This window comes from Hypanus sabinus, chromosome 17 (genome assembly GCF_030144855.1).
Source record: "Hypanus sabinus isolate sHypSab1 chromosome 17, sHypSab1.hap1, whole genome shotgun sequence".
In the NCBI taxonomy this organism is placed as follows: Eukaryota; Metazoa; Chordata; class Chondrichthyes; order Myliobatiformes; family Dasyatidae; genus Hypanus; species Hypanus sabinus.
The window spans coordinates 78,395,166-78,466,872 of NC_082722.1; the positions used below are offsets into that span (position 1 = coordinate 78,395,166).

The 71,707-nt window shown below is 46.4% G+C and overlaps 3 protein-coding genes across 5 annotated transcripts in view; 2 read left to right on the plus strand and 1 right to left on the minus strand.

Moving 5' to 3' along the window:
- Positions 1–2,803: 2,803 nt before the first annotated feature.
- LOC132407053 (chemokine-like factor) lies at positions 2,804–13,993 on the plus strand. The gene is made up of 4 exons (XM_059993297.1): positions 2,804–2,962; positions 4,687–4,845; positions 8,030–8,125; positions 13,069–13,993. The coding sequence occupies exons 1-4, from the start codon at positions 2,903–2,905 to the stop codon at positions 13,162–13,164; spliced, it is 411 nt and encodes a 136-aa protein (XP_059849280.1). The 5' UTR covers positions 2,804–2,902; the 3' UTR covers positions 13,165–13,993.
- Positions 13,994–37,918: 23,925 nt separating this feature from the next.
- Positions 37,919–52,827, plus strand: cmtm3 (CKLF-like MARVEL transmembrane domain containing 3). 2 transcript variants are annotated; one of them, XM_059993296.1, is made up of 5 exons: positions 37,919–38,383; positions 39,096–39,251; positions 44,907–44,999; positions 45,845–45,884; positions 50,644–52,827. In XM_059993296.1, exons 1-5 carry the CDS (start codon positions 38,267–38,269, stop codon positions 50,679–50,681), a joined length of 444 nt encoding a protein of 147 aa, XP_059849279.1. In that variant the 5' UTR covers positions 37,919–38,266; the 3' UTR covers positions 50,682–52,827. The 2 variants fall into 2 exon arrangements, with proteins under 2 accessions (XP_059849279.1, XP_059849278.1); XM_059993295.1 differs by having other exon boundaries at positions 37,953–38,383; positions 45,761–45,884; positions 50,644–52,818.
- A 14,529-nt stretch (positions 52,828–67,356) lies between these two features.
- cmtm4 (CKLF-like MARVEL transmembrane domain containing 4) overlaps positions 67,357–71,707 on the minus strand; it is a 95,002-nt gene continuing 90,651 nt past the window's right edge. For both annotated transcript variants that reach the window (XM_059993292.1, XM_059993291.1), the window contains one exon: positions 67,357–71,707. This exon is cut by the window's right edge and continues 893 nt beyond it. The gene's annotated coding sequence lies outside the window, so the exon portion shown is untranslated.

Sequence of the window (71,707 nt, forward strand, 5' to 3'; positions counted from 1 at the left end):
TCCATATCAAAGTTCACAACTGATATACACCATATCGAGGGGAAAAATAATGCCGTGGCTGATTGACATGTATGAGGCCATACACATAGGGGTTAACTATGCAGCTGCCCAAGCTACTGACCCGGAGGTCCAGGCTTGCCGGACAGCAGTCACAGGCCCGTGCTTGGCTGACATTAAGTTCAGGGAAGCAGGGGTTTCTCTCCTGTGCGATGTCCCAAATGGTTGCCATCGCCCCATCATGCCCGCAAACTGGAAGTGGACAGTTTTTGACTCCACACATGGCCTCTTGCATCCAGGCCAGAAGGCCTCACACAGACTGGTTGCTCTAAAGTTAGTGGCATGGCCTCAGAAAGCACACGTGTGATTGGACTGCAGCCTGTGCGGAGTGCCAGCAGGCAAAATTAAGCCGTCATGTTCAGGCGCCATTGGCACTTCATGAGGTGCCTGTGTGACGGTTCGACCGTGTCATTGTGGACCTTGTTGGTCCTCTTCCCCACTCCCATGGTTTCATGCACCATACCATCTGTGGTGGACCATACCACAGATGGCCAGAGGCCGTCCCTTTAGCATTGACGATGACCACAGACGTGGACCCCGGCTGTTCGGTTTGTCGTCCCATCTGATATTCTCTCTGACCATGGTCCCCAATTCAATCAAACCTCTGGGTTGCAACGGCCCAGAACCTCAGTGTTAGGCTACATCACACCACAGCGTATCACCCACGGCCCAATCGCCTATCCAAGTGGATTCACTGCTCCTTAAAGGCTGCTCTGGGGGCTTCCCTGATGGATGACTATTGGCATGATCATCTCCCGGGAGCCGTGCTGGGGCTCTGAACAGTTTCAAAAGAGGATCTGCAGTCATCCTTGTCTGAGTTGGTATACAGGCAGCCGTGATTTCATTCCTGACCGCCACGCCAAGGTGGGCCTCTGTGGTGAACTACATATACCTGTCTGGACACGCCCCCCCCCCCCCCCAGCTGACTGCTCCTGTGGCTCCTCCCACTGACCCCGGTATAAAGGCGATTGGGGCCTGAGCCCTGCCCTCAGTCTCCAGGATGTAGCATGGTGGCCAATTGCTGCTTGTTCTTTCTTCCAGTCAATAAAAGCCTATATCTCGCCTCACGTCTCAGAGAGTTATTGATGGTGCATCAGCCTCTCAATGGCATTCCACCCTTCTCAGTAAATTCAATTCCCTTTCACCTATTCCTATCTCCCATCATGGCGTACAGTGCTCTTGGGTTCCTGTTGACCTGCGTTCCACCTTGTTTGTTTTCATCTGCCATGATGCACACCAGCACCCTCTTAGACCCCATACGATGGCCCATTCTGCTTTTTGGAATGGGGAGAAAAGATCACAGATATGAGGAGTAAATCTGAAAGTATTTTGGTAGATCACCTTCAACTGGCCTACCAAGACTTGGAGTATTCAGTTGCCATGCCCCTGCCATCACGACATGACCATCAATGTGTCAAAGCCCCTCTGGGTGAGCCAAATGTACCTGCTATTGTTCCACCCATGGAACCCAGGACTGAAGCTGGGTGGCTCATCCGAGCTCCAGTTAGGCTCACAATGCCGGTGAATTCTGGGGTGGAGGGGAGGCCTGTGTAGGGTAACGTATTTGGGAGAAGTGTACATAATTCACAACCACTGATATTGAGTTGGGGTTTCGCTTTAAGAGGCTGGACTGACATGATGACTGTGTTGCCTTTAAGGCATTTGTGTAGGTTATTATATTTTCGCTTTAGTAATTTGTTTGTTATTCATTTACACCTGTGCGAGAACACTACAATGACGTTATGATGTTAAGATTTTTAGTGCACTTTTGTGTCTGGGTTTTGGAGTTCAATAAAAGGTTTCATTCAATTTGCGAAAACCTACACACCCACAAAATTTATATCACACAGTAAAACAAAGTACAGTGGATTCCAGTTAATTAGGACACATCAGGACCAGTACATTTGGCCCAATTAGGTGGATGCCTCAATTAGCTGAAGTTTCACGGAAATAGTTAAAAAGGTATAACAAAGACAAACTACCGTTTAACTGAGTAACAAATTATATATTTAAATGAAATATACAACAAACTAGAACATTATCTATACTACTACGGTACTATAAACCTGTGTATTAGTTCCTAATAGTTATCCAGGGGGAATTCATCCAGAGTAATCTGCCGTGTTCATTTGATTGACTGTAAATGAACAAAATCAGGGCAGACACCCAGTGCAGATAATGGACTGCCTTCATACAATGCTTTCCATGATTGCATCCTCCAAATCTTCATTTTCATTGGAACAGTCATTGCTGATACCTTCAAATTCCTTGTAGTTCCTAACCTGATGAAGAAGTGAAATTGTTTAATTTTCACGCACAGCCCTTTCTGGCATCACCAAGCCTGAATGGAGAATGCTCTTCCAAGCCCTGATTTAAGGCAAACCTAATCACAGGACAATTTACAAAGACAAATAACCTACCAACCGGTATGCCTTTGAAATGCGGGAGGAAACTGGAGCACCCCGTGTAGGGAGAACATACAAACTCCTTACACACATCGGCCAGAAAGTGTTTCTTTTCTTTAAGAGTTCTCCCAAGTAAGTGACTGATGACCACAACGCTTAATACATCTGTTGCTGTTAAATGCCCTGCGCTTGTATCTCGCAATTGCTCACATATTTCTCCAGTTTATTTTGGTCGCAGTGAAAATTGTCTGGGATGAAATGGCAACAGCTCATGACCCACCGGCTGATCGACACGTCAATCAAATGCAGACACAGCGGGATTGGCTGCTGAAGCGAGCGGTGGGCGGGGCCAGAGAGGACAAACTTCGGAAGTTCTGCCCAACTTCTCCGCACTGGGATCCGTCCACTGTCTGCCCGAAATCCGGGAGCAACCCGCCGAAATGGAAGTCAATTTCCTGTTTCTGAAATCCAGACGGAGTGTGCTGAAGGTTCTGGAGATGGTGAGAAAGCGAGAGCTGGCGGGGAGAGAGAGAGAGCGAAGTGGAAAGACGGGGAAAGTAAGGAGAGTGGAGAGTCGGGACGAGAGGGGGAGAGGGAGAGGCAAAGGCTGAGGCTGGCGTTGAAGAGAGAGAAGTGAAAAGAGAAAGAGGGCTGGAGAGAGAGGGGAGGAAAGAGAGGGTGGAGGGAGAAGGGAGGGTCGAGAGAGAGAAAGGGAAGGAAATAGAGGAAGAGAGGGGAAGGGAAGGGTGGGGAGAAAATGGACGGTGGGGAGAGACGGGGTTCAGGAGTGAGGGTGGAGACAGACGAGGTGCGAGAGTGGGGGTGGGGAGAGACGGGGGTGCGAGAGTGAGGGTGGGGAGAGGTGCGAGCTGAACATTGTTGTAACAAACGGACAGTCAAGTAGCTAAAGGGGATGAGGCGGCAATGTTGGTTAAAAATGACATCAAATTCCTAGAAAATGGTGACATAGGATAGGGAGGTCATGCCATCTGAAACTAGATTTTAAAAATCTGGGCTGTCAAAGACTCTTGCACAGTACTGCACGTTGTAATGAATCGATCTGTATGAACAGTAGGTAGCACAACGTTTTTACTGTACCTTGGTACATGTCACTTCCTTGCTTGCCATTGTTTTTCACTCCACTCCTGTCAACACTTCCGCTGTTCTAGTCCCTCCACTCCTGCAAGAGAACCACAACCTTGTCGTAGGGTTTGGAGGCTGCGTGCCTCAGTGACCCGGAGTCAGGGCTTTATGCTTTGGCTCTTGGTAGGGTCACCCATGCCAAACCCGTCAAAGGGGAGAGGCCAGACTAAGAGTGGTCCAGGTTTGGAGATTCAGCTTGGGGCCGGCAACCCTGACTGGTCAAACAAAACTGTTATGACAACGGCAACAAGGAGCCTTTGTACATCTGAGTGGAATGGTATTCGTGAGTCTCCACCCCGGACTGGTATCGCCCACAAAACTCCGGGAGGAAGCTACTGAGACGATGAAGGGAGACCTGAACACGACCGGGAATGGAGGAATTTCACTGCGGCCCTAAAGGCCAGCGGTGTAACAGGCCGTAAAATAATCCCTCCCACTGCTCCACCAACCTGACCAGCTCCATCCTTCAAACGGATTAAGTGAGAACAGTTTAAGAGACATTCTTGAATGAAGACGCCAAGTCTTCTGTAATCATTACAAGTCAGCTATGGAGGCCAGGTCTTTGTGTATATCTAAAGCGGAGGTTGATAGGTTCTTGATTAGCCAGGGCATCAGAGGTTACGGGGAGAAGCCAGGAGAATGTGTTTGAGAGCGATAATAAATCAGCCATGATGGAATAGCGGAGCAGACTCGATGGGCTGAATGGTCTAATGCTGTTCTTATGTTTTATGATAAAGGATATACAGTATATTTGCATGGATTAGGAATTTGCTGAGGTGTGTTGGTTGGGGCACGACATGCAATGAAACAACAGCATTCAATTATAAAGAATTATATAAAAATAAATATATATAACTTCAAAAACTAGTAAAGTTATAGGGCAAACAAAATATTCATAAATGCACTTAAATGGGATCAGCAGTGCCTGGGTAACGCTGGTCTAGGAAGGCCCCATTGACCAGTTCTGGAGAAGTTGGGGTGGGTGGGGGGGAAGAATCTCGAGGGCTGGTGTGGTTTCCAGAGTGGAGAGTGATGCCCCTGTTCCATCTGCCCCTCCCCGCACCCCCCCCCCCCCCCCCAGGTCGTGGCCTTTGTGGTTTTTGTCTCGTTTGCTGCTTCGTCCTCCTCGGGGGCTTTCCTGGCCGTCCCACTCATGGAGATCTTCATCACGCTGGCCTTCTACGTCTTGTATCTGCTCAAGCTCGACTCCAAAATAACCTTCTTCTTCTGGCCACTCATGGTAAGACGTAAGCAAGTCAGCGCCATGGTGCTGACCTAATCAGAGTGTGGCGTGGTGCTCGGTTTGTATCAGTGGGAAGGGCTTTATTTCTGTTTATTTCAGAGATACAGCTGCTCGGAATGGGCCTGGTCATTCGAGAAGCACTGCCCAGCAACCCCGATTTAACCCTAACCTAACCACAGGACAGTTTACAATGACAAATTGACCTGCCCGGTACATCTTTGGACTGTTGGAGGAAAACAGAGCAAACCCACGCATTCCTCTGGGAGGATGAGAGAGATTCCTTACAAAGGACACTGGGATTGAACTCCGAAACTCATATCCCCAACGGTGATGATGTCTGATAATTGCTATGCTACCATGGCACTCCAGGTAGTGGAGGTACGGAAACAGGGGTTGGGAAAGCTGGAACGAGAGAGATGAGTGAAGATATTTGTAGCTTATATGTCTTATGCCTAAGAGTCTGTAATGGGTTCACTCTGTGTCTGTGATGGGACAGTGTGGAGGGAGCTTCACTCTGTGTCTGTGATGGGACAGTGTGGAGGGAGCTTCACTCTGTGTCTGTGATGGGACAGTGTGGAGGGAGCTTCACTCTGTGTCTGTGATGAGACGGTGTGGAGGGAGCTTCACTCTGTGTCTGTGATGGGACAGTGTGGAGGGAGCTTCACTCTGTGTCTGTGATGGGACAGTGTGGAGGGAGCTTCACTGTGTCTGTGATGAGACGGTGTGGAGGGAGCTTCACTCTGTGTCTGTGATGAGACGGTGTGGAGGGAGCTTCACTCTGTGTCTGTGATGGGACAGTGTGGAGGGAGCTTCACTCTGTGTCTGTGATGGGGCAGTGTGGAGGGAGCTTCACTCTGTGTCTGTGATGGGGCAGTGTGTCTGTGTCTGTGATGAGACGGTGTGGAGGGAGCTTCACTCTGTGTCTGATCCTGGGTGTGTGTGATGTGAAGGAAACTTCACTCTGTGTCTGATCCTGGGTGTGTGTGATGTGAAGGGAGCTTCACTCTGTGTCTGATCCTGGGAGTGTGTGATGTGGAGGGAGCTTCACTCTGTGTCTGATCCTGGGAGTGTGTGATGTGAAGGGAACTTCACTCTGTGTCTGCACCCGGGTGTGTGTGATGGGACACTGCCGAGGGAGCTTTATATTGTGTCTGATCCTGGGAGTGTGTGATGTGAAGGGAGCTTCATTCTGTGTCTGATCCTGGGTGTGTGTGATGTGAAGGGAGCTTCACTCTGTGTCTGATCCTGGGAGTGTGTGATGTGAAGGGAACTTCACTCTGTGTCTGCACCCGGGTATGTGTGATGGGACACTGCCGAGGGAGCTTTATATTGTGTCTGATCCTGGGAGTGTGTGATGTGGAGGGAGCTTCACTCTGTGTCTGATCCTGGGAGTGTGTGATGTGAAGGGAACTTCACTCTGTGTCTGATCCTGGGTGTGTGTGATGTGAAGGGAGCTTCACTCTGTGTCTGATCCTGGGTGTGTGTGATGTGAAGGGAGCTTCATTCTGTGTCTGATCCTGGGTGTGTGTGATGGGACACTGCCGAGGGAGCTTTATATTGTGTCTGATCCTGGGAGTGTGTGATGTGGAGGGAGCTTCACTCTGTGTCTGATCCTGGGAGTGTGTGATGTGAAGGGAACTTCACTCTGTGTCTGATCCTGGGTGTGTGTGATGTGAAGGGAGCTTCACTCTGTGTCTGATCCTGGGTGTGTGTGATGTGAAGGGAGCTTCATTCTGTGTCTGATCCTGGGTGTGTGTGATGTGAAGGGAGCTTCACCCTGTGTCTGATCCTGGGAGTGTGTGATGTGGAGGGAGCTTCACTCTGTGTCTGATCCTGGGAGTGTGTGATGTGAAGGGAACTTCACTCTGTGTCTGCACCCGGGTGTGTGTGATGGGACACTGCCGAGGGAGCTTTATATTGTGTCTGATCCTGGGAGTGTGTGATGTGAAGGGAGCTTCACTCTGTGTCTGATCCTGGGTGCGTGTGATGTGAAGGGAGCTTCACTCTGTGTCTGATCCTGGGTGTGTGTGATGTGAAGGGAACTTCACTCTGTGTCTGATCCTGGGTGTGTGTGATGTGAAGGGAGCTTCACTCTGTGTCTGACCCTGGGAGTGTGTGATGTGAAGGGAGCTTCACTCTGTGTCTGATCCTGGGTGTGTGTGATGTGAAGGGAGCTTCACTCTGTGTCTGATCCTGGGAGTGTGTGATGTGAAGGGAGCTTCACTCTGTGTCTGATCCTGGGAGTGTGTGATGTGAAGGGAACTTCACTCTGTGTCTGCACCCGGGTGTGTGTGATGGGACACTGCCGAAGGAGCTTTATATTGTGTCTGATCCTGGGAGTGTGTGATGTGAAGGGAGCTTCACTCTGTGTCTGACCCTGGGAGTGTGTGATGTGAAGGGAGCTTCATTCTGTGTCTGATCCTGGGTGTGTGTGATGTGAAGGGAGCTTCACTCTGTGTCTGACCCTGGGAGTGTGTGATGTGAAGGGAGCTTCACTCTGTGTCTGACCCTGGGTGTGTGTGATGTGAAGGGAGCTTCACTCTGTGTCTGACCCTGGGTGTGTGTGATGTGAAGGGAGCTTCACTCTGTGTCTGACCCTGGGAGTGTGTGATGTGAAGGGAGCTTCACTCTGTGTCTGATCCTGGGTGTGTGTGATGTGAAGGGAGCTTCACTCTGTGTCTGACCCTGGGAGTGTGTGATGTGAAGGGAGCTTCATTCTGTGTCTGATCCTGGGTGTGTGTGATGTGAAGGGAGCTTCACTCTGTGTCTGACCCTGGGTGTGTGTGATGTGAAGGGAGCTTCACTCTGTGTCTGATCCTGGGAGTGTGTGATGTGAAGGGAGCTTCACTCTGTGTCTGATCCTGGGTGTGTGTGATGTGAAGGGAGCTTCACTTTGTGTCTGATTCTGGGAGTGTGTGATGTGAAGGGAGCTTCACTCTGTGTCTGACCCTGGGAGTGTGTGATGTGAAGGGAGCTTCACTCTGTGTCTGACCCTGGGAGTGTGTGATGTGAAGGGAGCTTCACTCTGTGTCTGACCCTGGGTGTGTGTGATGTGAAGGGAGCTTCACTCTGTGTCTGATCCTGGGAGTGTGTGATGTGGAGGGAGCTTCACTCTGTCTGACCCTTGGAGTGTGTGGTGAGACAGTGTGCCATAAAATTCTGCAATCTTCTGCTTTTCCAGGATTCTATGAATTCAGCATTTGCAGCCGCTTTCCTACTGATCATCTGCATTGTAGCCCTGACTCTGAGGACAACAGCAGGAATCATTACGGGCTCGGTGAGTGTCTGTGGACACGGGGGTTGTTACCGTCTCACTGACTGACACTGGTGTGTCTGTGCGTGGACACGGCGGTTATTACTGTCTCCGAGTGTTTCACCGGTGTGTCCGTGTGTGGACACGGCGGTTATTACTGTCTCCGAGTGTTTCACCGGTGTGTCCGTGTGTGGACACGGCGGTTATTACTGTCTCCGAGTGTTTCACCGGTGTGTCCGTGTGTGGACACGGCGGTTATTACTGTCTCCGAGTGTTTCACCGGTGTGTCCGTGTGTGGACACGGCGGTTATTACTGTCTCCGAGTGTTTCACCGGTGTGTCCGTGTGTGGACACGGCGGTTATTACTGTCTCCGAGTGTTTCACCGGTGTGTCTGTGTGTGGACACGGCGGTTATTACTGTCTCCGAGTGTTTCACCGGTGTGTCTGTGTGTGGACACGGCGGTTATTACTGTCTCCGAGTGTTTCACCGGTGTGTCTGTGTGTGGACACGGCGGTTATTACTGTCTCCGAGTGTTTCACCGGTGTGTCTGTGTGTGGACACGGCGGTTATTACTGACTCCGAGTGTTTCACCGGTGTGTCTGTGTGTGGACACGGCGGTTATTACTGTCTCCGAGTGTTTCACCGGTGTGTCTGTGTGTGGACACGGCGGTTATTACTGTCTCCGAGTGTTTCACCGGTGTGTCTGTGTGTGGACACGGCGGTTATTACTGTCTCCGAGTGTTTCACCGGTGTGTCTGTGTGTGGACACGGCGGTTATTACTGTCTCCGAGTGTTTCACCGGTGTGTCTGTGTGTGGACACGGCGGTTATTACTGTCTCCGAGTGTTTCACCGGTGTGTCTGTGTGTGGACACGGCGGTTATTACTGTCTCCGAGTGTTTCACCGGTGTGTCTGTGTGTGGACACGGCGGTTATTACTGTCTCCGAGTGTTTCACCGGTGTGTCTGTGTGTGGACACGGCGGTTATTACTGTCTCCGAGTGTTTCACCGGTGTGTCTGTGTGTGGACACGGCGGTTATTACTGTCTCCGAGTGTTTCACCGGTGTGTCTGTGTGTGGACACGGCGGTTATTACTGTCTCCGAGTGTTTCACCGGTATGTCTGTGTGTGGACACGGCGGTTATTACTGTCTCCGAGTGTTTCACCGGTGTGTCTGTGTGTGGACACGGCGGTTATTACTGTCTCCGAGTGTTTCACTGGTGTGTCTGTGTGTGGACACGGCGGTTATTACTGTCTCCGAGTGTTTCACTGGTGTGTCTGTATGTGTACAGCTGTGTTTGCACATGGTTATCCACACCTGGTCCAACACCCAGTGACCGGTCATCCCCTTTGGTCTGTTCACTTTTTCATCCCCACACCTCAGTTACCCCGCATTATGTAAAGATGCAGGCAGAAGATAACCATCTGCGGACACAACATACCGTCAGCAAAACGCTTGCCAAACCACCACCCCTGCTGCACCGCCATCTACAAGGTGCACCTCAGTTCCTGTTGCGGACTGCTCCAGCAGGGCACCCAGAATGACTACCGTTACCATCAGGAAGGGCAAAAGGGACCCTGGACAGGGACCCTTCATCGTCACTGTGTCTGAACCCTGGTTAGACCACACTCAGAGTATTGTGTTCAGTTCTGGTCTCCTCACTGCAGGAAGGATGTGGAAGCTCCAGAGAGGGTGCAGGGGGGTTTACCGAATGCTGCCCAGGTTCAAGAGCGAGTCTTATGAGAAGAGGCTGAGTGAACTAGGGCTTTTCTCTTTGGAGTGAAGGGGGATGAGAGGTGACTTGGTGGAGGGGTCCAAGATGATAAGAGGCATAGCTGGAGTAGATAGCTAAAGAGTTTTCCCAGGGCAGAAATTTCTGATGTGAGGGAGTATAATTTTAAGGTGATTGGAGGAAAGTTTGGGGGAGGGGGTATATCTGAAGTAAGTTTTTTTTCCACAGGGAGTGGTGGGTGTGTGGAATGGACTGCTGGGATGGCAATAGAGGTAGGTACATTAGGGACATTTGAGACACTCTTAGGTAAACGCATGGTTGAAAAAACAATGTAGGATTACGTGGGAGGGAACGTTTAGATTGATCTTGGAGTAGGTTCAGTGCTCAGGACAATCTCCTCTGCGCCCCGTCTGAATCTTGACCACTCCTATAATGAAGTGACCAGAACAGAGCATAATACTCAGTGTTCCAAGTGTGGATTTGTTTTTTATTGTTGAACTTCAGCATATTCAGTGACACCAAGCACTTTGTGTCTCTGCAAATGCGGAAGTGTGTATTCAGAAATTATTAGCTGTAGGCGTTGAGATCCTGTTGTGGTGAAGGGGAACGGTGAGACACATGAGAAACTCTACAAACAGAAACTCAAAGTTCAAAGTAAATTTATTATCAAAATACATATATGTCAGATTCAATTTCTTGCAGGCTTCTCTGTTAAACCAAGAGCCAGAATACAATCAATGAGAGACTGCATCCAACAGGATGGACAAATAACCGGTGTGCAAAAGACAACAAACTGCAAATACAAAAGGAAAAATATGAATAATAATAATAAATAAGCAATAAGTATTGAGAGCATGAGATGAAGAGACCTCGAAAGTGAGTCTATAGGTTGTGGAACAGTAGAGTGATGGGTGAGTGAAGTTATCCCCTCTGGTCCAAGAGCCTGATGACTGAGGGGTAATAACCTGGTGGTGTGAGTCCAGAGGCTCCTGTACCTCCTCCCTGATGGCAGCAGCAAGTAGAGAGCATGATCTTGATGATGATGGTGGATAGTGAGAAGATGGTGGGTGCTGATTTCCTGCGACAGTGCTCTGTGTAGATGTGCTCAATGCTAGAGAGGGCTTTACCCCTAATCAATTGGGCCGTATCTACTCACTTACGTAGGATTTTTCATTCAAGGACATTGGCCTTCACGCAGCCAGTCAATATGCACTCCATCCCACATCTACAGACGTTTGTCAGAGTTTTAGATGTCACGCAGAACCTCCGCAAACTTCTAAGGAGGTAGATTTGCTGCCGTGCTTTCTTCAGAATTACACTTGCGTGCTGGGCCTAGAACAGTCCCTCTGAAATAATAACACCAAGTCGCTGACCCTTTGAACCTCTGATCCTCTGGGGACGGGCTCATGGAGCTCCTGCTTCCTCTTCCTGAAGTCAATAATCATCTCCTTGGTCTTGCTGACATTGAGAGTTTGTGATCATGACACCACTCAGCCAGATTTTCAATCTCCGTCCTGTACGCTGATTTGTCACCACCTTTGATTTGGCCAACAAGAGTGGTGTCACCAGCAAAATTAATTATGACATTGGAACTGCGCTTAGCCTCACAGTCACAAGTGTAAAGTGAGTAGAGCAGGGGGCTAAGCACATAGGTAGGTGCACCTACCCTGACGGAGGTTGTGGAGAAGTTGTTGCCAGTCCAAACTGAGGTCTCCAAGTGAGGATGCAGTTGCACAAACAGGTATTGAGGCTAAGTTCTTGAAGGGATGATGGTATGGAATGCCGAGCTGTTGTCAGTGAAAAGCATCCTGATGTATGTATTGTTGCAGTCCAGATGTTCCAGGGTTGTGAGGAGATCCAGTGGCTTTCTGGAAACAAGAGATTTTGACCATGAAATTGTTCAGTGACTAACAAAATCAAAGCAGCCGGGTTGGTGGTAGAAAATTTGTTCATTTTAGTAGTCAAACTCTAAGCTGGTAAGTTAATAATGAGAATCCACTGAGGTCTTCAGCACTACTGACATAGGGTCAATACAACGTGGAAACGGGCCCTTCATCCCAGATGGTCCATGCGAACCAAGATGCCCCACACAAGCTAATTCCATGTCCCAGTGTTTGGCTGCAAACCTTCTAAACCAGTGGCTCCCAACTTGGAGTCCATGGACTCCTCAGTTAATGGTAGGGGTCCCTGGTATGAAAAAGCTTGGGTACCCCGCTCTAAAATTTTCCTGTCCAGGTAGCTATCTAAGTATCTCTTAAATGTTGTCATTGTATCAGTCTCAACCACTTCCTCTGGCAGCTCGTTCTGTATGGAGCCTATCTTTAATAGGGCATAGAACACTACCCTGCAGCACAGAGGCTCCGGACGTAATTATGTGCTGATCTTGTAACCAGCTCTAAGATCAGTCTAACCCTTCCTCTCACATAGCCCTCCACTTCTCTTTCATTCATGATTCTAACCCAGAGTCTCTTAAATATCCGTAGTTCATCTGCCTCTACCGCCACCCCTGGCAACGTGTCCTACACACCCACCACTCTGTGTACATATTAAAAAGATCCATCTCTGACACCGCCCATGCCCACACTCTCTCCAATCTCCTAAAAATGATGCCCTCTCGTATTAGCTGTTTCCATCCTGGGAAGAAGTCTCTGGCTGTCCTCTCAATCTACGCCTGTTACTGTCACGTACACCTCTGTCAAGTCACCTCTCATCCTTCTCTCCAAAGAGAAAAGATCTTGCTCATCAACCTATCCTAATAAGACAGGCTCTGTAATCCAGGCAACATCCCAGTAAATCTCCTTATGTAATTTTTAAAAAGTTCCTGTTGAATCCTCCCCTCCCCCCTCACCTTAAACCTGTGCCTTCTAGTTTAATTTTATTTAGAAATATAGTGCAAAACAGCCTTTCTGGCCCAACGAGCTGCACCGCCCAGCTACCCATTGATTAAACCCTAGCCTAATCACGGGACAGCTTACAATGACCAATTAATCTACCAACCAGTACATCTTTGGAATGTGGGAGGAAACCAGAGCACCTGGAGAAATCTCACATGTTCACAGGGGGGGATGTATAAATTTCTCAGACATCAGAATTAAACTCTGAATGCCAATGTCCTGAGTTGTAATAGTGTCACGCAAACTGCTGTACCACCGTGGTGCCCTATGTTTTTGATTCCCCAACCCTGGGGTAGACCATGGTTCTTCCTGAACGCTAACCATCTTCTGTTTAATCTGCAGGTCTTTGGGTTCGTTGGAGTTGGCCTGTACGCCGTGGACACGTATGTAATATACAAACTCATAACATTCAACCAAAGCAAGAATCCCAGCAGATAACCTGATGGTCTCGGGTCTCCGGAACCTCCTCCAGCCCTGCTCCTGATGGATCTTCAGATTGTGCCTCAGCTCTTTATTTTGCATTTCTCAAGCGAGCCATGCCTTCCTCTGGACCTGCCTTGACAGGGAGTTCGAGGTGCTCAGGGAATGTTGACTTTAAGATGAGCTACCTTCATCCAGAGATTAATTCTCCCGTTGATCTTTGTCAGTGTAACATTCCTAGTTTGTAAAATACCTGCGATGACCTTGCATATTAAATTGCAAAGCCTTGACGGCACTTAAACAGACTTGGCAGGTTCATACTGGCAGTTAATGTCATCACCCCCCCCCCCCCCCCCCCCGCCCAGTCTGCATTCCTCCTCTCTCTGGAGTCCTCACCTCCTTCACCGTCACTTTGTCCAGCTACACATTAAGTGCCTCAGGGACATTCATCACAGCAAATACTTGCGGGAATGAGGGCGGCGAGGTAGCATTAGTGGTTAGTGTGATCACTTTTACAGCGCTGGCAAACACCGATCACGGTTCAATTCCCATTGCTCTCCATAAGGACTTTGTACGCTCTCCGTGACCGCATGGATTTCCTCCGGGTGGCCAGGTTTCCTCCCACAGACCAAAGACGTACCAGTTAGGGTTGGTAAGCTGTGGACACGCTCTGTTGGTGCTGGAAGCATGATGACACTAGCGGGACAGCAGTGATACATTTCACTGCATGCTTTGATGTACATGGGGCAAGTAAAGCTAATCTATCTTTCCATATTCTCATTGCATGAATGAGTTTCCACCAGATTTAAAGATCAAGATTAAAGATTAGTTTGATTTGTCAACTACAGTGAAATGCGTAGTCTCATTTTGCATCAAATCAAGTCAGCGAGAATTGTCTGGCAGCTTCTGACGCCATGTCAGACATCGACGTAATCCTAGTCGTGTCCACTTGATGCTCTGGTCCTGCGCACTTCCCCCACCCCCCCACAGTGGAAACCTTTCTCCACATCGGGTTCCCCACCTGGGGTCCACACACTCCGTGCATAATGGTACTGGTCCATGGCAGATCAGGCAGCATCGATGGAGGGAATGAAGAGTCAACATTTCAGGCCAAGACCCTCCACCAGAACATCGACTGTTTATTCCTCTCCATAGAAGCTGCTTGACCTGCTGAGTTCTTCCACTATTCTGTGTGTCCTGATGAAGGGTCTCAACCTGAGTTTATTCCCCTCAGTAGATGCTGCCTGACCTGCTGAGTTCCTCCTACATTTTGTGCATGTTGCTCGGGATCCCCAGCATCTGCAGAATCTTCTGTGTCTCTGTATCTACAAAGACTCCACACTTGTCTTCATGAGCCTCCTATAGATAGTAAGACCAAGGAGACCCTGGAAGCACACATACTACAGGAGGACACATGGTACATGAAGGGACAGATCAAGCGTCTTGCTCAGTGAATTGAACGCCTGGCTAAAGGAGCCAAGTCAGATATTTGCAAGCACTGCCCTACTGAGCTGGTCAGCATTTATGCACCCAGCCACATCTGCACTGATCAGCACAAACCAACGCTGTTTACAGAAACAGAATCACTGATGTGAAATTTGCTGTTTTGCAGCAGTAGTACAGTGTGTAAAAAAAATTACTATAAATTACAATAAGGAGTGTAGATAAAAATACATTAAGCAAGTAGTGTAAAAAGAGAGGGGAAATGTAGCGAGCTAGTGTTCATGTTCATTGTCCATTCAGAAATCTGATGGCGGAGGGGAAGAAGTTGTTCCTGAAGCACTAAGTGTGCACTTTCATGCTCCTGTACCTCCCCCTCGATGGTAGCGTTGAGAAGAGGGCCTGTTCTGGGTGAAGGAAATCCTTAATGATGGGCACTGCTGTTCTGAGGCACCACCTTTTGAAGATGTCCTGGATTCTGGGGAGGCCAGTGCCCATGATGGAGCTGGCTGAGTTTACAACTTCCCGCAGCTTTTTTCCCATCCCTTGTGCAGTGGCCCCTACACGCCAGACAGTGATGCAACCTGCTGGAATGCTCTCCATGGTACATATAGAAATTTGCTAAAGTCTTTGGAGTCACACAAATTCCCTCAACTGCTTCAGAGAGGCTGCAGACAAGATTTTCCAAGATGCTGCCTGGTTGAGAGGGCATGTCTAATGAGAGCTAAGGCTCTGAAAGAAGATGAGGTGTGGCTTGACAGGGGTGTGAAAGATAAGATGCATAGATAGAGAGAACAGGGACCTTTCCCCAGCATGGAAATGGCTGACGTGAGAGTGCCGAACTTTAAGCTGTTGGGAGGAAAACAAAGGTGGTGGGAATGACAAAAGTAGTTTTTCTTTTCACAGAGTGGCGGGTGTGTGGAACACCCTGCCAGGGGTGGGGGTGGAGGCAGATACATTTGGGACATTGAAGAGACTCTTAGACAGACACATGAATGAAAGAACAATGGAGGACTATGTGGGAAAGAGGGCGAGATTCATCTTGGAAAGTCAGCACAACTTCGTGGGCCAAAGGGCCTGTACTGTTCTATGTTCTACATTGTTAAAATGCAATGCAATTCTTTGTTTGCACACTTCAGTTGTACTACAACAAAAGTAGGAAATATTACTCAGCGTGTAATCAAAGGCCGGTGTTGGGAAGAGCCCAGGACCCGTCCTCACGACAGCCCACATTCTGACATCTGGCATATTTCTAGGAGAGCATTCCGACTGGCTGTATCACCGTCTGATGTGGAGGTGCCCGTGTACAGGATCGGAAAACGCTGCAGAGGGTTGTGGACTCAGCTGCTCCACCACTGGCACTAACCTCCACAGCATCGAGGACATCTCCAAAAGGCCATGACTCAAGAAGGTGGCATCTATTATTAAGGACCCTCACTAGCTGGGACATTCAGATTTATTTATCACATGTGCATCGAAATGTATCATTTGCATTAACAACCAGCACACCGAAGGTTATGTGCTGGGGGCAAGACTGACTCAGCACGCCCACAATGTTCAGCTGAACAACAGGAGCAACAAAACAAGTCAGAAACACAGATAGGCCGCCAACCCCAGGTCATGCTGCCTACAGGCCTTGGCCCGAGACTCACAGACTTCATGCCTCTGACCTTCGACCTTTGGGCCTCTCCCTCCAGACTCACCATCGGGGAGGAGGTACGGGAGCCTGGAAAACACACTCAATGATTTAGGAACAGTTTCTTCCCCTGCACCATCAGAATCAAGTTTAATATGTCTGGCATATGTGGTGAAAGTTGTCTTGCAGCAGCAGTACATTGCAATACGTAATAATAAAAACTATAAATTACAATGTGTGTGTCTGTGTGTATATAAATGAAAATTAAATTAATAGTGCAAAAAGAGAAGGAAAAGTACAAAGGTTATGTTCATGGGTTCATTGTCCATTCAAGAATCTGATTTCAGACAGGAGGAAACTGAAATGTTGAGTGTGTGTGTCTTCAGGCTCCTGTATCAGATTTCTGAACGGTCCACAAAGTCATAAACAGTACCTCATTATTCCTATTTATTCTTTATTTTTATAATATTGTTACACCTTTGCAGCATACTGCTGCCGCCAAGCATCGAACTTCACAACGTACCAGTGACAGATAATAACCATGATTCTGATCCGTTCAGTAAGGTTTTCCTGCCTTTATATACGGAAACAACTCTAATCCAGGCACAAATTACGTGGCTTTTGCTCACCAAAGCCTTCATTCCAAGAGAAGATGTGGGGATAAACTTTGTTCAAAGTAAATTTGTAATCGAAGTATGTATACATCACCATGTGTACGTTACAGCCACTTAGCGGTTAGTGTGGTGCTATTTCAGCTCGGGGCATCGTAGTTCAGAGATTAATTCTGGTGCCATCTGTAAGTCGTCTGTACGTCCTTACAGTGGAATGCGTGAGTTTCCTCTGGGTGCTCCGGTTTCCTCCCACAGTCCAACATCGTACCAGTTGGCAGGCTAATTGGTCATTGTAAATTGTCCTGTGATTACGCTCGGGTTAAATAGGTGGGACTCGTTAGACTGGAAGGTCATGTTCAGTGCTGACTTTCTAAATGAATACTAAGTATACTACCTTGAGATTCATTGCCTTCCAGGCATTCACAGAGAGTACAACAGAATCAATGAAAAACTACACACAAACAAAGACAAACAACCAATGTACAAAAGGGCACAAACTGCGCAAGTAGATAGATGCTAAAACCAAGAGCCCTTGAAAGTGAGTCTGTAGGTTGTGGGATCAGTTCAGTGCTATGGTGAGTGAAGCTATCCATACTGTTCAGGAGCCTGATTCAGGATTAAATGTCAGCAGTTACAATATAGGATTTAATCTGTGCAAAATGCCTGATGCAGGGCTCCTTTTGGTGGAAGTAGTTGTAAAATTTCATATTATGGCATTCCTTTTCCTATATAGCTTCCTTGGCCTTATTAGTGTCTTCATTTACATGTTAACCATTCATGACGGTCGATCCAAAGACCATGTTGATGGATGCTGCTTTCCTGTGACAATGCTCCATGTAGGTGTGCTCAATGGTGTGATGGACTGAGCCATATCCACCACTTCTTGTAGGCTTTTCTGTTCAAGGGCACTTATTTCCATAAAAGGCCATGATACCACACATCTATAGATGTTTGTCACAGTTTTAGATGAATCTTTGCAAACTCGATAGAAAGTAGAGGCTCTGCCGTGTTTTCTTCATAATGACACTTACGTGCTGGGTCCAGGACAGATCCTCTGAAATAATAACACCGAGGAATTTAAAGTTGCCGACCCTCTCCACTTCTGATCCTCCATTGAGGACTGGTTCATGGACCTCTAGTTTCCTCCTCCTGAAGTCAACGATCAGCTCCTTGGTCTCGCTGACATTGAGTGAGAGGTTGTGATGTGATGCTACTCAGCCAGATTTTCAATCTCCCTCCTGTATGCTGATTCATCACCGGCTTTCAATTGGCCCACAACAATGGTGTCACCAGCAAAATTAAGTATGGCATTGGAGCTGTGCTTTGTCTGTGAACTGTGAAGTGAGTAGAGCAGGGGACTAAGCACACAACCTTGTGATGCACCTGTGCTGATGAAAACTGTGGAGGAGACATTGCTGCCAATCCAAACTGACTGGGGTCTGCAAGTGAGAAAACTGGGGATCTAATTGCACAAGGAGATATTGAGGACTAGATCTTGAAGCTTATTGATTAGTTTTGAGGGGAAGATGGTATTAAATTCCAAACTGGAGTCAATGAAGAGCATCCTGATATATGGATCTTCGTGTCCAGATGTTCCAGGGTTGTGTGAAGAGCCAATGACATGGCATCTGTTGCTGGGACGGTAGGCACATTGGAGTGGATCCAAGTCACAGACAGGAGGTGATATGTTTCATCATCATCGTTTCAAGGCATTTCATCACAGTGGATCTTGAAGGGTAGGTTTTCCACACATAGGATGGTGGGTATTTGGAACAAGCTGACAGGAGAAGTGGTAGAGGTGGGTAGAATTACAATGTTTAAAACCTTCTCAAACTGGTACATGATAGGAAAGATTTAGAGCAGTGTTTCCCAACCTTTATAGCAAAACACCCCCTCAAAGCACTTTGATACCTGCCAACGCCCACCCAAAGCACCTTCATACTTGCCAACACCCACCTTAGGCACAATATACTTTCTGGTGATCTCATGGTGTAAAAACATGTCTACTATATGCGAAGATGAGAAACATAGAAACATAGAAAATAGGTGCAGGAGTAGGCCATTCGGCCCTTCAAACCTGCACCGCCATTCAGTAAAATCATGGCTGATCATCCAACTCAGAACCCTGTACCTGCCTCCTCTCCATACCCCCGGTCCCTTTAGCCACAAGAGCCATATCTAACTTCCTCTTAAATATAGCCAATGAACTGGCCTCAATTGTTTTCTGTGGCAGAGAATTCCACAGATTCACCACTCTCTGTGTGAAGAAGTTTCTCCTCACCTCTGTCCTAAAAGGTTTCCCCTTTATCCTTAAACTGTGACCCCTCATTCTGGACTTCCCCAACATCGGGAACAATCTTCCTACATCTAGCCTGTCCAATCCCTTTAGAATTTTATACGTTTCAATAAGATACCCCCTCAATCTTCTAAATTCCAGCGAGTATAAGCCCAGTTGATCCAGTCTTTCTTCATATGAAAGTCCTGCCATCACAGGAATCAATCTGGTGAACCTTCTTTGTACTCCCTCTATGGCAAGAATGTCTTTCCTTAGATTAGGGGACCAAAACTGCACACAATACTCTAGGTGTGGTCTCACCAAGGCCTTGTACAACTGCAGTAGAACCTCCCTGCTCCTGTACTCAAATCCTTTTGCTATGAATGCCAACATACCATTTGCCTTTTTCACCGCCTGCTGTACCTGCATACCCGCCTTCAATGACTGGTGTACAATGACACCCAGGTCTCGTTGCACCTCCCCTTTTCCTAATCGGCCACCGTTCAGATAATAATCTGTTTTGCTGCTCTTGTCACCAAAGTGGATAACCTCATGTTTATCCACATTAAATTGCACCTGCCATGAATTTGCCCACTCACCTAACCTATCCAAGTCACCCTGCATCCTCTTAGCATCCTCCTCACAGCTAACACCGCCGCCCAGCTTCGTGCCATCCGCAGACTTGGAGATGCTGCATTTAATTCCCTCGTCTAAATCATTAATATATATTGTAAATAACTGGGGTCCCAGCACTGAGCCTTGCTGTACCCCACCAGTCACTGCCTGCCATTCTGAGAAGGTCCCGTTCACTCCCACTCTTTGCTTCCTGTCTGCCAACCAATTCTCTATCCACATTAATACCATACCCCCAATACCGTGTGCTTTAAGTTTGCACACTAATCTCCTGTGTGGGACCTTGTCAAAAGCCTTTTGAAAATCCAAATATACCACATCCACTGGTTCTCCCCTATCCACTCTACTAGTTATATCCTCAAAAAATTCTATAAGGTTCGTCAGACATGATTTTCCTTTCACAAATCCATGCTGACTTGTCAGATGATTTCACCATTGTCCAAATGTGCCGTTATCACACCTTTGATAACTGACTCTAGCATTTTCCCCACCATCGATGTCAGGCTAACCGGTCTATAATTCCCCAGTTTCTCTCTCCCTCCTTTTTTGAAAAGTGGGCTTACATTAGCTACACTCCAATCCTCAGGAACTAATCCAGAATCTAAAGAGTTTTGAAAAATTATCACTAATGCATCCACTATTTCTTGGGCTACTTCCTTAAGCACTCTGGGATGCAGACCATCTGGCCCTGGGGATTTATCTGCCTTTAATCCCTTTAATTTACCTAACACCACTTCCCTACTAACATGTACTTCCCTCAGTTCCTCCATCTCACTAGACCCTCGGTCCCCTACTATTTTCAGAAAATTATTTATGTCCTGCTTGGTAAAGACAGAACCAAAGTAACTATTCAATTGGTCTGCCATGTCCTTGTTCCCCATGATTAATTGACCTGTTTCTGACTGTAAGGGACCTACATTTGTCTTAACCAATCTTTTTCTTTTCACATATCTATAAAGAAGAAGAATGATTCTGCTCTAAATTGTTATTTGTTTTTAAACCTAGCTTACACAGTTCCTGTGTGCTATACAGCAGCTTCAGTATCAATGTGATCCTTCTGCTTGATGGATTTTAGCAAGAGTTGAAATATCTGGTTCAAATTGTGACAGCAAAAGCCTCACATGTAACAACGTCCAAGCAGTTTCTGTTTTTTGTGACTATGTGGTTCTCTGCACTGAAGCCTCTTTCAACAAGGTAGGAGGATGGAAATGCAATGAAGAGCAGTTTGGATCTTCTCCAAAGACCAGGAAACTTCATATGACAATGTAGCAACATACCATAAAAGCTGACATATTCAAAAAACATTTTTGCTTCTTCATCATTCTGAATTTTGAGTATTTCTTCTTACAAGCTCTCTTCCTGGTTCTTCCACCTTGCAAAGAAATTAGTTAATTATCCAGTCTGGAATTTCCAGATCATTCACATCCTGAAAATCCTTCTTCAGTGACTGTAGGTGTAAGCAGTACTCTTGCAAATCACCATCTGTGAAAGAGAGTGCCGTACTTTCCATGCAGGGAAACTGTGACAACATTCTTCTCCCAATGTTTTACTTATATAATTCGAATTTTCAAATAAAAGTGGACACTGCAGTTTTTGCTTGGATTAAATTGAAATTCTCATCCTTCATTTTGGCTAGGTATGCCATATCTCCACGTAGAAGTTCAATCTTGTTTCACAAGCTCTTGTCGGCTTTGAGCAAAATTTCAACCACAGTTGAGCAAAGATCAAAGAAGCATTTTAAGCAGCAGCCTTTTGACAGCCAACGTACTTCAGTGTGAAGAAGCAAGCATTCAAACTCTTCGTTATCTTGGAAAGCTGGCAAAATACTCTGCTGTTTAATGGATGAGCTTTAATTTTGTTGATAGCAGATATTACAAGAGTCATGCTTGAAAAGTCACGTCACTGGCTGAGGTTTTTGGCTGCGAGATGTTGACAATGAATTACACAATGGATTGCAAGCAGACCTGGGATTTCTTTTATCATAAATGCTACTAAACCAGCATGGTGCTCCAACTGTTGCATGAGAAATCATGCTCTTAATCAGAATACTTTTTCCTCAATATACATTTTGAGCTTGTTGTAGATTGGTTCTCTGTTGATATTTGTTTTTAACTTTTACAAAAGAGAATCTCTTCATAAACTTCTCCATTTTTGATAAACCGTACATATGCCATTAGCAATGCCTCGTTGTCTCACACAGTTGACTCATCCAGTAGTATTCCAAATTCTGTTTTTTGGAGCTCTGTGCAGCTGATACTCAATGTCTTCACTCATTTCATCAATACAACGAGCTACAGAGTTATCACTCAGAGGAATTGATTTCAAAATTCTGGAATCCATTTTGAGAACTGCGGTGAGCACTTCTGATACAGCAGGCATTATTAATCTTCCACCAATTGTAGGAGATTTTCCACACTTTTCTATCATTTTGGAAATGTTTTAAGAAGCAATGAGACCACTGTCAAGGTAATTTTTAGCTTTCTTGGCAAATGACTCGTTTACAATGCTTTTCAAATGCTTCTTTCATCTTCTGGGACTGAGTAATGCCATACGTAGCCTTTTCAGGGTGTATTTTACTAAAGTGTTCCTGCAATCTTGATGGTTTCATGGCTTCATTATACAGTAACCATATAACAATTACAGCACGGAAACAGGCCATCTCGACCCTTCTAGTCCATGCCGAATGCTTATTCTCACCTATTCCCACCTACCTGCACTCAGCCCATAACCCTTCATTCCTTTCCTGTCCATATACCTATCCAATTTTACTTTAAATGACAATATCAAACCTGCCTCTACCACTTCTACTGGAAGCTCATTCCACACAGCTACCACTCTCTGAGTAAAGAAATTCCCCCTCGTGTTACCCTTAAACTTTTGCCCCCTAACTCTCAACTCATGTCCTCTAGTTTGAATCTCCCCTACTCTCAATGGAAAAAGCCTATCCACGTCAACTCTATCTATCCCCCTCATAATTTTAAATACTTCTATCAAGTCCCCCCTCAACCTTCTACACTCCAAAGAATAAAGACCTAACTTGTTCAACCTTTCCCTGTAACTTAGGTGCTGAAACCCAGGTAACATTCTAGTAAGTCGTCTCTGCACTCTCTCTGTTTTGTTGACATCTTTCCTGTAGGTACAGTATTACAAATAAGACACATGGGGCATGGCTGATCTGATGGGAATGGAATAAAACCGTACTCCAGGTGTGTAACATTGTATTGACTCACTTTCTGTAGTTTTTGTTTCTTTGTTGGATTAGAATTCAAGACTTCACCGCCTTCAGTCTCAGAGACTGTGCAGTATGGATTTATCCATCATTAAAGGGGCTAAATTCAAATTTTAAATTAATACAAACTGGGAACGCCTATAAGATGTTGACAACAGCAGCAAGTTGACAGGAATGGAATGATGGTAGTGGCACGCAAAGGAACGGCGAGGCAAAGATGAAGACGATCACAACAGCGAAAATTACGTTGACAAGGATTCAGACTGGAATCTGAATGTTAGTTGGGATACAGCTGGTGTTCAGCAAGTTCCCTTTATACTATTCCTGTGTGTGTATGTGTGTGCATGCGTGCGTGCGTGCGTGCGTGCGTGTGTGTGTGTGTGTGTGTGTGTGTTGCAATGGAGTTACAGGCGAGAATTTGATGAAAGGATTTGGTTGTTTTTAGTGGTAAAAATACTATGGGGCACACAGAGGAGTAATGGTTAGCACTATGCTTTACAGTACTAGCGACCTGGGTTCAATTTCCAATGCGGCCTGTAAGGAGTTTGCACATTCTCCCTGTGACTGTGTGGGTTTCCTCCCACAGCCCGAAGACGTACTGGTTAGTTGTTAATTGATCATTGTAAATTGTCCTGTAAGTAGGCTAGGATTAAATGAGGTGTCAGGGAGCAGGAGTGAGTGCCATTGCTATTACAAAGGAAAAAGTGCCAGGCAAATCAAAAGGTCTAAAGGTGGACGACTCACCTGGACCAGATGGACTACATCCCAGAGTCCTGAGAGAGGTTGCTGAAGAGATAATGGATGCATTGGTCATGATCTTTCAAGAATCACTTGATTCTGACATGGTCACAAATGACACTCCACTCTTTAAGAAAAGAGGAAAGGAAATTATATGCCAGTTACCTCTACCTCAGTGTTTGAGAAAGTGCTGGAGTCCATTTTTAAAGGATGAGGTTTGGAGACTAATGATAAAATAACTCAAAGTCAGCACAGTTTCTGTAACAGGAAATCTTGCCTGACAAATCTGTTAGAGTTTTTTGAGGAAGTAACAAGCAGGACTGAGGTAGGGGAAAAAGTCATAAATCAAAGATAGTGTGCAACAGAGATTATAGAAAGAACAGGCAAGAAATGAGGTTTAATCACAGCCAGTGGCATGAGTTACAGGGCAATAGAGGCATGGTGCAGTTAAAACAGAAAGCAACAAATACTGGACTGGAAGTGTTGTATTTGAATGCATGCAGCATAGGAAATAAAATGGACGATCTTGAAATTCAGCTACAGATTGGCAAGTATGATGTTGTGGCTGCCTCTGAAACTTGGCTAAAGGATGGCTGTCATTGGGAGTTGTATGTCTAAGGATATATGGTGTATCAGAAAGATAGATTAGTAGGCGGAGGGGGTGGTGTGGCTCTGTGTATAAGAAATAACATTAAATCATTGGAAAGAGATGACATTGGATTGGAAGGTGTAGAGTCTCTGTGGGTTGAGTTAAGAAATGGCAAGGGTAAAAGGACCCTAATGGCAGTTGTATACGGGCCTCCAAACAACAGTCAGGATGTGGATTACAAATCACAGCAGGAGGTAGAAAAGGCATGTCAAAAAGGCAATGCCATAATAATCGTTGGAGATTTTAACATGAAAGTGGATTGGGAAAACCAGGTCAGTACTGGACCGCAAGAGAGAATTTGTAGAATGTCTAAGGGATGGTTTTTAGAACAGTTTGTTGTTGAGCCCACTAGGGGATCGGATGTGCTGGATTGGGTGTTGTGCAATGATCCGAAGGTGATAAGAGAACTTAAGGTTAAGGAACCCTTAGGGAACAGTGATCACAATATGGTCAAGTTCACATTGAAATTTGAAAGGGAAAAATAAAATCTAACGAGTTGGTATTTCAGTGGAATAAAGGAAATTACAATGGCATGAGAAGGGAACTAACCAAAGTTGAACGGAAAGGGACACAGTGGGGTACCACAGGGCTCTGTATTGGGACCACAGCTCTTTACGATTTATGTCAATGATTTAGATGAGGGCATTGAAAACTATATCAGCAAGTTTGCTGATGATACTAAACTGGGTGGCAGTGTGACATGCGAAGAGGACGTTAGGAGAATACAGGGAGACTTGGATAGGCTGGGTGAGTGGGCAGATACTTGGCAGATGTCATTCAATGTGAATAAATGTGAAGTTATCCACTTTGGAAGCTGGAACAAGAGGGCAGAGTATTGTCTGAATGGTGTCGAGTTAGGTAAGGGAGAAATGCAAAGAGACCTAGGAGTCCTAGTTCACCAGTCAATGAAGGTGAATGAGCAAGTGCAACAGGCAGTGAAGAGGGCAAATGGAATGTTGGCCTTTATTACAAGGGGAATTGAATACAAGAGCAAGGATGTTCTTTTGCATTTGTACAGGGCCCTGGTGAGACCACACCTGGAATATTGTGTACAGTTTTGGTCTCCAGGTTTAAGGAAGGACATTCTGGCAATTGAGGAAGTGCAGCGTAGATTCACTAGGTTGATTCCTGGGATGGCAGGGCTGTCTTACGCAGAGAGATTGGAGAGATTGGGCTTGTACACGCTGGAATTGAGGAGATTGAGAGGGGATCTGATTGAAACGTTTAAGATAATTAAAGGATTTGATAGGATTGAGGCAGGAAATATGTTCCAGATGTTGGGAGAGTCCAGTACCAGAGGGCATGGATTGAGAATAAGATGTCAGTTATTTAAAATAGAGTTGAGGAAGAGCTTCTTCTCCCAGAGAGTTGTGGAGGTGTGGAATGCACTGCCTCGGAAGACGGTGGAGGCCAATTCTCTGGATGCTTTCAAGAAGGAGCTGGATAGATATCTGATGGATAGGGGAATCAAGGGATATGGAGACAAGGCAGGGACTGGATATTGATAGTGAATGATCAGCCATGATCTCAGAATGGCGGTGCAGACTCGAGGGGCCGAATGGTCTATTGTCTATTGACATATGAAGGAAGGACAGCAGAGCAGCAATGGCTGGAGTTTCTGTGAAAAATGAGGGAAGTACAAGACAGATATATTCCAAATAAGCAGAAATTTTCAAAGGGAAGTAGGACACCACAGTGGCTGACAAGTGAAGCCAGAGCCAAAATAAAAGCAAAAGAGAGGGCATACAAGGAAGCCAGAGCTAGTGGGAAGATAGAGGATTGGGAAGATTTTAAAAACTTGCAGAAGGAAACTAAGAAGGTCATTAGGAAGGAAAAAATGAATTATGAGAGGAAGCTGGCAACTAATATCAAAGAAGATACTAAAATCTTTTTTAAGAATTCAGTAAAAAGGGTAAAAGAGAGTCGAATAAGTAGAAATAGGACCAATACTAAATGACGCAGGAGATATTGTAACGAGCGATGTGGAGATGGCAGAGGAACCGAGTGCGTATTTTGCATCAGTCTTCACAGTGGAAGATGTCTGCAGTATACCAGGCATTCAAGAGTGTCAGGGAAGTGAAGAATGTGCAGTGAAAATTACAACTGAGGTGGTGCTCAGGAAGCTTAATGGTCTGAGGGTGGATAAACCTCCTGGACCTGATGGAATGCACCCTCGGGTTCTGAAGGAAGTAGCTGGAGAGATTGCGGAGGCATTAACAATGATCTTTCAAGAATCGATCATTGTACCAGATGAGTGGAAAATTGCAAATGTTACTCTACTATTTAAGAAGGATGGGAGACAGCAGAAAGGAAACTATAGACCTGTTAGCTTGACATCAGTGGTTGGGAAATTGTTGGAATCGATTGTTAGGGATGAGATTACAGAGTACCTGGAGGCACATGACAAGATAGGCCAAAGCCAGCATGGTTTCCTGAAAGGAAAGTCCTGCCTGACAAACCTACTGCAATTCTTTGAGGAAATTACAAGCAGGGTAGACAAAGGAGATGCAGTAGATGTGGTGTACTTTGATTTTCAGAAAACTTTTGACAAGATGCCGCGCATGAGGCTGCTTAGCAAGATAAGAGCCCATGGAATTACAGGGAAGTTACCAGCATGGGTGGAACATTGGCTGATCAACAGAAAACAGAGAGTGGGAATAAATGGATCCTATTCTGGCTGGCCGACGGTTACTAGTGGAGTTCCACAGGGGTCTGTGTTGGGACCGTTACTTTTTACGGTGTATGTCAATGATTTGGACTACTATATTAAGGAATTTATGGCTAAATTTACCAATAATACAAAGATAGGTGGAGGAGCAGGTAGTGTTGAGGAAACAGAGCCTTCAGAGAGACTTAGGTAGTTTAGGGGAATGGGCAAAGAAGTGGCAAATGAAATACAATGTTGGAAAGTATATGGTCATGCACTTGGTGGAAGAAATAAATGGGAAGACTATTATTTAGATGGGGAAACAATTCAAAATGCAGAGATGTAAAGAGACTTGGGAGTCCTTGTGCAGGATACCCTAAATGTTAACCTGCAGGTTGAGTTGGTGGTGAAGAAGGTGAATGCAATGTTGGCATTCATTTCTAGAGGTATAGAATATAAGAGCAGGGATGTGATGTTGAGGCTCTATAAGGCACTCGTGAGACCACACTTGGAGTATTGTGTGCAGTTTTGGGCTCCTTATTTTCAAAAGGATATACTGACATTGGAGAGGGTTCAGAGAAGATGCACGAGAATGATTCCAGGAATGAAAGGGTTACCATATGTGGAATGTCTGGCAGCTCTTGGGCTGTATTCCCTGGAGTTCAGGAGAATGAGGGGGGATCTCATAGAAACATTCCAAATGTTAAAAGGCCTGAACGGATTAGATATGGCAAAGTTATTTCCCATGGTAAGGGATTCTAGGAGAAGACGGCACGGCTTCAGGATTGAAGGATGTCCATTTAGAACTGTGATGCAGAGTAATTACTTTAGTCAGAGGGTGGTATATCTATGGAATTTGTTGCCACAAGCGGTTGTGGAGGCCAAGTCATTGGGTGTATTTAAGGTAGAGATAGATAGGTTCTTGATTAGCCAGGGCATCAAAGGGTATGGGGAGAAGGCAGGAGAATGGGGATGACTGGATGAAGTGAATTGAATGATTGAATGGTGGAGCAGACTCAATGGGCCGAATGGCCTACTTCTGCTCCTAAATCTTACGGTCTTATGGTCTTATGGTTGAACAAAGGAGAGGCAGTGGATGTCGCTTACTTGGATTTTCAGAAGGCATTTGATAAGGTGCCACACATGAGGTGCTTAACAAGATAAACTCCTACAGTGTTACAGGAAAGATGGAATAGAGGAATGGCTGGCAGGCAGGAGGCCACGAGTGGGAATAACTGGGTGATGATGGAATTCATGGCTTTGTGGCAAAGCTTGTGGGTGATATGAAGATTGTTGGAGGGGTAGGCAGTGCTGAGAAAGCAATGTGATTGCAGCAGGCAGAAGCTGATCCTTTCCTGATTGGTCAGGACATCAAAAGATATGGTGAGAAGGCAGCTGTATGGGGTTGAGTGGGATCCAGGATCTGTCATGATGGAATGGTGGAGCAGACTCAAAGGGCTGAATGGCCTAATTCTGCTCCTATGTCTTATGGTGGGTGATAATCGTCTGTCCATGGCCATGCTTATTCTTGGCAAATTTTTCTACAGAAGTGGTTTTCCATTGCCTTATCTGGGCAGTGTCTTTACAAGACGGGTGATCCCAGCCATTATCTTTACAAAACGGGTGATCCCAGCCATTATCTTTACAGAACGGGTGACCCCAGCCATTATCTTTACAGAACGGGTGACCCCAGCCATTATCTTTACAAGACGGGTGATCCCAGCCATTATCTTTACAAGACGGGTGATCCCAGCCATTATCTTTACAAGACGGGTGACCCCAGCCATTATCTTTACAAGACGGGTGATCCCAGCCATTATCTTTACAAGACGGGTGATCCCAGCCATTATCTTTACAAGACGGGTGATCCCAGCCATTATCTTTACAAGACGGGTGATCCCAGCCATTATCTTTACAAAATGGGTGACCCCAGCCATTATCTTTACAAGACGGGTGAACCCAGCCATTATCTTTACAAGACGGGTGACCCCAGCCATTATCAATATTTTTCAGAGATTGCCTGGTGTCAGTATTCACATAACCAGGACTTGTGATGTGCACAGGCTGCTCATACAGCCATCCACCACCCACTCCCATGGCTTCACATGACCCTGATCAGGGGGTGGGGAGTGAGCTACACTTTGCCCGGAGGGAGGGAGTGCCTTACACCTCATTTGGTAGAGACATATCTCCACTCCACCACCAGAACCAAGTAGAATCTAATCAAAAGGGTTCGGGGCCCTATACATATAATCCCTGAAGTGGAGTACAGGTTGGAATCAAAGTGAGAATTCTTTTAGAACATCGCACACTACCCTCACATTCTCCATTTGTTCTCCATTCCAATATTTCTGATCCTCACCTCTGAATCAGGATTATTACGGGTATAAATGCCCCACTCTGGGCATGATGAGTGGACCCACTGCACATGCTACAATAACACAATATTCCCTCCTATTACAAAGCAGGAAGACGTGAAAGAAACATTTTAAATTGCTTTTGACTGCAGAAACACTTGCAATACTTCATCAACACTGAGAATTGTGGTGGGCCGCAGGGAATTCTGATAGAACCACCTGTGATCTCTTGTTTTGGATTCTGGCAGATATCTTGGCCTGCTTGCTGGCTTCAGTAACTAGATGCAGAGAATAGCCCATCACCTGACTCCTTTACAATGTTCTACATTCCTTTTCTCCGTTAAGCATTTATCTGATACCTTTCTTTAAAGGGGCAGTGATTACATCGACTCCCCATTCCCACATACTGGTCGGTGGCCTCCTCTACTGCCCCCACGAGGCCACACTTGGGTTGGAGGAGCAACACCTCATAGTCTGTCAGGTAACCTCCAGACACTGATCTCTCTAACTTCTGGTAATTTCTTCCCCTTCTCATCTCTCTCTTTCTCCATCCTCCACTCTGGCTCCCACCTTACCCACAGAAGACCAACAGCACAATACAGGCCTTTTGGCCCACAATGCTGTGCTGGACATGTCCTTACCATAGAAATTACCTAGGGTTACCCATTGCCCTCTATTTTTCTGAGCTCCATATACCCGTCCTGGAATCTCTTAAAAGACCTTACTGTATCCGCCTCCACCACTGTCGCAGGCAGCCCATTCCACGCACTCACACTCTCCGCGTAAAGAAACTTACCCCTGATATCTCGTCTGTACCTACTTCCAAGCACCTTAAAACTGTACCCCTTCTCTTCTCACTTGCCTATCAGCTCTCCTGCAATATATTTTAATAAAAAACTATAAATAACAATGTCACTGGCCTTCCACTTGGCCTTAGATCACCTGGACGATAGTAATAGCTACGCCAGGCTGCTGTTTATTGATTACAGCTCAGTGTTCAACACAATCGTACCCACAGTTCTAATCAGCAAGCTCCAAAACCTGGGCCTCTGTAGCTCTCTCTCTCTGTTACCAGCTTCAGATATGGCCCAAGTGTGGAGTGAGAGACACTGAAGCGGGTCGATAGTTTACAGACTTTAATGTGAACAGAGTTAGAGGGAAAATAAACAATAAATGCTAGGCCAAACAGGGCCATTAACTAAAACTCTCAAATGGGAAACGAAGCCTACACTGCGGCGGAAAAGAACATCTAAACATTAAACGAATACCGCGAGTCTTCAGGGTCAGTTGACTCTGAAGTCCAATTTCTCCAGGAAGGCCGAAAGCACCAGGCAGCAAAGCATGGCTGTGCTCTGTCCAAGTCTCGACAAGCACCACGACAACAAGTATGGAATGAAATACTATCACGGTTAAATAATAATTAGCTGGCACGTGCAAATTCACAAGCACAATTGCCGTATCTACTGCTCTGCCGAATCCGTGGTTTTGACACTCTGCAACTGGATTCCTGACTCCCTCACCCGGGAGACCACAGTCAGTGTGGATCGGAAATAACATCTCCTCTTCTCTGACAATCAACGCAGGTACACCTTTAGCCCACCGCTCTACTCTCTCTACACCCACAACTGCGTGGCTTGGCACAGCTCAAACAGCATCTATAATTCTGCTGATGACACAATTGTTGGCAGAATTTCAGATGGTGAATAAAAAGAAAAAATGCAGTGAGATGCAGAGGCCAATTAATCCACCCAACCCACACGCCCTTCGGTTTGTGGCCTGTGACCATGTGGGTTTCCTCCTGAGGACATAGAGGAAACCCACAGAGTCGCAGAAGATCGCACAAACTCTACAGCAGCCAAGGTCAGGATCGAACCTGTGCCTCTCGAGCTCCATGCGAGGTGTGCCTCTGTGTTGTATTCAGAGTCGTGAAGGTCTGGTCAAAGTGAAACTGCACTGATAAAGATGGATCTGTCAAAAAGGCAACCAGGAAAAAGCTGGCGAGGAGACCCGTAGTGTACAGGTGAAAATCTGGCATCCTGGTGCGTGCAGATACAAACAAGCTGGATGAACTCAACAGGTCAGGCAGCATCTATTGAAAGGAGCAGTCAACGTTTCAGGCCGAGACCCAGTGCATGCAGGATGGCTGCTTCCCAAAAGACATCTGCTGTGAGCTGGCTTCAGGTAAAAGAACCATTGGCTCCCTGCAACTGTGCTGCCAAGATGCCCGCAAGTGGGGCATGAAGTGCTGGGCTTCAAGCTTAAAGTAAAATTTAGTATCAAAGTACATACATGTCACCACATACAACCCTGAGAGTCTTTTTCCTGCAGGCATACTTAGCAAACCTATAGAATGGTAACTGTAAACAGGATCAATGAACAACAAACTGTGCAAATGCAAATATAAATAAATAGCAATAAATAGCAAGTGTGAGATAACAATACCTCAGTCCTTAAAGTGAGACCATCGGTGGCGGGAACAGCAGAAATAGAATGAGTATAGTTATCCCTTTTTGTTCAAGAGCCTGATGGTTGAGGGGTAGTAACTGTTCTTGAACATAAAGTCCTGGGAGGAACTAGCAGCTGATCCTACTACGTGGAGAAGCACCCTGAAACAACACCTTAAGTTAGGCAAGGAAAAATTCCTGAAAGCAGCAGAATTCAAATGGGCCTGTAGAAAGGATCTCCAGCAGAACCAAGATCAATTATAGATGCAGCTGTTCCAACAGAGACTGACAGTCCCACATTGGCCTCATCAGCCTGAGACGGCGCTGCTCGAACAACATAGGTAGTTAAGATGGACGGGAGGGTCTCAAATGTCAATGGGTGCATGATGGTCAACAGGGAACTGGTGGCTTGGTTGTATGACTTTTTGAATTGTGTGAAATTTTCTGTCTGCACCTCTCACTGGCTCATATTTTATTTTAATGATCTATTATTTAGAAACACGCCATAGTAACAGGACCTTCTGGACCAACGAGCCCACACCACCCCATTACACCCATGCGACCAATTCAGTGACTAACCCATGCCGCCTCAGAATGTGGGAGGAAACCCGTGTGGTCATGGGAAGAACGTACAAACTCCTTACAGACAGCAGTGTGAATTGAACGTGAGTTGCTGGTGCTGTGATAACATTACACTAACTGCTACACTACTGTTCCACCAGTAAAGAAACCAATATAGTCAAAGACCCTTCCCTCCCTAGACATTCTCCCCACCTTTCCCTTACATCGGGCAGAAGATACAAAAGCCTGAAAGCACTAACTACCAGGGTCATGGACAGCTCTACCCCACTGTTATAAAACTATTAAATGATTCCCTAGTACAAGACAGACCCTTGACTTATCTATCTAACTCCATAAGACTATAAGATATAGCAACAGAATTAGGCTATTTGCCCATCGGGTCTGCTCTGCCATTCCATCATGGCTGATCCATTTCCTTCCCAATCGTCTGCCTTCTCCCTGTATCCCTTCATGCCCTAGCCAATCAAGAATCTAGCAACTTCTGCCTTAAATATATCCAATGACTTGGACTCCACAGCTACCTTTGACAACAAATTCCACAGATTCACTAATTTCTGGCTAAAGAAATTCCTTGTCACCTCCATTCTAAATTGACGTCCTTCTGTTCTGAGGCTCTGTCCTGTGGTCTTAGACTCTCCCACCAGAGGAAACATCCTCTCCACATCCACTCTATCGAGGCCTTTCAAAATTCAATAGGTTTCAAAGGGGTCGCTCCTCATTCTTCTGAATCAAATGTTCCTCATGTAACAAGCCATTCAATCTTGGATTAATTTTCATGAACCTCCTTTGATCCCTCTCCAGTTTCAGAACTTCCTTTCTACGATAAGGGGCCCAAAACCACTCACAATACTCGAACTGAGGCCTCACCAGTGTTTTATAAGGTCTCAACATTACACCCTTGCTTCTATATTCTAGTCCTCTCGAAATAAATGCTAACATCGCATTGTCCTTCCTCACCACCAACACAACCCACAAATTAACCTACAGGGAATGCTTCATGAAGACTTTCAAGACCCTCTGTGCCTCAGGTTTCTTGTATTTTCCCTCCATTTACAAAACAGTCAATCCTTTCATTTCTTCTATCAAAGTGCCTGACCATACATTTCCCGACACTATATTCCATCTGCCATTTCTTTGCCCATTCTCTTAATCTGTCTGTCCATCTTTAGCCTCTCTATTTCCTCAAAATTACTTGCCCCTCCATCCTTCTTCATATCGTCCACAAAGCCATGAATTCCATCATCTAAATTGTTGACATATAATGTAAAAAGAATTGGTCCCAACACAGAGCCCTGTGGAAAACCACTAGTCACCAGCAGCCAACCAGAGAAGGCTCTCTTTATTCTCTGTCTTTGCCACTGCTTTATCCATGCCAATATCGTTCCTGAAATACTATGGGCAATTTATCAAGCAGCCTCATGTACAGCACTTGTCAAAGGCCTTCTGAAAATCCAAGTACACAACATCAACCAATTCTCCTTTGTCTATCCTGCTTGTTATTTCTTCAAAGAATTCTAACAGATTTGTCAGGCAAGATTTTCCATTGAGGAAACTATGCTGACTTTAGCCTATTTTATTATGTGCCTCCAAGTACCCCAAAACCCCATCCCTAAGAATCAACTCCAACACCTTCCCAGCCACTGAGGTCAGACTAACGAGCCTATAACTTCCTTTCTTCTGCCTCTCTCCCTTCCTCTAGACTGGAGTGACATTTGCAATTTTCCAGTCTTCCAGAACCATTCCAGAATATAGTGATTCTTGAAAGATTATTACCAATGCCTCCACTATCTCTTCAGCCACTCAGAACCCTGGGGTGCACACCATCTGGTCCAGATGTCTTACCTACCTTCAGACCTTTCAGTTTCCCAAGAAACTTAAGTTCCCTAGTAATGGCAACTTCATACACTTCATGACCCTTGACACCTGGAGCTTCCAGAATACTGCTCGTGTCTTCCACAGTGAAGAGTGATGTAAAATGTTTATTTAGTTCAATCACAATTTCCTTGTCCCCCATTACTACCTCTCTGGCATCATTTTCCAGTAGTCCAATATTTACTCTCACCTCTCTTTTACACGTCATGTATCTGAAGAAACTTTTAGTATCCTCTTTAATATTATTGGCCAGCTTACTTTTGTATTCCATCTTTCCCTTCTTGATGACTTTTTAGTTGCCTTCTGCTGGTTTTTAAAAGCTTCCCAATCCTCTAATTTCCCACTAATATTTGCTCTATCATATGCCCTCTCTCTGGCTTTTATGTTGGCTTTGACTTGTCTTGTTAACCATGGTTGCGTCATCTTTCCTTAGAATACTTCTTCCTCTTTGGGATGTATTGTCAGGGTCCGGTCCGGTTCGTAATCCGCATTCCCGGTCTCGATCCGGTCTGGGTGCTCCAGACTCCGGGTCTTGCAGTTGTCCCTCCCGGCCCCTTTGAGCCTGTTAAGATCATCCTGGATCAAGCAGGCACACCTGTGGCCAATTCGGCTGCAGGTGTTTATAAGGGGCCGTGGGACGGAGACTGAGCAGGTGGTTGTTTTGTTCTGTATCCTGTTAGCTCTGAAGCTGGTTCATCTATTCCTTGTCTGCTCTGAAGTTGGTTTAACCTACTCTGCACCTGGTTCGTTTGCTCCGAATCCTGCTCTGTATCCTGCCTTTTGACTGTTCTGCAACCGGCTCTCTATTCTGCTCTGCAACCCACTCTGTACCTGTCTTACCTGGTTTGTCATGCTTTTCCTGCTCCTCTTGGGTGCGCTGGCTCTGCTGTCCCGCCTTATTTGTCTTGCCTGTGCTTTCGGTTGCCTTTACCAATGTACCTGGTGGATCACTGTAGTTCTGCTGCTCACCCTGGACCCAGCTTCCAATGGGTGGGTCTGGCTGGACTGCTCCTGCCCAGTGGGGGTTCTGCCCCCTCCTACCCATTGCCTCTGTTGGGCGGCTCTGGCCGGACTGCTGCTGCCCGGTGGAGGTTCTGTCCCTTCCACCTATTGCTCCCTAAGGGTTGTGCCCTGTACCTGCCAAGGTGTCTGTGACTGGCCCAGACCTCTGTGTTTTCTGCCTGGGAGGTGGCCCGGCCTGGGATCCCTGTGGCCTGCCATGAGGAATCTGCCTGCCCTGAAATCTGGGATCCTCCTGCCTGCCGGCCTTGTCTGAACTCTGGGATCCTCCTGCCTGCATTAACCCTTAAATGCCATGGCATCCCCATCCTGTCCTCCCCCTAGTACTTCAGTGTCTGTGTCCTGCGTTTGGGTCCATCCAGCCCCCATTCCTGACACGTATATACCCTGCACCTTCTAAATTGTCTTCAGAAATTCCAGTCATTGCTGCTCTGCCATCAACCCTGCCAGAATTCTTTTCCAATCAGTTCTGGTGAACTCCACTTTCATGCTCCTGAAATTCCCTTTAGTCCACTGTAATACTAATACATAGGACTTTTGCTTCTCCTTCTCTAATTTCAGGATGAGTTCAATCATATTATGATCAATTTCTCCTAAGGGTTCCTTTACCTTAAGCTCTCTAATCAATTCTGGTTCATTGCACAACACCCAATACAGAATAGCTAATCCCCTAATGGGCTCAACCACAAGCTGTTCTAAAAAGCCATCTCATAGGCACTCCAGAAAATACCCTCTTAGGATCGAGCACCAACCTGATTTTGAAGGCTTGTCATATGAAGGGTGTTTGATGGCTCTGGGCTTCTCACTGGAATTCATGGATGACCTCATTGAAATCTCTCCAATGTTGAAAGGCCTCAATAGAGTGGATGTGGGGAGGATGCTTCCCATAGCGGGAGAGTCTAAGACCAGAGGACACAGCTTCTGAATAGAGCAGTGTCCTTTTAAAGCTGAGATGAGGAGGAATTTCTTTAGCCAGAGCGTGGTGAGTCAGTGGAATTCTTTGCCACCGGTGGCTGTGGAGGCCAGATCATTGGGTATATTTAAGGCAGACGTTGATAGATTCTTTATTAGTCAAGGCATGAAGGGATTTGGGGAGAAGGTAGGAGATTGGGACTGAGAGGGAAAATTGATCAGCCATGACAAAATTGTGGAGCAGAATCAATGGGCCAAATGACTTAAGTCTGCTCCTACATCTTACTTATTTTAATGATCACCTGCCCAAAACCCATTAGATCACCCAAACGTATTCGGGAAATAAAATCTTTGTTGTCCAGTGTTATTATTTATTGGCTTCTTTGTTTATTATTGTCTTTTGCACACTGGTTAGTTGTCGTCTTTGTGTGTAGTTCTTCATTGATTCGATTGTGTTTCTTTGTATCTACTGGGAATGCCTGCAAAAAAATGAATCTCAGGGTAATATATGGAGACACATTCGGAGTTTGATTTAAAAAAAATTTACTTTGAACTTTGACAAGCATTTCACTGTACTTTATAATTCAACATCAATTCCACTGCTCTGAAAAGATTAGAAGAAAATCAGGTGAGAAGTTACAGGAAATGGAACTTTAGAAACTGTGATGCATCATTAATCTAAGCTGCCCCTGGTGCTTTCAAACTGCTGGCCAGAGGGATTTAAGACCTAAACTGCATGCCCTGACCAAAAGTTAACCACAGGCTAGCTGAGTGGGGGTGTTAAATTCTTCATCTAACCTAGAATCTCCTTTACGAGGTCTATCAGCATTTTGAGCACAAACCAATGACAACTTCTGCCCTAGAGATATCATTCTGCATCAGTTTTTGTACAGTTTATTTTTAGATATGAATTTTGTATTTATTTCACTTCCTGGGGAGATTGAGACAAGAGAGGTTCCATCTCTCCCCATTATTTTAACCAATTTTTACAGGAGCACCATTGAGGGACCAGCTACATCACCGCCCGGTACAGGAATTGCGAGGGTTCTGACTGCAAGTCCCTACAAAGGATTGCGAGAACTGCTGAGAGAATCATTGTAGATCCTCTTTCACCTGTTAAAGAGATCTATCAGGAGCTCTGCGTATGCAGGGCCCTTGGCATTGTCAGTGATCCCTCCCATCCATCCAACAATCTCTTTGGCCCCGTACCACCAGGCAGGAGGTACCATAGCATTAGGACAACTGTTAGGATGGGAAACAGCTTCAGGTCACTGAACTCACTGCCACCACCCAGGCCCCATCACGTGAAGCGCCAGTCGCATTATACCGTTTACTGTTTAACCGGTTATAAATGCACCTATTTGTTAATTTACTATTACTTTGTGTTGTGTGAGAGTTGTATATACTGTGCTGTGTTGTGCATCTTGGTCCAGAGGAACATTATTTAATTTGGCGGTATACATGTGACATGTGAACTTGAAAGATACTGTATATAGCAATGTTAAGGCCAAACTTTTTCCACGACTTTAGGGCTTTGGTGTAGCCGATTTTTTTTTAGCAAACCTCTTATATATTTAATTTGGTTTCACAAAGCTGTCTGCAAAAAAAATGGTAATCATGAAATTTATTATTGCTGGCCAAGATCCCAGTGCAAAGCAATTAATGAAGTTTGCAAAGTCGTTGCTAACTCATTTGCGAGATATTACTGAATTGCAACGCGTTTCTGAAACTCTTTCCGAAGGTTTCTGCACAGCTCTCGCATCGATGAAATCCGGTTGAATTTTGACAAGTCAGTGGTGTGGCTGATTGCACCCAGTCCGCTTTTTTTTTAATTTCCTGTTTGCTGATACTTGTTCTCTCTCCAATCGTCCCATTGTCTCAAATCCTTAGATTGGACGATCCCTGGTCTCCGCACACTATTTCCGGTCTCCCGCTGCAGACCCACTTGTACATTTTTTAAAAAAGTGTCTTCGTTTCCCCAATTTCCTGCATTTAAGTTTCTTTCGCTCTCATTCACCTCCCCCACCCTCCCTCCGTCTCTGCCTTTCCCCGATCTACCCACACTCAGCGCCGCAATGAGTGACCGTGATTCGCCGGAGCCTCCCTCCCCGTCCCGGCCGGGACTGAGTGACTTGATCGCGGACAAAAGTTTCCCGACCTCTCGGAAGGGGCTGCTGTTGGCTGCTGAGGTGGTAAGTGATTGTAATCGCTAAAGGAAACGCCTATCTGCATTCTTGTCCCTTTTTACAATCGCTCCATGGCAATTTTCCGTGTAATTACGGAGTTACGTTATCACTCATTATCCTTCACCCACCGTGTCAAAAGAAAAAGCCGCTGTTTATCAGGAGAGTTCCTGTTTCCTTTGAAGACGGTACAAGCGATGTGTTGGTTGCACTTGGGGAATCTATAGTGAGATAGAGTCACAGAACACAGGAACCGGCCTTTCGGCCCATCCAATCCGTGCCTAACTATTAATCAGCCTAGTCCCATCTCCCTGCCTCTGGCCCGTGTACAGTACTTTCCAAACTTCTCTGAAATGTTGAAATTTAACTGAAATCCACCGCTTCTGCTGTCAGCTAGTTCCACATTCTCCACCTTCAGAGTGAAGAAGTTACCCCTCAGGTTCCACTTAAACACCTTTCACCCTTAACCCATGACCTCTTGTAGTCCCACCCAACCTTAGTGGAAAAACAACAACACACACAAAATGCTGGTAGAACACAGCAGGCCAGGCAGCATCTACAGGGAGAAGCCTGCTTGCATTTTCCAGCGTCTGTTGGTGGAGAGGATTTGTTGACGTCTGGTGTTGAAACCCAGCAGGGAAGCCTTTCGTAGTCGGACAGACAGCTGTGACCCTGGGGTCAGCAAGACCTCGCATTGTGAGTGTTCATCCTGTTGCTTCAGGTACTGTCCTTCATCATCTTTGTGTGCTACCTGGCATCGTCTGTGGTCTCCCTCATGACGGCCCCGCTGATCGAGTTCCTGCTGGCTATCTGCGTCTACTACGTGTATGTGACAAAGTTCATTGAGCGGTTCAGTGGCTTCCACTGTCCCCTGATGGTGAGTATCTTCATGGGCATTGGACGTTGGTTTATTATGGTTACATACAGAGCCTTTTCTCCTCTCCCATCAGATCCCTTCATCTCCAGCCCTTTACCTTCACCTCCCGGCTCCTGCCTCTCCCTCACCCACTTGGCTTCACCTAGCTTCTTCTAGCTTCTCTTCCTTCCTCTCTCCTGCCTTCTTATTCTGGCATCCTTCCCCTTCCTTTCCAGTCCTGATGAAGTCTCGGTCCTAAGCATCGACAGTTTATTCATTTCCATGGATGCTGCCTGACCTGCTGAGCTCCTTCAGCGTTCTCTGAATTTCCAGCATCTCTTGTTCATGTGAAAAACTTGTCTTGCATACTGTTCCTACACGTGAAATCATTACACCGTGCATTGGGCATAAGGAAAAACTATAACAATGCAGAATAAGACTACTGATAAAGTAGAGTGCTGTACCGTTCTATGTCATCCGCCGTCCACCTGCACCCCTTCTTGTCTGTCCAATACAGAGTCCATTCAGGTAGAACAAGGTAAAACAATAGCAGAATGAAGTGTTACAGTTACACAGAGAGAGATTAACAATTAACTTTATTTGTCACTTATACATCGAAACATACAGTGAAATGTGTCAATGACCAACACAGTCCAAGGAAGTACTGGGGGCAGCCCACAAGAGTCACCAAGCGGGGACAACATAGCACGCCCACAACTTACAAGCCCAAACCTGTATGTTTTAGGAATGTGGGAGGAAACCAGAGCACCCAGAGGAAACCCACGTGATCACAGGGTGGGTTACAGACACTGGCAGGACCTGAACCCTAATTACTGATGTTGTCCTAACCATTATGCTACTGTGCAGGTAGACAACGAGGTTCAAAGTCATAATGAGATAGATTGTGAGGTCAAGAATCCAACTTATCACACTGTTGCCTTTGGTATTTGTACATCAACTCTAGGTCTCTACCAAAGGAGGTGTGAGGCACTCCCTCCCTCCACTAGCCTGTACATCAACTGGTGGAGATAGGTCTCTACCAAAGGAGGTGTAAGGCACTCCCTCCCTCCACTAGCCTGTAGGTCACCCTTGGACAAGATGTAGTACCTGCTTAGCTCACACCCCCACCCTGATCAGGGTCAAAAAACTCCGTGGGAGCAGGTGGTGGATGGTCATAGGAGCAGCTGGTGCAGATCACATTAGTATAATGTTTCAGCATCAACCACTTGGGGTTCAATTCCCACCGCTGTCTGTTCTCTCTGCGACTGCGTGTGTTGTGTATTTAGTATTTCAGTAAAGGTAAAAGAATTATTTCTTTGGCCTGTCCCTTGTTTTGGGTGGCTGGTTTTTTCGCCTTTGCATAAGCAGTTCGCTGGCGGTAATAGAGACACTTAGCGTGTTTTTCAAAGAGAAAAGCGAACTGATAATTAGAATAGTGGCGAAGCTGTTGTAGGCCTAACAAGACAGGACTAAAAGTTGGCTCACAGTATAGTTCAGAGTTCACCGACTTTGGCTCAAAAGGCTTTGCTGTTGACTGGTGGGTGAACCTTTTGTAGTGGTTGAATAAAAAAATCACCAAAGTACACCTAATTAAATAAAGTAGGGATGATGCAGGATCAGGTGATGTGCTGTAGCTGCATGATGTGGGAGCTGGTGGACCCCACTGTGATTCCTGGTGACCACACCTGCAGCAAGTATTGGCTGCTCGAGGAACTCAGGCTCAAAGTTGCTGACCTGGAATCTGAGCTTCAAACACTGCGGCACATCAGGGAGGGGGAGAGTTCCCTGGATTCTCTGTTTCAGGAGGTAGTCACACCCATTAGATTAGCTGCCGCAAATTCGGTCTGTGATCAGGGACAAGAGGGTGTGACTGCGAGTGAGGCGGGTAGTGGGATCCAAGAGACAGTGCTGGAGCAGCCTCAGCCCTTTAGCTTGTCCAACAGGTCTGAGATTCTTGCTCCCTGTGTGGATGAGAATGGGGGCTGTAGGAAGGGTGAGCAATCTAACTGTTGCACCGTAGTTCGGGGAGCCATTCTAGAGGGGGGAGAGAAGAGACATGTTGTGGTAATTGGGGATAGTATGGTCAGTTCTCTGTCATGGGGATAGAGCATCCCGAAGGCTGTGTTGCCTGCCTGGTGCCCTGGGTTCAGGACATCTTATCTGACCTGCAGAGGCATTTACAGTGGGAGGAGAAAGACCCAGTTGGCATGACCCTGTGGGTACCAACGACATAGCTAGAATGAGGAAAGAGGTTCTGATGAGAGATTTTGAGTAGCTAGGGACTAAATTAAAAAGCAGTACCAAAAAGGTGGTAATCTCTGGATTACTACGAGTCATGTTCAAATTGGCATAGGGTCAAGAAGATTAGAGAGTTAAATGCGTGACTCATGGATTGGTGTGGGGGAAGTGGGTTGGAATTCATAGGAAATTGTCACCAGTATTGGGAAAGGAGGGAGCTGTACCAATGGGATGGGACCTGGATCCTGGCGAATTGGGTAACTAGGGCTGTGGATAGGGCTTTAAACTAAATAGCGGTGGTGGGGGTGGGGGTCAACAGATTGGAGCAGTATGGATAAAGTAAAAGAGAAAAGTGTGGATGAAGATAAAGTAAAAGTTAAGAGAAAAGTAAGGGTGGAGTGCAGAAAGGTCAAGTGCAAAAGAGACCAAGATTAGAAGATTTTAAAGACACAATGAGTGTAAGAGCACATGATCTGATTGCCCAGAGTAATCGAAACAAGGTCAGTGAACTTGTGGCACAGATCAGTTTATTAGCCATTACAGAACTGTGGTAGGAGTGGACTGGGAATTAAATTCCAAGGATATCAGGTAAAACAGCAGGATAGACGGGAAGGTAAGGGAGGGGGGGTGGTGCTTTTAATTAAAGATGAGATCAGCGTAATAATGAGAGACAATATAAGATCTAAGGAGCAGAATGTTGAATCCATCTGGGTCAAGATTAGGGAAGAATCACCGATGGGAGTTGTCCATTGGCCACCGAATCACATTACAGTGACACAGGCAATAAACAGAGAAATATCTGAGGCATGTGAGAATGGAACAGCAGTTATCATGGCACTTTAACTTGCACAGGGATTGGGTGAATGAAGGTGGTTGAGACAGTCTTGAGGATGACTTCATAGAATGCATCTGTGATAGCTTTCCTGAACAGCATGTTACCGGACCTACAAGGGAATGTGTTATTTTGGATCTGGTCCTGTGCAATAAGACAGGTCAAAATCAGCAATCTTGTAGTTAGGGATCCTCTTGGAAAGAGTGATCACAGTGAGTTTCTTATACAAATAGTTCAATCTAAAACCATTGCACAGAGACTACAATGGGATGAGGGAGGAGCTGGATAGGGTAGACTGGGAACGCAGGCTGGTGAAGAACTGTGGGAGACTTTCAAAGATTTTTCATGGTGCTCAACAGAAGTATATTCCAGTTAAAGGCAAGGACAGTGAGGGTGGGGAGATCCAGCCTTGGATAACTAGGGAAATAAAGGAAGGCATCAAACTAAAAGTTTGTGCATACGAAGTCACCAATAGTAATGGAAAACTGAAACATTGGGAAAACTTTAAAAGGCACCAGAAAACCACTAAGCAGCCAATAAAGGGAAGATTGATTATGAAAATAAACTAGCTCAAAAATATAAAATGGATAGTAGAAATTTTTTTAATTAAATAAAGCGGAGAAAAGTGGCCAAAGTGAATGTAGGTGCCTTGGAGGACGAGAAGGGGGAATTGATATTGGGTAATGAGGAAATGGCCGAGGCTTCGAATGACTATTTTGTGTTGGTGTTCATGGTGGAGGACATGTCTACCATGCCAAAGAGAGATGTTATGGATGTGATGGGAGGTGAGGACCTCAATACAATAGTTATCACTAAAGGGGTATTGCTGAGCAAACTTGTGGGCCTGAAGATAGACAAATCCCCTAGTCCTGATGGAATGCATCCCAGGGTACTGAAAGAAATGGCAGAAGTTATAGTAGAGTCTTTGGTGATAATTTAGCAAAATTCTCTGGATTCTGGGCGGGTCCCAGCGGATTGGAAGAAGGCAAATGTCATGTCACTGTTCAAGACAGGATGTAGGCAAAATGCAGGTAACTATAGGCTTACAGGAGGAAATCTGCAGATGCTGGAAATTCAAACAACAACACACACAAAATGCTGGTGGAACACAGCAGGCCAGGCAGCATCTATAGGGAGAAGCACTGTCGTCGTTTCGGGCTGAAACCCTTCGTCAGGACTTGAGGGGGGTCCAAGTGTTGTGAATCTAAATTTGCTGATGATACCAAATTGAGTGGAAAAAAAAATTGTGCAGAGGATATAGCGAGTCTGCAGTTAGATATAGATAGGTTAAGTGAGTGGGCAAGGGTCTGGTAGATGGAGTACAATGTTGGTCAATGCAAGGTCATCCACTTTGGAAGGAAAAATGAAAGCAGATTATTATTTAAATGATAAAAAATTGCAGCATGCTGCTGTGCAGAGGGATTTGGGAGTGCTTGTGGATGAATCACAAAAGGTTGGTTTGCAGGTGCAGCAGGCTATCAAGAAGGCAAATGGAATATTGGACTTCATTGCTAGAGGGATTGGGTTTAAGAGCAGGGAGGTTATGCTGCAACTGTACCCAGTCCTGGTGAGACTGCACCTGGAGTACTGCGTGCAGTTCTGGTCTCCTTACTTGAGGAAGGATATACTGGCTTTGGAGGTGGTGCAGAGGAGGTTCACCAGGTTGATTCCAGAGATGAGGGGGTTAGACCATGAGGAGAGATTGAGTCACTTGGGACTGTACTTGCTGAAATTCAGAAGGATGAGAAGAGATCTTATAGAGGCAAACTGTATAAAATTTTGAAAGGGATAGATAAGATATAGGCAGGAAAGTTGTTTTCACTAGTAGGTGAGACTGGAGCTAGGGGACGTAGCCTCAAGATTTGGAGGAGTAAATTGAAGATGGAGATGAGGAGAAACTGCTTTTCCCAGAGAGTGGTGAATCTGTGGAATTCTCTGCCCAATGAAGCAGTGGAGGTTACCTCAGTAAATATATTTAAGACAAGGTTGGATAGATTTTTGCACAGTAGGGGAATTAAGGGTTATGGGGAAAAGGCAGGTAGGTGGAGATGAGTCCATGGTCAGATTAGCCATGATCTTACTGAATGGAGGAGCAGGCTCAATGGGCCAGATGGCCGACTCCTGCTCCTATTTCTTACTTCTTATGTAATATGGTAAATATATTGTTTGATTAAGCATTCTTGTTCATTACGGGTTCTGTGTACAGTTACATGAACTGCATTCATTGTCAAACGAGCACGTGATACGGGCATGCCTCACTGAAAGTAAACACAAAGTCGGTCCCACATTTTCCAGTGTCTTCCTTTGAATTAGTTTAATGTTTTGAAGATACAAAACGTAACGGTGTGGGTTTCCTCCCACCGTTCAAAGACGGTTGTAAGTTGTGGATGTGCTATGTTGGTGTTGGAAGTGTGGTAACACCTGCGGGCTGCCCCTTGCCCAGCATGTTGTTGGACTGTGTCGATACAAACAACACATTGTACTCTGTTTCGATGCACATACATCAAATAAAGCTAATTTAAATCTCACTTTTAGTTATGTATTGGAACTGCAATTCCTTTTAATACAATTTATTTTGATCCAAACCCCCCCCCCCCCCCCGACAGGATTTCATCCGCTGTATCACTGCTGCCATCATTTACTTTGCCATCTCCATTTACGCCGTTACTAAAAGCAACTCAGCTTCGAAAGCAGCCGGGGTGAGTAACATTACGCGGTCATAACACAGACCGATGTCATCGTCATTCAGTGTGTCAGCTCTCGGTAATGCTGGTCCTGTCCTCCTCTTGGCTCCTCCCCCTCCTGCTCGCTTCACCTCATCTCCCGAGTCCATCGTTTCTTCCATCTCCCTCCTCCATTTCCCCCTCCTCCCACATTCCTCATCCATCTCCCCTCCTCTCTCCAAACATCTCACTCCTCCTACCTCTATGTTGCCCTTCAATCTCCCCTTCTCTCCACCCCTCCCCCACCTTCCTCCTCACCCTGTCCTCTCCTACCTGCCATTTACCTCTTCATCTCCCCTCCACCCCTACCTCCCCTTCCTATTCTCACCTTTTGCCTCTTTCCAATCTCACCTCTATCCTCTTCTTTCTACTTCCCTTCTGGCCCTCATCTTCCCCTACCTTCACTCCACTCCTCGTTCTCTCCTCCTCCCTCCTCCATCTCCCACTCTATACTCCCTCCTCCCATATCTCCCCAATCTCCCTGCTCTTCTTCTACCCCACTCCAAATGCCCTACTCCATATCTCCCTCCTCTCCTAACCCCACTTCATATACCCTCCTCTCATATCACCCTTTCCCCTCCTACCCCCCTTTGCTTCTCCAACTTACTTTCCACTACCACCTGCCAATTGCTACCCTCACTTTTACCTCCTCCTGCCCCCACCACCTTCCTCCAATGGCCCTCCTTCCCAACCCTCCCCTACTCCCCACTACACGCTCCTCCCACTCTCTTCCCCAGATCTTCGGCTTCATCGCAACTGTCGTCTTCGCCTTTGACTTCTATGGCATCTTCAACCAACTGATTGTCTTCCTGAACCCCCAGGAGCTCCCCACTCACACCGCCACCATCAGGAAGGCCACAGGTGAGGAGGACAGCAATGATGGTAACGTAACAATGACCGGTATTCAAATCCTGCTGCCATCCAGCAGAAGGTCTCCGGAAGTTTCGCAGCTACAGCACTGTGCAGTGGTCTCAGGCACATTTTTATATATATAGCCTTCTGCACAGTACTGTGTGTGTCAACGCAGAGCAGAGATCGAGTCTGTCAATCTGGCAGGAGCAAAGGATGATGGGAATGGTGAGGGTGGAGTGCTGCGGGTGGGGTATGGGGCTGGTGGTAGAGGAGTGTCGGGCACGGGGTGGTACGGGTGCAAACACACCCAGCCCTGAGACACCAGGCAAGACCATTTGATTCCAAACAACTGGTTTATTGATCATCACAGAATATCTCTCTGGTGCTTTCTGCTCCCTCACCTCTCCCCTCTTTTCCCAGCCATGATTCCCCTCTCCCTCCCCACTTCCATCTCTCAGTCCACAATAGAGACCCGTATCAGAATCAGGTTTATCATCAGTCACATCTGTCAAGATTTATTTTGTGGCAGCAGTACAGTGCAATACGTTAAATTACCACACTGCTGTGCAGAAGCTATTAATGGGTGCCTTAGACTTGCACAGTAATGTCCTGTTAAGGTTTGTTCGTCCCTTGTACCTTGAACGAGTGAAACACACAGTGAATGTGTTGTTTGTGTCACTGACCAACACACAGTCTGAGGCAGCCTGCAATTGTGAATCAAATCCTTAGTTAATCCTACCGAAAGATGTCGGAAAAGGGCCAGGAACATCAGGGACGAGGCTACGTAGCATCCACACCAGGACCACCAGCCTCAAAAACAGTTACTTTCCCCAAGCAGTAAGGCTGATCAACACCTCCACCCACTAAGCCACCCCTCCACACCCCCCACCACCACTACTTTATCATTTCCAGTCAGTCACCTGATGTACAGAATAGTGTCACTTTACGGACATTCAGTCAATGTACATAAGCTACTTTATGTGTTTGTATTTATTGTGCTTTATTATTATTCTGTTCTTTATCTTATTTTGTTTTTCCGTGCTGCATTGGATCCAAAGTAACAATTAATTTGTTCTCCTTTACACTTGCATACTAGAAATGGCATTAAACGATCTGGAATCTTGAATCTAACCCTAACCCAAAAATACAAGCAGTGTCTGAGTCGGACACTGTTGGGCCGCTTCTGTAGGCTGTTTAGTGATTAAAGGCCCGAAACAGCTGATGATCCGAATGTTCGCTACTGACGATGTGCCCCAGTGCACACCCGGTTCGCTGAACCAAGTGGTGTCGGACCACGCTAATGAAAGGCATGGGCCAATTTAACCTGACTTCCCTGTACAAGCCTAGCCAGCATAGCAGCTCATACTTCAAATTCTGCAGCCTAACCTCTGCCAGCCAAGCATATACATCCACCAGCCCTACACTCAAACCTAATCCTAATGTCCAAAAGGGGCACACAGCCCCACAAACCCTAGGCAAATTCCAAAAGGGGCACACAGCCCCACAAACCCTAGGCAACTTCCAAAAGGGGCACACACCCCCACAAACCCTCACAAACCCTAGGCACTCCCTGATTAACCCTTGCTAAACCCCCACAAACTGGATATCCTATGTCGAGAGGGGCAAGATTCAACAAAGGCAAGTGTGGGACCTGGTTAATGAAGGCGTGGGCCAGATCAAAGTGGCAGGGTCAAGTGAAACTGAATCTCAAGTGGCGAGATCAAAAATCACAAGAGGGCTTTTTAGCCCACTGCCCGCGTAATTTCAATCTAACCCACAGGTGTTTGGAGGAAACTGGAGTACTCCAAGTAATTGCACATGGTGACAGGGCGAACGTTCAAACTCCTTACAGACGGCAGCAGCAATCAAACCCCAATCACTGGCACTAATCCGTGCCCGCTAAATATTCGACACATAGGCAGAGGTGAAGCGCTTCACCTGAGCAGTGTGTAACGGCAGAGAACGGTGATGCAGCAAGGGTGGCTCAGTGGCACAGTGGGTAGAGGCACTGCCTCACAACTCCAGGGCCCCGGGTTCAATCCCTGTCTCCGCCACTCTCTGCTTGGAGTTCCTCCGGTGACCTCTGGGTGCTTCCATGGGGAATAGGGGGAGTTTGTGGGAATATGGGGAGAGAAAGACCATGGAAATAAAGTGGGTGAAAGGAATGGCTCTGGGATCCAGAATATATTTGATGGACTGGTTGGCTTCCTATGTGAAGATCCACAGTGTGACAATCCCTCAGTATCACCCTCCCACAGTGTGACGATCCCTCAGTATTACCCTCCCACAGTGTGACGATCCCTCAGTGTGACCCTCCCACAGTGTGACCCTCCCTCAGTATCACCTCTCCCAGTGTGACCCTCCCACAGTACCACCCTCCCTCAGTGTGACCCTCCCTCAGTATCACCTCTCCCAGTGTGACCCTCCCTCAGTGTGACCCTCCCACAGTGTGACCCTCCCTCAGTACCACCCCTCCCAGTGTGACCCTCCCACAGTGTGACCCTCCCTCAGTACCACCCCTCCCAGTGTGACCGTCCATCAGTATCACCCTCCCAGTGTGACGATCCCTCAGTGTGACCCTCCCTCAGTATCACCCTCCCTCAGTGTGACCCTCCCTCAGTATCACCCTCCCTCAGTGTGATGATCCCTCAGTGTGACCCTCCCTCAGTGTGACGATCCCTCAGTATCACCCACAGTGTGACGATCCCTCAGTGTGACCCTCAGTATCACCCTCCCACAGTGTGACCCTCCCTCAGTACCACCCTCCCACAGTGTGACCCTCCCTCAGTACCACCCCTCCCAGTGTGACCCTCCCTCAGTATCACCCTCCCACAGTGTGACCCTCCCTCAGTACCACCCCTCCCAGTGTGACCCTCCCTCAGTACCACCCTCCCACAGTGTGACCCTCCCTCAGTACCACCCTCCCACAGTGTGACCCTCCCTCAGTACCACCCCTCCCAGTGTGACCCTCCCTCAGTATCACCCTCCCACAGTGTGACCCTCCCTCAGTACCACCCCTCCCAGTGTGACCCTCCCTCAGTACCACCCTCCCACAGTGTGACCCTCCCTCAGTACCACCCCTCCCAGTGTGACCCTCCCTCAGTACCACCCTCCCACAGTGTGACCCTCCCTCAGAACCACCCTCCCACAGTGTGACCCTCCCTCAGTACCACCCTCCCTCAGTGTGACCCTCCCTCAGTACCACCCTCCCACAGTGTGACCCTCCCTCAGTACCACCCCTCCCAGTGTGACCCTCCCTCAGAACCACTCTCCCACAGTGTGACCCTCCCTCAGTACCACCCTCCCTGTGTGACCCTCCCTCAGTACCACCCTCCCTCAGTATCACCCTCCCTCAGTACCACCCCTCCCAGTGTGACCCTCCTTCAGTGCCACCCCTCCCAGTGTGACCCTCCCTCAGTACCACCCCTCCCAGTGTGACCCTCCCTCAGTACCACCCCTCCGTGTGACCCTCCCTCAGTACCACCCCTCCCAGTGTGACCCTCCCTCAGTGCCACCCCTCCCAGTGTGACCCTCCCTCAGAACCACCCCTCCCAGTGTGACCCTCCCTCAGAACCACCCCTCCCAGTGTGACCCTCCTTCAGTGCCACCCCTCCCAGTGTGACCCTCACTCAGTGCCACCCCTCCCAGTGTGACCCTCACTCAGTGCCACCCCTCCCAGTGTGACCCTCCCTCAGTACCACCCCTCCCAGTGTGACCCTCCCTCAGTACCACCCCTCCCAGTGTGACCCTCCCTCAGTACCACCCCTCCCAGTGTGACCCTCCCTCAGTACCACCCCTCCCAGTGTGACCCTCCCTCAGTACCACCCCTCCCAGTGTGACCCTCCCTCAGTACCACCCCTCCCAGTGTGACCCTCCCTCAGTACCACCCCTCCCAGTGTGACCCTCCCTCAGTACCACCCCTCCCAGTGTGACCCTCACTCAGTACCACCCCTCCCAGTGTGACCCTCCCTCAGTACCACCCCTCCCAGTGTGACCCTCCCTCAGTACCACCCCTCCCAGTGTGACCCTCCCTCAGTACCACCCCTCCCAGTGTGACCCTCCCTCAGTACCACCCCTCCCAGTGTGACCCTCCCTCAGTACCACCCCTCCCAGTGTGACCCTCACTCAGTACCACCCCTCCCAGTGTGACCCTCCCTCAGTACCACCCCTCCCAGTGTGACCCTCCCTCAGTACCACCCCTCCCAGTGTGACCCTCCCTCAGTACCACCCCTCCCAGTGTGACCCTCCCTCAGTACCACCCCTCCCAGTGTGACCCTCCCTCAGTACCACCCCTCCCAGTGTGACCCTCACTCAGTACCACCCCTCCCAGTGTGACCCTCCCTCAGTACCACCCCTCCCAGTGTGACCCTCCCTCAGTACCACCCCTCCCAGTGTGACCCTCCCTCAGTACCACCCCTCCCAGTGTGACCCTCCTTCAGTACCACCCCTCCCAGTGTGACCCTCCCTCAGTACCACCCCTCCCAGTGTGACCCTCCCTCAGTACCACCCCTCCCAGTGTGACCCTCCCTCAGTACCACCCCTCCCAGTGTGACCCTCCCTCAGTACCACCCCTCCCAGTGTGACCCTCCCTCAGTACCACCCCTCCCAGTGTGACCCTCCCTCAGTACCTTGCTAAAAGAGTTCACCTGGAGCTTGTTCCTCGGAATCAGAGTGAACACTTCATCCGCTACCCACCCCCCCCCCAAGGCGTGGTAACATCCTGTACAAGAAATAATTTACATCATATGTCTTTCTCTACCTCCTTTAGGAGACGACGTTGTCCCCTCAGACTCTGACAGCGAGTGAAGCAAGGAGCTCCCCTCCTCTTTCCCTGTTCATCGCTCACTTCTGCCAGACCAGTGTAATGTTTACAACGTACGACACTGGTGTGCCAACTCTCTCACCTCCCTCCCAACTGTGACTTCGGACGGTGAGTGGTGGAGGTTTACCCACGTGATCCCTGGGGACGTGGGTCATCCTCACACGACCTGCTGCAGGGTCATGACCTGAAGCGTCGATGACTCTCTCTCCCCCTCGGATGATGCTCGACCTGCAGAGCTGCGTCAGCAGATTGTGTGTTGCTCCAGATTCCAGCATGTGTCCTCGTTCCAAATCTTTCTCCACTTCTGGTCAGTCTAGCTTTGCAAGCGTGTGGGCCAGCAGGAAGATCACCCCTGTGACCTCCAAAGAAGCACTCCATGTTAAACCAGAAACCTCAGGTCAAACGTGTCTTGACTCACCTTAGTATGGAATTGCCGTGACTCCCTGCTGACCTAACGTTTCTGTGGGTCGATGAAGCCACAGACAAATTGTACAATTAAAAGTATGTGTTAACTGTGGATTAACAAGTGTGTGTCTTCACATTATTGAGCAAATATTAGACAGGAACTAGTTAGGGTGAAGGGAGACATTAGGTGGAATGTGGTAACAGAAAGGTAAAGCCAGTTAAACGGAGTAAGTGTCTCTCGCGAGTAGGCGACTGGAGATGTAATGCTCATCATCATCATTATGTGCCGTGTCATATGACATTATGTGGCATGTTGTATGACATCATCATTATGTGTCATGTCATGTATGACATTATGTGTCGTGTCATGTATGACATTATGTGGCGTGTTGCATAGTGTGGGTGATCATGGTCCCATGACCATGATTGTTCCTGGCAAATTTGTCTACAGACGTGGTTTGCATGTTTCCTTCTTCTGGGCGGTGTCTTTACAAGACGGGTGGCCCCAGGCACTATCAATACTCTTTAGGGATTGGCTGCCTGGTGTCAGTGGTCACATAATCAGGGCTTGTGATGGCCATTGACCACCTGCACCCATGGCTTCACGTGACCCTGATCGGGGGGACTAAGCAGGTGCTACACCTTGCCCAAGGGTGACCTACAGGCTAGCGGAGGGAAGAAGTGTCTTACACCTCCATTGGGAGAGACGTATCTCCACCCCACACGACCCTAGCACTCCCTTTCCTGAAACAGTATCAGCCCTGAACTCTGATCTATCATGAACGGATAACTGGGGGCAGATCTTCCCTTGAACCCTGATCTCAGGTTCCCTGCTGAAATAGAAAGAGGTCCTTCAGCCCAACCCGTCCATACTGACGAGCTGGGTTGTCCCATTTTCCCGCATTAGGCCCCTACCCCTCAAAACCTTTCCTAGCTATGTACCGGCCTAAATGTCTATTAAACATTATAGTTGTATTCAGCTCTAACACTTCCTCTGGCAGCTTGTTCCATATGCCCACCACCCTCTGTGTGAAAACATTGCCCTTTGTCCCCTTCAAATCTTTTCGCTCTCACTATAAACTTGCACTTGTTGTTTTAGACTCCCTTACCCTGGGGAAAAGACTATTACTGCCCACCTTAACTAAGTCTCCTATAATCTTAGACCTTTCTATAAGGGCACCCTAAATCTCCTATGATCTCCCATACTCCCTGGGCCCCTGGTGTGAACCGGACGGTTTCAGAGTGTTTCAGCTCCCAGAATAGGGGTTACTGTCAGCTGCTCTCATGTAATGGCTATAACAGGCAGTGGGACCCTCCAGAGAACCCTTCTGGGGCGTTGATAATGAGTCTTTGACGATGCAGAAACAAAGGGCATTTCTTAATATACCTTTACGTTTAAAATCACACCCACAAGGTGAAAATCAAATCTTTTTGAACAAACTTCACCAAATAACCCATTCTGACATGACTGTTCATGGGCTGCTGTGATGAGGCCTAACTTGGGGGCAACGCCTCATTCTGTCCGGAAAGCCTCCAACTTGATGACATAGATATCAATTTCTCCAACATCCACCCCTCCCCTCCTGCTCTCATTTTCCATTCCCCATACTGGTTCCCCTCTTACACCTTCTCTTCTCCTCACCTGCCCATCACCTCCTGGTTCCTCCCACAGTCCACTCTCCTCTCCCATCAGATTCCTTCTTCATCCCTTTACCACTTCCATTCATCATCTGCTGGCATCCCTCCTCCCTACCCACCACTTCCCCCTCACCTATCACCTGCCCGTTTGCTCCCGTTCCCCTCTCCCCACCCTCTTATTCTGGCTTCCTTCGCCTTTCCATCCCTCCTCCCCACCCACCACTTCCCCCTCACCTATCACCTGCCCGTTTGCTCCCGTTCCCCTCTCCCCACCCTCTTATTCTGGCTTCCTTCGCCTTTCCATCCCTCCTCCCCACCCACCACTTCCCCCTCACCTATCACCTGCCCGTTTGCTCCCGTTCCCCTCTCCCCACCCTCTTATTCTGGCTTCCTTCGCCTTTCCATCCCTCCTCCCCACCCACCACTTCCCCCTCACCTATCACCTGCCCGTTTGCTCCCGTTCCCCTCTCCCCACCCTCTTATTCTGGCTTCCTTCGCCTTTCCATCCCTCCTCCCCACCCACCACTTTCCCCTCACCTATCACCTGCCCGATTGCTCCCGTTCCCCTCTCCCCACCCTCTTATTCTGGCTTCCTTCGCCTTTCCATTCCTGATGAAGGGTACTGACCTGAACCGTTGTCTGTTTATCTCCTCCCAGAGGTGCCGAACCCGCTGGGTTCCTCCGCCCCTCCCTCAGTAATGCTTTTCTAATAACACAGCATTCCTTGCGCTCTCCCCTCCCCACCCTAATCCCCCCCACTGGGGCATGCACCCTTCCCCAGCAAATGAAGTGGTGTTTGCTGAACTCTACCCCCACCCCCTGTGCCCGTGTCTGCAGCTCAGAAAGTGGAAGTGGGCTGTACTGAGGAAGTTGCAGTGTAGGTTCTGTGTTTCAGAGTCATGCTGGGCACCGGCGGGTTCCCCGAGGAAGTAGCTCGGCATAAACCGAATGTCTGTGATCTGCAGGCAGGAAATGATTCAGAATCTCCCCCACAGCTAGCCGTAAATATCGGAACTGGAAACTCAGAACAATACCAACTCCCTCTTTTTAAACCAAATTGTTTAATATTCAATGGTGCAATATTATGCAATTTACCCCACAATGTACAACACAGAAACAATCCCTAGTAACCAAATCCCTAACTAAACTAATTCCTTCTAGCCCAGGTTCAATTCCCACCACTGTCTGTGCATTTACCCTGAGTCCGTGTGGGTTTCCTCCAGGTGTCCAGTTTCCTCCCACAGTCCAGATGGACCAGTAGATAGATGGATAGAAATTCAAATAGATTAGATAGATATAACAATTACAGCATGGAAACGGGCCATCTCGGCCCTTCTAGTCCGTGCCGAACGCTTACTCTCACTTCGCCCCACCAACCTGCACTCAGCCCATTACCCTCCATTCCTTTCCTGGCCATATACCTATCCAAGTTTACTTTAAATGACAATATCGAACCTGCCTCTACCACTTCTACTGGAAGCTCATTCCACACAGTTACCACTCTCTGAGTAAAGAAGTTCCCCCTCATGTTACCCCTAAACTTTCGCCTCCTAACTCTCAACTCATGTCCTCATGTTTGAATCTCCCCTACTCTCAATGGAAAAAGCCTATCCACATCAACTCTATCTATCCCCCTCATAATTCTAAATACCTTTATCAAGTCCCCCCTCAACCTACTACGCTCCAAAGAATAAAGACTTAACTTGTTCAACCTTTCTCTGTAACTTAGGTGCTGAAACCCAGGTAACATTCTAGTAAATCTCCTCTGTACTCTCTCTATTTTGTTGACATCTTTTCTGTAATTCGGTGACCGGAACTGTACATAATAAATGTGTACAGATGGATGAGATCGATAGATTAGACACGGATACATGGATAGAAAGATGGATGGATAGATTGATCAAACAAGACACCATCTGACATTCATGTGCTTGTCTAAGAGCCTTGGAATATCTCTACAATATCCGCATCCACCACCATTCCTGCAAGTCTCACTCTCTATTTAAAGACTTGCTCCCTTGAACTTAACCCGTCTCACTTGAAATGTGTGCCTTCCAGTATTAGATAGTTCAACCCTGGGGATAAAATTCTGGCTGGCTGTGCTTCTCATTATTTTATAAAACTCTATCTGGTCTCCCCTCAAGCTAATGGTGCTCCAGAAAAAGCAATCCAAGTTTGTCTAACCTCTGTTTATAGCACGTGCCCTCTAATCCAGGCAACATGATGGCAACTGAGTGCTGATGAAAAGTCTTGGCATAAAACGTCAGCGGTTTACTCATTTTCATAGATGCTGCCTGGACTGCTGAGTTCCTCCAGCATTTTATCTGTATAGTTTCTAGTAAACCTCTCCTGCATCCTTCAAAGCCTATAATGGAGCAACCAGAACTGGGTGAAAAATGCCAGATGCAGCTTACCTACAGTTTAATATACTGTGTCTACAAAATAACGGAGTGGATTTGGAAAGACAAAGCAGTCACTGTGTCTGCGGTACCGCAGGGAACCTAGTGGTGGCGCTGCCGGGCAGGGCGCGCATACCCACCACTGCCATCTGGAGGTGGTTGCTGTTCCTGCAGCAAATTGTCACTTCGTTTGGAACTGGAGAAATTCAGAAGTGGGAGGTAAATTTGTTGGCAAGTTATAGAAGCAGAGAAGTCAAAAGGAGAATAAAGCATTGAAAGAAGCACTAATTTCCAGAGAGACGAGGCCAAGAGCATTCTGACTGGTTGCATTACATATAACCATATAACAATTACAGCACGGAAACAGGCCATCTCGGCCCTTCTAGTCCAGGCCGGACGCTTACTCTCACCTAGTCCCACTGGCCCGCACTCAGCCCATAACCCTCAATTCCTTTCCTGTCCATATACCTATCCAGTTTTACTTTAAATGACAATATTGAACCTGCCTCTACCACTTCTAATGGAAGCTTGTTCCACACAGCTACCACTCCCTTGAGTAAAGAAGTTCCCCCTCGTGTTACCCCTAAACTTTTACCCCCTAACTCTCAACTCATGTCCTCTTGTTTGAATCTCCCCTATTCCCAATGGAAAAAGCCTATCCATGTTAACTCTATCTATCCCCCTTATAATTCTAAATACCTCTATAGTCCCCCCTCAACCTTCTACGCTCCAAAGAATAAAGACTTAACTTGTTCAACCTTTTTCTGTAACTTAGGTGCTGAAACCCAGGTAACATTCTAGTAAATCGTCTCTGTACTCTTTCTATTTTGTTGACATCTTTCCTATAATTCGGTGACCAGAACTGTACACAATACTCCAAATTTGGCCTTACCAATGCTTTGTACAATTTTAATATTACATCCCAACTCCTATACTCAATGCTCTGGTTTATAAAGGTCAGCATACCAAAAGCTTTCTTCACCACCCTATCCACATGAGATTCCACCTTCAGGAAACTATGCACCATTATTCCTAGATCACTCTGTTCTACTGCATTCTTTAATGCCCTACCATTTAACATGTATATTCTATTTTGATTAGTCCTACCAAAATGTAGCACCTCACACTTATCAGCATTAAACTCCATCTGCCATCATTCAGCCCACTCTTCCAACTGGCCTAAATCTCTCTGCAAGCTTTGAAAACCTACTTCATTATCCACAACCCCACCTACCTTAGTATCATCTGCATACTTACTACTCCAATTTACCACCCCATCATCCAGATTATTAATGTATATGACAAACAACGTTGGACCCAGTACAGATCCCTGAGGCACACCACTAGTCACCAGCCTCCAACCTGACAAACAGTTATCCACCACTACTCTCTGGCATCTCCCATCCAGCCACTGTTGAATCCATTTTACTACTTCAATATTAATACCTAACAATTGAACGTTCCTAACTAACCTTCCATGTGGAACCTTGTCAAAGGTCTTACTGAAGTCCATATAGACAACATCCACTGCTTTACCCTTGTCAACTTTCCTAGTAACCTCTTCAAAAAATTCAATAAGATTTGTCAAACGTGACCTTCTACGCACAAATCCATGTTGACTGTTCCTAATCAGACCCTGTCTATCCAGGTAATTGTATATACCATCTCTAAGAATACTTTCCATTAATTTACCCACCACTGACGTTAAACTGACAGGCCTATAATTGCTAGATTTACTCTTAGAACCCTTTTTAAACAATGGAACAACATAAGCAATACACCAATCCTCCGGTACCATCCCTGTTACTAATGACATTTGAACTATTTCTGTCAGAGCCCCTACTATTTCTACACTAACTTCCCTCAAGGTCCTAGGGAATATCCCGTCAGACCCTGGAGACTTATCCACTTTTATATTCCTTAAAAGTGCCAGTACTTCCTCTTCTTTAATCATCATAGTTTCCATGACTTCCCTACTTGTTTCCCTTACCTGACACAATTCAATATCCTTCTCCTTAGTGAATACCAAAGAAAAGAAATTGTTCAAAATCTCCCCCATCTCTTTTGGCTCCGCACATAGCTCTCCACTCTGATTCTCTAAGGGACCAATTCTATCACTCACTATCCTTTTGCTATTAATATAACTGTAGAAACCCTTTGGATTTATTTTCACCTTACTTGCCAAAGCAACCTTGTATCTTCTTTTAGCTTTTCTAATTTCTTTCTTAAGGTTCCTTTTAACATTCTTTATATTCCTCGAGCACCTCATTTACTCCATGCTGCCTATATTTATTGTAGATATCTCTCTTTTTCCGAACCAAGTTTCTAATATCCCTTGAAAACAATAGACAATAGGCGCAGAAGTAGACCATTCTGCCCTTTGAGCCTGCACCGCCATTTTGAGATCATGGCTGATCAATTACTATCAATACCCTGTTCCTGCCTTGTCCCCATATCCCTTGATTCCCCTATCCATAAGATACCTATCTAGCTCCTTCTTGAAAGCATCCAGAGAATTGGCCTCCACTATCTTCCGAGGCAGTGCATTCCAGACCCCCACAACTCTCTGGGAGAAGAAGTTTTTCCTTAACTCTGTCCTAAATGACCTACCCCTTATTCTCAAACCATGCCTTCTGGTACTGGACTCTCCCAGCATCTGGAACATATTTCCTGCCTCTATCTTGTCCAATCCCTTAATAATCTTATATGTTTCAATCAGATCCCCTCTCAATCTCCTTAATTCCAGCGTGTACAAGCCCAGTCTCTCTAACCTCTCTGCGTAAGACAGTCCAGACATCCCAGGAATTAACCTTGTGAATCTACGCTGCACTTCCTCTACAGCCAGGATGTCCTTCCTTAGCCCTGGAGACCAAAACTGTAAACAATTCTCCACGTGTGGTCTCACCAGGGCTCTGTACAAATGCAAGAGGATTTCCTTGCTCTTGTATTCAATTCCCTTTGTAATAAAGGCCAACATTCCATTAGCCTTCTTCACTGCCTGCTTCACTTGCTCATTCACCTTCAGTGACTGATGAACAACGACTCCGAGATCTCTTTGTATTTCTCCCTTACCCAACTCTACACCATTCAGATAATAATCTGCCTTCCTGTTCTTACTCCCAAAGTGGATAACCTCACACTTATTCACATTAAACACCATCTGCCAAGTATCTGCCCACTCACTCAGCCTATCCAAGTCACCCTGAATTCTCCTAACATCCTCATCACATGTCACACTGTCTCCTAGCTTAGTATCATCAGCAAATTTGCTGATGTTATTTTTTATGCCTTCATCCAAATCATTGACATAAATCGTAAACAGCTGTTGTCCCAATACCGAGCCCTGTGGCACCCCACTAGTCACCACCTGCCATTCCGAGAAACACCCATTCACCGTTACCCTTTGCTTTCTATCTGCCAACCAATTTTCTATCCATGTCAGTATCTTCCCCCCGATGCCCTGAGCTTTGATTTTACCCACCAATCTCCTATGTGGGACCTTATCAAATGCCTTCTGAAAATCGAGGTACACTACATCCACTGATCTCCCCCGTCTAACTTCCTGGTTACATCCTCAAAAAACTCCAACAGATTAGTCAAGCATGATTTACCCTTGGTAAATCCATGCTGGCTCGGCCCAATCCTATCACCGCTATCTAGATATGCCACTATTTCATCCTTAATAATGGACTCTAGCATCTTTCCCACCACCGATGTCAGGTTGACAGGTCGATAGTTCTCTGTTTTCTCCCTCCCTCCTTTTTAAAAAAGTGGGATAACATTAGCCATTCTCCAATCCTCAGGAACTGATCCTGAATCTAAGGAACATTGGAAAATGATTACCAATGCATCCGCAATTTCCAGGGCTACCTCCTTTAGTACCCTAGTGTGCAGACCATCTGGACCTGGGGATTTGTCAGCCTTCAGTCCCGTCAGTCTACTCATCACCGTTTCCTTCCTAATGTCAATCTGTTTCATTTCCTGTTACCCTATGTCCTTGGCCCATCCATACATCTGGGAGATTGCTTGTGTCTTCCTTAGTGAAAACAGATCTAAAGTACTCATTAAATTCTTCTGCCATTTCTCTGTTTCCCATAATAATTTCACCCAATTCATTCGTCAAGGGCCCAACATTGTTCTTAACTATCTTCTTTCTCTTCACATACCTAAAAAAGCTTTTGCTATCTTCCTTTATATTCCTGGCTAGCTTGCGTTTGTACCTTATTTTTTCTCCCCGTATTGTCTTTTTAGTTAAGTTCTGTTGTTCCTTAAAAACTTCCCAATCATCTGTCCTCCCACTCACCTTAGTTCTATCATATTTCCTTTTTTTTAATGCTATGCAATCTCTGACTTCTTTTGTCAACCACTGTGGCCCCTTTCCCCCCTTTGAATCCTTCCTTCTCTGGGGGATGAACTGATTTTGCACCTTGTGCGTTATCCCAAGAATACCTGCCATTGCTGTTCCACTGTCTTTTCTGCTAGGCTATCCATCCAGTTAACTTTGGCCAGCTCCTCCCTCATGGCTCCATAGTTTCCCCTGTTCATCTGCAACACTGACACCTCTGGGCTGCCCTTATCCTTCTCAAATTGCAGATAAAAGCTTATTGTGATCACTACCTCCTAATGGCTCCTTTACTGCGAGATCGCTTATCAAATCCTGTTCATTACATAACACTAAATCCAGAATAGTCTTATCCCCAGTCGGCTCTCATACAAGCTGTTCCAAGAATGCATCCCATAGGCACTCTACAAACTCCCTATCCTGGGGTCCAGCACCAACCTGATTCTCCCAGTTCACCTGTATGTTGAAATCCCCCATAACTACTGCAACATTACCTTTGCCACATGCCAATGTTAACTCCCTATTCAACTTGCACCCAATATCCATGCTACTGTTTGGTGGCCTGTAGACAATACCCATTTGGGTCCTTTTGCCCTTACTGTTCCTCAGTTCTATCCACACAGACTCTACTTCTCCTGATCCTATGTCCCCCCTTGCAAAGGACTGAATCTCATTCCTCACCAACAGGGCTACCCCACCCCCTCTGCCCACATTTCTGTCCCTACAATAGCCCGTATACCCTTGTACATTCATTTCCCAGGTCTGATCTCCCTGCAGCCATGTCTCCATTATCCCAACAACATCACAGTTACCCATTCGCACCTGAACTTCAAGCTCATCCGCCTTATTTCTGACACTTCGTGCATTCAGATACCGAATTTTTAACCCATTTCTCCTCTCTCTGTTTGAATCGCTGCCTATTGTGCTTAACCCAGCTCCCCAAACTCCCATCAGGCTATACGCCCCTTGAATTTTGTTGTCCTTCCTAAATTTACTTATTCTTTCAACACATTTAACTCCATGATCCGTCAGACCATCCCTCTGTACACGAGTCCTCCTTATCACTTGTTCCGCCTCACCTTCCTCTACTACACACTTAATATTCCAGAACCGTATAGTCCCCACCTGTCCTTTATTCTTCATCTCGCTATCCTCCCTCACACTCTGGATCCCCGCCCCCTGCAAATTTAGTTTAAATCCCCCCCGAGAAGCACTAGCAAACTTCCCTGCAAGAATGTTAGTACCACTCCGGTTCAGGTGTAAACCGTCCCTTCGGAACCAGGGCTCCCTCAAACTTTTAACCTGTTCTTTCAACCTAACAGGAACATAAAGATTCCGTACCCTGAAAATTTCACCTTTAAATGACTTCCATTTCTCTATTACATCCTTCCCATAAAACAAATTGTCCCAATCCACTCCTTCTAAATCCTTTCACATCTCCTCAGTTAGCCTTTCTCCAATCAAAAATCTCAACCCTAGTCCAGTCCTATCCTTCTCTATAATTATATTGAAACTAATGGCATTGTGATCACTGGACCTGAAGTGCTCCCCAACACATACCTCCGTCACCTGACCTATCTCATTCCCTAACAGGAGATCCAACACTGCCCCTTCTCTAGTTGATACCTCTATATATTGCTGCAAAAAACTATCCTGCACACATTTTACAAACTCCAAACCATCCATCCCTTTTACAGTATGGGCTTCTCAGTCTATGTGTGGAAAAGTAAAATCTCCCACAATCACAACCTTGTGCTTACTACAAATATCTGCTATCTCCTTACAAATTTGCTCCTCCACTTCTTGCTACCTATTAGGTGGTCTATAATACACCCCTATAAGTGTTACTACTCCTGTCCTATTCCTCAATTCCACCCAAATAGTCTCCCTAGACGAGCCCTCTAATCTATCCTGCCAGAGCACCAATGTAATATTTTCTCTGACAAACAATGCAACACCTCCCCCTCTTGTCCCTCCAATTCTATCACACCTGAAGCAACGAATTCCAGGAATATTTAGTTGCCAATCACACCCCTCCTGCAACCATGTTTCACTAATAATTACAACATCATACTTCCAGGTATCAATCCATGCTCTAAGCTCATCCACCTTTCTTACAATGCTCCTAGTATTAAAATAAATGCATTTAAGAAATTCTCCACCTCTTCCTCTCTGTTTATATCTAACAGTGCAAACAACTTTACTATCATCTTTTTCTTCCTTCTGTTCCTACACATTGGTTCCCCTCCCCCTTGTATCTAGTTTAAATCCACTGAAGCCTCTCTAGCAAACCTACCTGCAAGAATATCTGTCACCCTCCAGTTCAGATATAAACCGTCCCACTGGGACAGGTCCCACCTTCCCTGGTAAACTGCCCAATTATCTATAAATCTGAAGCCCTCCCTCCTGCACCATGTCTTCAGCCACGTGTTGATCTGCGCTATCTTACTATTTCTAAACCCGCCTGCACGTGGCACTGGTAGCAATCCTGAGATTGCTATGCTGGTGGTCCTGTCCTTTAACTTGGTGTCTAACTCCCTTATCGCACCTTTCAGGACCTCCTCACTCTTCCTACCCACATCATTGGTCCCTACGTGGACCACGACATCCAGCCTACAGCCTGATATATTTATTTAGTGATACAGTATGGACTCGGTCCTTCGAGCCACACCACCAGCAACCCCTGACAACCCCAAAATGGATCAGCCCTGATCGAATGGCAGACCAGACTCTTTTCTTCACACTTCCAATATAAATGGCAATAGCTAACTTATTAAATTGACCAATTAGTTTAACTTCCTCAATGAATTCACCCAGAATAAAGGGAGGTCCATTTAGAACAGAGATGAGGAGGAAGTGCTTTAGCCAAAGAATGGTGAATCTGTGGATGCCAAGTCACTGGGTATATTTAAAGCAGAGGTTGATAGCTTTTTGATTAGTCAGGGCATCAAAGGTTACAGGGAGAAATCAGGAGGCTGGGTTGCGAGGGATAATAAATCAGCCATGATGGAATAGACTTGAAGGGCAGTATGGCCTGATTCTGCCCCTAGGTCTTATGGTCCTATGAGCCTACTCCATTCCCATCCTCCTGCCCTTGCTTAAACTAATCTGTCAGCCTGCACCATCTTTCCTGACAGTTACATCTCTTAACTCCAGCAACATCCTTACTATCTTCCTTCCACCTTCCTGCCTGTCTGCGTGTGAGGAGGAAGGGGGCTTGTTTGGCTGTTTTTGTTGTTCTGCCAAGTATCGTGAACATGCGGAAATGTGTGGGAGCACCTGCGTGTATTGGAGTATAAAAGTTGCATTGTTTGCTGTGTAACCAAAACTATGTAGTCAGCTTTGAGCTTGCTATTTGCTATGCATGTATCCAATTTAGTAGGAGAATGAAATCTTAAGAATGTAGAAGAATGTGTGTTAATGAGAGGTAGCTAAGAGATGTAGAATAGAACATGATTAAGTCAATGGGTAGAAACAATAGTGATATGCAACTGTAGACCGATTGCATATGCTAATGCAACTAAACCAGGAGATTGCTATAAAAAATGCTATGTACAAGGATAGGTGGGCAATCAGCGACTAGCTCAATGACTGTCTCAGCTTTGATTTGCAAATTAAAGTTTAACCCTTCCTTGAAGAATCCTCTGCGTCTCCTGGTCGTTCGTGGGGCACAAGAAACCACGACACGTGCTGCCCCCAGCACATCCCTTACATTCTTACTTGTTAATCATTTGATCCATATCACTGAATGTTTCAATGTACACACACGTGATAAGTCAATGAATCTGAATCCCAGATGTACAAGTTGAACCGATGGGCCCCACTGTCCTCCCTCGACCTTTCATCAATAATTTATTTATTCAGAGATACAAGCTGAATTGACTCTTCTGGCTCACCAAACCACACCGCCCAGCAACCCTGGCCTAATCACAGGACGATTTACAATGGCCAATCAACCCAATAACCAATATGTCCTTGGACTGTGGGTGGAAACCAGAGCAACCGGAGGAAATCCATGCAGTCACGGAGAGAATGTACAAACTGCTTACAGATAACTCCAGAACTCTGAAGCCCCAAGCTGTAAGCTACACTATACTACCATGGCTCCCTTATTGTGAAACCTTATTGCTTTGAAAATTTTTGTTTGTCCAATGTCTCACCACCACAGTGAACTATATTATAAATGGTTAATCTTTGTGCTTCTCTGATGTCTCACCTGCACTATGGACTGTGTTATAAAGGGGTAACTTTTGTGCTTGTCCGATGTCTCACCACCACTGTGGACTGTACTGCAAAGGGTTAATCTTCATGCTTATCCAATGTCTCGTCTCCACTGTGGACTGTACTGCAAAGGGTTAATCTTTGTGCTTCTCTGATGTCTCATCACCACTGTGGCCTTGAATGTGACAGAAGTGGCTTCAGGAGCTTTGATTTTGACGATGGGAACACAGTAGTGTAGGAGAATGCAATAGCCCGGGAGTCGGCAACCCGCGGCTCCGGAGCCACATGTGGCTCTTTTACGTCTGTGCTGCGGCTCCCTGTTGCTTTGGGAAATAATTGGTTGTGGCGACCCTTTTCCTGGCACATCCGAACCGACTCACAATTAGATAGCCTACGGGGGTTTGCGAGCACAGAGCTTTGGAGCCTCTGCGCCATGGGGGGCAGGTTGAGGGAGGCTTGAAAGTGAGGCTGAAGATTTCGAATAAAGTTTTTTCCTTCGACTGCAGTTACCGACTCCGTGTCGTAATTTTAGCGCTGCGTGTAGCACACCGCTACATGGTCAGTATTTAATTAAAATGTATTTTATGTTAGTTTGTTAGTTTTTGAAATGTAAATCTAAATTTGAAGATTATGGTGATCTTGTACAATCTAAGTAAGACGTTGTGGCGACCCATTTCCTGACACATCCGAACTGGCTCACAATTAGCCAGCGTTCAGGCTAAGGGAGATAGCCTACGGGGGTTTGTGAGTACGTGTCTTTTGCAGCATCCGCGCCCATGGGGGGCGGGTTGGGGGAGGCTTAAAAGCAAGGCTGTTTAGTTCGAATAAAGCTATCTTTGACTGCAGTTTACTGACTGCGTGTAGCACACCGCTACAACGTGTTTTTATCGCTGGCTGTCCAGAGGGGAGGTGCTGAAACTCTTTGTCGCGTGTCTGGAAGAAGTGAAAACTTTTCTGGGCAGCAAAGGGCTCAACTTTCCTGAGCTGGAACAGCCAGAGTGGCTGGAAAAGCTACACTTCATGGTAGACATGACAGCGCACCTGAACACGCTGAACACAGCTCTTCAACGGGGTAAGGACGTACAGCCCTGCACATGTTGGAGGATGTTTTGGCATTCGAGCGCAAGTTGACATTGCTTGCCAGAGATTTACAGAAAGGCACATTGTCTCACTTCCCCAATTTGAGAGAGTTCAAACAAGGTCACGACATGATAAATTCGGAGTATTTACATTCTGCAATCATCGCAATGCAAACATCGTTTGGGAAACGCTTCTGTGAGTTCAAAGAGGAAAAAAACACATTATCCTTCCTGGTCAGTCCCCTAAGCATCGACCCATCCCTACTGAATACGACTGCATTGTCAGGTGTGAGTCAACCTGAACAAGTATGATAAATATTTTAATTGCCTATTATTTTATGGATATTCATATGTTTTCATTGTTCAGTGAAATAGTCCTTTTATTTTTCAGGTTGACAGCTGGCTGACGTTATTTTTGGTTTGCTGCTGGCGGCAAATTTAAGTTTGGCGTTTTTCATAAATACAAGAAGGACTCAAATAGACGTTGAGTATTTTACTTAAAAGTAACCTTCAACCCAACGTCTTTTTTTCGGAGTTCAAAATGTTTTTGTTGCATGCAGAAATGTAATTTCGTTTTCTCTGCAGGAGTTCATCAATTTCATAAATGCAACACATTATAGTTTGTTTATACATAGCATAAAGGCAAAACAAAACGTTGTATGCAGTGTTATTTCATTTTAAATGTCAAACGGGTTTTGCGGCTCCCAGTGTTTTCTTTTCTGTGGGAAACGGGTCCAAGTGGCTCTTTCAGTGGTAAAGGTTGCTGACCCCTGCAATAGCCTATGGGCACATTTTGAAAATTGGTTGAACACAGGGTTAACACTCATGAAGAGAGGTGATGTGGAAGTTACTGTAAGGCAAAGATAGCCTGGGGCCATTGTAGTCAAGCAAGACCAGGGGTCGGCAACATTTACCACTGAAAGAGCCAATATGGACCCATTTCCCACAGAAAAGAAAACACTGGGAGCCACAAAATGAAATAACACTGCATACAACGGGTTTTTTTTTGCCTTTATACTATGTATAAACAAACTATAATGTGTTGCATTTATGAAATTGATGAACTCCTGCAGAGAAAACGAAATTACATTTCTGCATGCAACAAAAACATTTTGAACTCCGAAAAAAAGACGTTGGGTTGAAGGTTACTCCATAGGTAGCCTACCTTGGATCGAAGAATTAAAAGAAATCGCGCATTGGCGGGTGTCAGGCATTGGCAGTGGTGATGTATATTAATAGCGATAAAAAAACACGTTGTCGTGGTGTAGCGCTACACGCAGCGCTAAAATAAAGACTGCAAAGGTAACTTTATTCGAACTAAACAGCCTTGCTTTAAAGCCTCCCTCAACCCGTCCCCGTGGGCACGGATGCTCCAAAAGACACGTACTCACAAACCCCCGTAGGCTATCTCCCTTAGCCGGAACGGTGGCTAATTGTGAGCCGGTTCGGATGTGCCAGGAAACGGTGTCTCCACAAAGTTTTCAGATTGTACAAGATCACCATAATCTTCAAATTTCGAATTACATTTCAAAAGCTAACAAACCACGGGGAGCCGCATCACAGAGATCAAAGAGCCGCATGCGGCTCCGGAGCCGCAGGTTGCCGACCTCTGAGCAAGACCTTTGGAGTGAGACCACCGGAGACTCCTCTGCTTACTACAGATGAGATAGTGTGCCCTCAAGCCTCTGTAGTCAGTCTTTTCCAGAAAGGGAAAAGCATAGGATCCCTTTACAATAAGGGGTGCTAGAGACAGACAAGATCAGAGTACAGTATAGGAAAGGTGTGAAACATACCCAACAACTAAGTATTTTCTTTACTAACTTTTCAGTATCATCGGCTATCTGCTTGAAGTTTCGATTAACTGTAACTCCTCTATTGTAAATGGCAATTGATCTTGCAAGTAAGGAACTCCAACATCCACGATTTACAAACATCAATATTGGTAACTAATAAGCCAGTTCTGTATCAAAGTAGCAGTTCATGCTTCAGAACAGTGAGAGTGACAGGGGCCCATGTCGTTGTCCTTCAGCACAAGCAAAATAAAAGGAATGTTTGAGTTGTAAGAGTGTGCGTGTTCAGAGTCGGTGTGGCACGGTGCCCAAGCGGGAGTCTGCTTGGCGGAAGACAAGCTGTACCGTGTTCATCTGTGTTCACCAGCAACGTTCATGGACTTGGACTGTATTTTACTGGTATCTTCCTTGTTCTGTACGGGTTCTGTGCTGTGTATGACTGTTGGGACTGTGTTTTGCACCTTGCCCCTGGAATAACCCTGTTTGGTTTGACTATATATGTGGGTATTCATGTGTGGTTGAATGACAATTAAACTTGAACTTCTAGGCCAAGGTAATTTAGTTATTTTATTATCAGTGACAGATTCTAATTCGACGGTTTGAGGAGGTGCTAATGCACTTGCTGTAGCGTTACGTATCAGTGGAGAGGGTATATAAGTAGAATGGCCGGGAGGGGGTGCTTCGGAGCATCATCGACGGGCTGGTCACAAGAGCAGACAGCTCGTTAGAACGGGAGGGTCCAATGCTTACCTACTCTAATGCTGCCAATCGAGCACATCACAACATGACAGTGAAAATCAGTTTATTTGATAATGTCACCACACAGAGAATCTGTACAAATGGCTCCAGAAATCCTGGTAAAATCTAAACTACAAAAATACCGCTCTGATGGTGGAGAGAAAGAACAGCTGAAGTTTGAGGAAAACAGAGACACAATGAGTTACAAAAACCACAACACAGAACGAGGAAAATCTCACCTTCAATTAAACCCAGACTGACAGCTCAACGTGTATGATGTGCTTTAACGTTTGGAGTCTCCCTTAGTCTCTCCATTCTAAAACACCATTTCATCCTGTACCAAGATCAGGAGAGCAAGGTGTCATTCCCGGTCTGTTCACTGCAGCGTGGAATGTGGCAAACTTCCTTCCTGGGAGAATTGACTTTTTAATTGGCTAAATGTTTAAGGGGAACATGAGAGGGAACTTCATAGAGAGTGGTAAGAGTGTGGAACAAATTGCCAGCTGGATGCAGAGATGTTTAAGAGAAATTTGAATAGGTACATGGATGGGAGGTGTATGGAGGGCTGTAGTCCAGGTTTGGGTCAATGAGACTAGGTTAATAATTTAGCACAGACTAGATGGGCCAAAGGGTCTGTTTTGTTGCTATAACTCTGTCAAGAATGCAGGAGCAAAGAGGATGTGTTAACAGTCCACAGTCCATATAATTCCTCCAGCAACCCCAGCAGTAGACAAACTCAAAAAGGCAGTATCCATCATTAAGGACCCTCACCACCAGGAACATGCCCTCTTCTCATTACTCCCACTAAGGAGGTAAGGGAACCTGAAGACACACACTCAATGATTCAGAAATAGGTTCTTGCCCTCAGCCATCAGATTTCCGAAAAGACAATGAACACTACCTCATTATTTTTCCTCCCTTTTTGCACTACTTAATTTATTTTATATATATATTTTATTGTCATTTATAGTTTTTATTACGTATTGAAATATTCTGCTGCCACATAACAGTAAATTTCATGACACATGCCAAGTGACCGGTACATGGAAACTTCTGGTAAAGATGGCAGCTCGTGCGAATGTGGTGGCCTCTCAGGGGTCAAATTAGTTTTTTACAATCCAAATACAATTCTACTCCAAGAACATTGGGTACTGCAGGGCTACTCCATCAGCGGGCTGCTCATTGATCAGAGTAGCTGGACTGGTGTCGGAGAGAGAGTCAGCCGAGGTGTTGAAGGAGCCCGTTGGGTATGAGGGCGATGCCTTGGCTGCAGACTGTGTTGCTGCCCACTACTCTGAAGCATCAAAGTGTAACCGGGGAGATTGTCTCGGACATTTCACCTGCGATCGCAAGACAGTGCCGCAAGCTTGTTGCCCTTCTCTGGTGGACCAACAGTTGGCATGGGAGGTGTGTAGCCTCAGCTGTAGCAAGAACTAGGCCTCAAGCCTTCAGCTTGCCTGCTGCTGCAGGGCAGGTGGGAGACGCGGAAGCTTTACAGTGCAGTGTTCAAGTTCGGCTGGGGCCTAACCTCTCCCATCAGTGCTACCCCCCCCCACCCCCCCACGTTCGAGCGCTGTAATGACATGCTGGACTGTGTGCGTATGACTGTACCTCGATTGCTGGACATTGTCGCTCAGGGTCGTAGACTATGTAAATGTTTTTTTGTTCCCTCAAGTGAAAATACTTTGCTTGATATCTTGAATTATGTTATTCACTATTTTATAATGTGTGTTTGCTGCTTTTGAATGTTTTGCACCTTGGCCTGAGAGGAACACTGTAGTGTTCAGCTGAGTTTGAATGATAATTAAACTTGATTTAATATTAAACCTGATCCTGGTTCTGGATTGAACCTCTGGCCTCAGAATGGGGTAGAACAACCCATCTGCAGTGCCCCTGTCATGCACATTTCTGGAGAGCAGATGTCTCTTCCTGGAGAAGTCTGATCTACCAACTTCAAAACAGTACTTCCTGTACATAGTTTCCTGCACTTTGACCCGCACCACAATACCCGGAACTGTGGCCCAGAGGGTCTATCATAATTAATGGCGTCTAATTTATGAAAACATGAGACCACACTGCCCGAGCCCATTGTAATCTGCAAATACCGAGGTAGAGTGGGTATGGAGAGGATGTTTCTTATAGTGGCAGAGACTAGGACCGTAAGGTACAACCTCGGAATAGAGGGACATTCATTTAGAACGGAGATGAGCAGGTATTTTTTTAGCCAGAGGATGGTGAATCTGTGGAATTCATTGCTACAAATGGGTGTGGAGGCCAGCTCAATGAGAATACTTAAAGCGGAGGTTGATGGGTTCTTGATTAGTCAGGGCATCATAGGTTATGGGGAGAAGGCAGGAGAATGGGGTTGAGAGGGATAAACAGTCAGCCATGGTGCGATGGTGGTGCAGACTTGATGGGCTGAATGGCCTTAATTCTGCTCCTATGTCTTTTGGTCTATGGTCTAATAGGCACTTCAGGTGACATTTCCAGCAGCTTCCATCATGCACAGATAATGCACAACATTAAAACAGTTCCATTCTTCCTTCGACAAGGAGCTATTTGCTTTACAATCAACACAGGTGGACGTTTCCCGTGGAAAGAGGTGGCGGGTGGATGAGGTGATTTGACAGTTATTCCAGATGTGGTGACGGGAAGGGAAACCTTGTTACGACGTTCTCTCCAACTCCTCGCCCCCATTCTCTCACTCCATCACCAATCAGGAGAGTAGGAATGTGGCACATGAACCAATCAGAGCATTGAGTACAGGACTTGGGACATTGTGTTGTACAAGGCATTGGAGTATTGTATGCAGTTCTGGTCACCTGCCTAAGAAATCAATAAGACTGAATGAGTACAGAGAAAATTTACAAAGTCGCTACCAGAGCTTGAGGACCCAAGTTATAGGGTAAGGTTGAATAGGTTAGGACTTTACTCCCTGGAGTGTAGGAGAATGAGGGGAGATTTGATAGAGGTATATAAAATTATGAGGGGTATGGATAAGGAAAATGTAAGCAGGCTGTTTCCATTGAGGTTGGGTGAGACTAGGTGATAGGTTAAAGGTGAAAGGTGAAATATTTAAGGGGAATTGAGGGGGAGCTTCTCCCCTCAGAGGGCGATGAGTGTGACAGCGGAAGCGATGGATGCAGGTCGATTTCAGCATGTAAGAGAAGCTTGGACAGGTACAAGGGCGGGAGGGCTAAGGACACTGTTCCCTCTACGTTGCGCGGTGTGCTCCCATGCACGTAGCCTCTGTTGCCGCACAGCCGAAATTTTCTTTTACGTGAAGTGCCACGCAGTTTTCAGACCATGTAAAGCTTTCCTGCTCAGAGGGGTGGGTGGTCTGTGCAGCTGTAAAAAACAATTAGAGGGATTGTTGGCTATGAGTCCAGGCATGAGTCGATGGGAGTAGGCCGAATAACAATTTGGCACAGACTAGACGGGCCAAAGGGACTGTTTCTGATCTGTAGCATTCTGTGACTCTAAATAAACAACAAGTTTCACAACATATGTCAGTAATAACACGCCTGATTCTGAACCTGCCAAGCCATTAATTTCAGGTCTCAGTATCTCTGACAAAACTGCCCTGGACAGGAAACCACAGCCCGGTTTGGCCTCACGCCTTTGAAACGAGCATTCCATCAAACAAGAGCTGCAGTATCTGGGTCTATTTGCCCACAGGCAAAATTAATCCCTCGATCGGCAGCTCCAAAATAAAAAAACAACCGTTGCCTCACGGAGCTACAGCACACATTCCTGGTGAAGGGTCTCAACCAAAAACCCTGAGTGTCCATTTCCTCCACAGGTGCTGCCCGACCCCACGAGCCAGTCAAGCATTTTGTGTGTGCTGCTCCAGATTTCCAGCATCTGCAGAATCTCACGTTGCCTCACTGGCTGTACAACACTTTGGGCCCTGCTGGAATTATGAATGGTTCTTATCAAAAAAGCAAGTCTCGGTCTTTGCCCATTAAAGACCAGATCTGTTAAACGTTTAGATTCAGTACCTTTGTCTTGCAATAAATAGCCAGGTACTAACAATCCCAGTGTCCTGACAATCAGTAAACTGGAGACCCGTTTCAGTGTGTGCAAACGCCCTTCCCAAACCATCTTCTATTCACCAGCAGGGCAGGTGGGACTGTGCAGTTCCATGGACACCAGGCTTGGGTGACCATGCACAAAGATCACACATCAGTTTCATCAAGAAACAGCAAAGTCAGGCGAGTCTTGGTGAGACAAAGAGACAGACGGGGGGGGGGGGGGAGAATGAGACACAGAGTGAGGAGAGATAGACAGAGACAGAGATACATAGAGGGAGAGAGAGACAGACAGAGACAGAGAGAAATAAGAAAAAGAGAGCTAGACTGTGTGAGAGAGACAGGGAGGGAGAAACCTAGAGAAAGA

Bases quoted from the DNA above. Each gene is read 5' to 3' on its own strand.
- LOC132407053 (XM_059993297.1), top strand. From the start codon at position 2,903: ATGGAAGTCAATTTCCTGTTTCTGAAATCCAGACGGAGTGTGCTGAAG. The intron at 2,963-4,686 runs GTGAGAAAGCGA...CCCCCCCCCCAG, and splicing joins TGCTGAAGGTTCTGGAGATG to GTCGTGGCCTTTGTGGTTTT. The intron at 4,846-8,029 runs GTAAGACGTAAG...CTGCTTTTCCAG, and splicing joins TCTTCTTCTGGCCACTCATG to GATTCTATGAATTCAGCATT.
- cmtm3 (XM_059993295.1), top strand. From the start codon at position 38,267: ATGAGTGACCGTGATTCGCCGGAGCCTCCCTCCCCGTCCCGGCCGGGA. The intron at 39,252-44,906 runs GTGAGTATCTTC...CCCCCCCGACAG, and splicing joins GCTTCCACTGTCCCCTGATG to GATTTCATCCGCTGTATCAC. The intron at 45,000-45,760 runs GTGAGTAACATT...TCTCTTCCCCAG, and splicing joins CAGCTTCGAAAGCAGCCGGG to ATCTTCGGCTTCATCGCAAC.